This window comes from Cajanus cajan, chromosome 1, assembly GCF_000230855.2.
Source record: "Cajanus cajan strain Asha chromosome 1, NIPB_CcT2T_4, whole genome shotgun sequence".
NCBI lineage: Eukaryota > Viridiplantae > Streptophyta > Magnoliopsida > Fabales > Fabaceae > Cajanus > Cajanus cajan.
The window spans coordinates 4,419,768-4,491,856 of NC_138517.1; the positions used below are offsets into that span (position 1 = coordinate 4,419,768).

The 72,089-nt window shown below is 30.5% G+C and overlaps 3 protein-coding genes, 1 non-coding gene and 1 pseudogene across 5 annotated transcripts; 3 read left to right on the forward strand and 2 right to left on the reverse strand.

Annotated features, from left to right (window-relative positions):
* The first annotated feature begins 4,908 nt into the window (after positions 1 to 4,908).
* On the forward strand, positions 4,909 to 8,611 carry LOC109799192 (uncharacterized). The gene is made up of 6 exons (XM_083073242.1): positions 4,909 to 6,235; positions 6,564 to 6,650; positions 6,805 to 6,861; positions 7,821 to 7,939; positions 8,201 to 8,287; positions 8,367 to 8,611. Exons 1-6 carry the CDS (start codon positions 6,228 to 6,230, stop codon positions 8,372 to 8,374), a joined length of 366 nt encoding a protein of 121 aa, XP_082929368.1. The 5' UTR covers positions 4,909 to 6,227; the 3' UTR covers positions 8,375 to 8,611.
* Positions 8,612 to 13,447: 4,836 nt separating this feature from the next.
* Positions 13,448 to 18,490, reverse strand: LOC109801343 (cyclin-dependent kinase D-3). Its single transcript, XM_020362392.3, has 8 exons — positions 18,332 to 18,490; positions 18,053 to 18,205; positions 17,236 to 17,534; positions 17,043 to 17,151; positions 16,159 to 16,284; positions 15,003 to 15,238; positions 14,606 to 14,917; positions 13,448 to 14,036 (listed from the first exon to the last, which is right to left on the reverse strand). The coding sequence occupies exons 2-8, from the start codon at positions 18,155 to 18,157 to the stop codon at positions 13,991 to 13,993; spliced, it is 1,233 nt and encodes a 410-aa protein (XP_020217981.1). The 5' UTR covers positions 18,158 to 18,205; positions 18,332 to 18,490; the 3' UTR covers positions 13,448 to 13,990.
* A 15,881-nt stretch (positions 18,491 to 34,371) lies between these two features.
* LOC145957024 (uncharacterized) lies at positions 34,372 to 47,969 on the forward strand (annotated as a pseudogene). The gene is made up of 2 exons (XR_014433462.1): positions 34,372 to 39,469; positions 45,964 to 47,969. The product of XR_014433462.1 is annotated as an uncharacterized LOC145957024 (transcript).
* A 3,300-nt stretch (positions 47,970 to 51,269) lies between these two features.
* LOC109799993 (GPI-anchored protein) lies at positions 51,270 to 53,888 on the forward strand. The gene is made up of 2 exons (XM_020360668.3): positions 51,270 to 52,091; positions 53,320 to 53,888. The coding sequence occupies exons 1-2, from the start codon at positions 51,429 to 51,431 to the stop codon at positions 53,656 to 53,658; spliced, it is 1,002 nt and encodes a 333-aa protein (XP_020216257.1). The 5' UTR covers positions 51,270 to 51,428; the 3' UTR covers positions 53,659 to 53,888.
* A 3,005-nt stretch (positions 53,889 to 56,893) lies between these two features.
* Positions 56,894 to 56,966, reverse strand: TRNAK-CUU (transfer RNA lysine (anticodon CUU)). Its single transcript has one exon. It is a non-coding gene; the product is annotated as a tRNA-Lys (tRNA).
* Positions 56,967 to 72,089: the final 15,123 nt, after the last annotated feature.

Genomic DNA, 72,089 nt, shown 5'->3' on the forward strand with positions numbered 1-72,089 from the left:
CTAACAAAATTTTCTCTATACCATAAATATAAAATCTGTTTAGATACGAATTTAAAAAGATTTTTCAAAGTTTCTTTTCCAAAAGTTAAAAAAAAATTGGAAGAAATGTTCTTAAAAACACTTCTAACTTATATTTAAAGATACTCATATACTCTTATTAAAGTTGTGGCACTTTAACATGTATGATTACTTTTCTGAATTTAAACTATTTTATAAGTATCTATCTATTTATAATATAAAAGCTAAATTATTTTGTATTACGTTGACAAGTTATATAGTTTAAAATATCTCTAAAATATTGTATGTCAATAAAATTGTTTATGTATCATTATGAATTACCTCTCTTATTTTGATGATATAACTATATAATAACTACAAATCCTAATGTCTCCCTTCAATGAGCTCTGTTTTCAAACACAAGTCAGCCCTAACCTCGATCCAACCAAGCATATTACTTTCTTTACTTTCTTAGAAAAAGAATCTAACTTAGAAGGATGTGCTAGAACTTCTCTCTATTTATTTATAATATAAAATTCAAGCTACTTTGTATTACATTAACATGTCAGCTTAAAATATTTCTAAAATGTTATGCCAAAAAAATTGTTTACGTGTCATTCTGAATTACCCTTCTTATTTTGATGATATAATTATATAATAACTACAAATCCTAATTTATAATATAAAAGTCATAATAACTACAAATCTTAATGTCTCCATTCAATGAGCTCTGTTTTTAGACACAAGTCAATCCCAACCTCAATACAACTAGGCACATTGCTTTCTTTACTTTCTCAAAAAAAAAGAATCTAACTTAGAAGGATGTGCCAAAACTTCTTTGTATGTAATATAATTATAAAAATATTGTCATTCTTCATTTTTTGCCTTATCTGAAAGGTCTGCTAAGCATACATATCTAAATTAATTTTTCTATGAAATTATGAAATAATGTTAGTAAGGTTTAATAAATAAATATACTCACACGTTAATAAAGACAGACATATATCATTGGTATTCTCACCTACTATGTTATTAATTTTAGTAAATAATAATTGAATATTATTTATTATTTTTTATAATTGATATTTTAATCAAATTATGTCTCTTAATTATGATTATATGCAATTATACTAGCCCAAAAAAGGAAACCTAACGACTTAAAATGGTTAGTCCACAACAATCAATATTCCATTTTGGTGAGGGCTTTGCAATATTTGATTGATTACAATTCTGTATATTCCATTTACTATAAAAGTTTCCAGAGAATTAATTAGAGGAATGTTTCCAACAAAAATAGTTTATTAATTCTTATATGTCCCTACTACTTTTCCAAATTAATCCCGCGAATATATATAATTTAGTTGAATATGTAGATAATTCATATACAATATTTTTTTATTTATTGTGGGTTTTAATAATTGATATTTTTTTACAAATAATTGAAATTCAATTTTTTTATCTATATCCTCAATTTTTAGAAACTTTAAAAGCCTTGATCAATGAACCTATAAAACTCTTCAAATAGTATCTAATTCAATCTAAATATTGTAGACATTCCTTCATTTCCATCTCCAAACATTTTCAATTTCCCTCTGAATTTTATAAAAAAGAATATTCTACAATTTGTTGTCATTTTTTATTAAATCACATGAATCTATTTAATATAATCAATAAAAAATAATATATAATAATTGTCATATATTTATTTTATATCTTAATATTCCAAAATAATAATTATTATATTACAAAATTTTAATTTACATATATTAAAATATTATATAAAAAAAATATGAAGTTTCAATAAATCGCATAACGCGAGTACATGTCTAGTTAACTATCAAAGGAGTAAATATTACATGATCCTTGATCTAGAGAGACCTTTTGTTTATTATATACTATATGAACTTAACCTATGCTAATACTTTTGAGTGTGAAAAAAGGTATTGTAAGAGGATGTGGTTGGCAGAAGCTTAATTGGTGCATTTATGAATCTTGGATCTTTTATCTTGTGGGTCTTCCTTTTACTTATTTTGCATTATCTTCATACTGCAATAGAGTCCAGGGCAAGGCTGATGCAAATGCACTGCCAAGTCACCAAATTATTGGAATTTAACTCAGCACATGGATCTTTTAAAACCGTAAAAGATCTACATCATTGAGGTGTTTTTTTTTTTAATTTTATTCGGTCAATCCATATAAAATTTTGATGGCACAATTTTTAAGAGTATTATTGTAATAAATGGATATTTTGATTTATTAAAGAGTTTTATAAAATATTTTAGAAGTTTTTAATAATTATGAGTATTTTAATTAAATAATAAATATTTATAAAAATTATTTTGGATAATATTTATTAGAGAAATATGTATTTTTTAATGATATTTTTTATAGAAAATATGTTTTAATTAATTATGTAATTAAATGTGTTTTTGAAAAATATGTATTTTATGATATTTTAATATATATATATATATTATTAATTATTAATTATTATATTTTGTTATGATTAATTGAGATGGTTTTAATAATTGTTTTGATTATTTTATATGTATATGAATATACATCATAAAGACTTATAATTAAATGATGTATTTATTTTATTAAGTGATAGAAGGGTTTTGTAACAGTAGTTAAATAAGTTTTAACTTGGGGTTAAAGGAAGAGAGGTTAATGTTTTAAGTGGATAGCTTCCTGATCAGTTTTACATTTCTTTTTATTTTTTTTTATGCATTTTCTCTTTTCATGTATGTATGTGTCCTATGTTCAAAGCTTGAAAAATAGAAATAAGAAGGAAACTACCTTGAAATTGTGCATTTGTCTTCTTTTGCTTACCAAGATAAAAGGAAAGTTGTATGTTGAAGAAATATATTAGTCTACAAGATCAGCTTGAAATTTGGTCGCCTTTGCAAGCTTGTGAACTACCAAATTTGCTTGTCTACCAACAAAATTAACCTAATGGTGCGTTTAGATAAGGAATTTTTCAAATTCAAGAAATGCTAAATTCTTTGTATTTGAATTAATTTGATTTCAATTTTTATCATTCTTAAAATATTTTGTTTGGATAACTCAATTCAAATTTCTCAAATTTTAAATTGTTAGGTGGGATATGATAATTTGATTCCACCATGATAAAATTGATTTTAAAAATATATTTATATGTTGAAAATTTTAAATTAAATTTTATAAAAATAAGTATTAGCTAATTTTTAAATATTTAATAATTTTAAAAATTAATATTAGATAATATTTAATAATTTTAAATATATTTTTGAATATTCAATAATTAAAAACATGAAGAGATAAGAGATAAGATAAAATATATAAGTAAAATAAGAAGAAAAAAAATGAGGAATTTCAAATTCTTACTCTTTTGGGAGAATTTAAAATTCTACTATTTCAAGGAATTTCACAAATACTTAAATTTTAAATATCTCATAAATTATTCATCCAAACAAAGTACTTTACTTCAAAGAATTTGAAATTCTTGAAATAAATAAATTACTCCATTTAAATTCTTCATCCAAACATACTATTAGATTTTCGTAATATCGTTAAAAAGGTTTTATAGTTATTGATAATAGAACCAAACTCAGATAAGTCATAATGGTGACTAGTTATATTATGAAAAACACAATAATTTATGAAGTTAAAAATTATAATGATGAATTAACATCGTATAAAATAATTCAATATTATATTATATCAAAATCAAATAAAATAAGTTTATTTATTCATTTGAAATTTCTATAAAGTAAAAACAATGTTGTAAATAACATAACAATTTTATTTATAGACTTTGTACAGTCGAAATCCTTCTTTTTCTCCCAAGAGAGATTATTTTTGCAAGTACTTATAGATATAAATATTTTTACTGATAGGTTTTTTTTTTATAATTTGTTTGAGCTATATATTTTTATATTAAAGTACTTTTTAATTTTTATACTTTTACTTACTTTATCTTTTAATTTTTATAATTTAAGATAAATATTTTTAGTTGCTATACTTATTATTTTTAATCTTTTTTAGTTTCTAGAGTTTAAGATAAATATTTTTAGTTTTTATACCTTCATTTTTTTTTAGTTTCTATTATTAATTTCTTTTAAAATGTTATTTGTTTTGGTGATAAAAGTCTTCAATTTTGTAAAAGTAAAAAAAAAAACGTCTCAACAATAGATATGGTCGATGAAAATATAAAAATAAAAATATTAAGTATTCAAAGACCTAATTTAATATAATTTAATAAAATAAACTCGATGTTAGACAACCTTAAAAAAATTAATAATATATATGCAATTTAAATTTATTTCTCATTTTAATGATTCGCCACTTGGTTTGCATCCCAATATTTACCATATAATTTATTTTTTCACTTTTTTTATTTTGTTCAAGAGGCTGGTATAATGAGCTCACAAGGGTCCTCACACACTGATCCTAGCTACAGACCAAGCTTAAGCTATTTGGTTGAGAGCTAATAATAAGTGAATGGCTCCAGAGAATGAGCGCTATAGCTATGAATATGGCACTGCAGCGATGGGATTGTATGGAATTCCAGAGTGTTGGCTCCTTGGCGCTGGAACTGGCGCTTGAGCGCTAAGAATATAAAGCTTCAAGGGGCTTTGGCAGCAAGATAGCGCTATAGCTGCAAGAGCTGGCGCTGAAGCGGTGGAGATTTGGCAGCTATATACTACCAGGGCAGAGATACACGTGCCAAGAAAAAAAAGTTTCTTGCAAATTGCATGTTATAACTGTCCTGTTTTCTTCTCAATAATTTGTTTGCCCCTGTATGTGATTGTGACTCGACCTATATATATCTCAATAATTTGTTTGCCTCCTGTATGTGATTGTGACTCTTGCCCAATTGTACGTCTTCCAAGTGTTCTATGTTGGACAAATTACGGCACCAATTTCCAATTAAACTCAAACTCCAACTTACTTGGACTAATTTATTGGGTCCATTTCTGTATTGGTAATTAGGCAACACTTGAAAACAGCAAGGAAAAAGTGCCGAGGTCCCAAAAGTTAAAAAACAAGAAACTGAGAGAGCAAGGCAACACTCAATCATCACTCACTCTTCACTCACCTCCACTCACTCATCACTCACTCTTCACTCACGCTCCACTCACTCTCCACTCATTCTCTTCACTCGCGCGCGGAGGGGTTGCGGAGGCTGAGGGGTCGCCGGCGGACGGGGTTCGCGGGCGGAGGGGTTGCGAGCGGAGGGGTTTCGCGGCCGGAGGGGTTCGCGCGCGGGCGGAGGGGGTTCGCGGGCGGAGGGCTTTGCGCGCGCGGGGCGGAGGGGTTCGCTCGCCGGCCGGCGGGTCTGGTTGAAAGGAGCCGCGCGCACGGGACGGAGTGGTCTGGTCGCGCGCGGAGGGGTCGGCCGTGAGGAGGGGTCGCGTGCGGAGGGGACAGGCGCCGGCGTCAACAACCCTCCCTCCACAGAGAAACTGTGGGATGTTATGCTGTGACTCCATAGAGAAACCGGTCCATGTTCTTTTGCATGAAGGTGATAGCCAAATATAAAGTGCAAGTATTATAGTATTAAACTAGTTTGAAATGCAAATTGCAATGACAGCGCCTTTGAGACCAAGACCAAGTTTCATATCAAAAGCCCAACAGAGAAGGATGTGTAGTAAGCTAGTGAGTCTAGTTGCTACCACCATAGGAAAGACTATGTTTTGGGTTTGTAGGAACTTGGTGATGTAGCGAAGAAGCCCATAGGCTGAAAGGCTTGGAATCATGTATCTTGCATAAAGTTGGGCTTGAGCTGCAATTGTTTTGTCTTGGTGAAAAACTAAAATGGCTCCTACCCATCTCCGTTATTTGGGTCTTTTTAGGACCCATTCTAGTTGTTCTTCACCGAGACAAAACAATTGCAGCTCAAGCCCAACTTTATGCAAGATACTTGATCCCAAGCTCCTTTCAGCCTATGGGCTTCTTCGCTGCATCACCAAGTTCCTACAAACCCAAAACATAGTCTTTCCTATGGTGGTAGCCTCTGGACTCACTACCTTACTACACATCCTTTTCTGTTGGGCTTTTAATCTGAAACTTGGCTTGGTTTGAAAGGCGCTGCCATTGCAATTTGCATTTTAAACTGGTTTAATACTATAATACTTGCACTTTATATTTGGCTCTCTCCTTCATGCAAAAACACTTGGACCGGTTTCTCTACGGAGTCACTGCATAACATCCCACAATTTCTTAGACTTGCTTTTCCTTCAACACTCATGGTGTGGTATGATATTCATTTCTAAACCAAATTTCACTTCCATAGTATATAACAACTTGCATTTTTAGAATCAACATATAGTCCTTTAATCCCATGTTTTTGTCATCAATTTGGTTATTGAAGCATAAAAACCAATGAATTCAATTATCTTGAGATCAATTTGATGAGACTGATAAATAAAGGACTAATGTAATGTAGGACATATTTTTGGAAGTTAAAATGCACTATTAGAGATTACTTGCAAAAATTTATCTCTTTTCCTTGTGACTGGTAATGTGAATGAGTGATGCTGAGAAGTTCTAATTGCTGCTCCTATTATATCACTATGTTGCAGCTTAGAATCATGGACGTTTGAAATAATGGTTCTTCTGTCTGGTGCTTTTCCTAATGCAAAATTGGAAACTTCAGTTCTTTCTATATGGTTAGTTTTTCAGTTAATATCTTAGGGGCTATGCTACTATATGTTATGGATATTACATATATGCTATTATATTTATCTTTCTCGTTTGAAAACCCCATTTTCTTCCCTTGTCGTTGTTAATGACCAATTGTAATTTTTTCCTCTTTCATCCCAGCCTCAACACATCTGGTATACTTTGGATGGTACCATTTGGAGTTAGTGATGCTGGAAGGTTAGTCTTTCATGCTGAACATACTAAAATAAAAATGTGCATGCTATTACCATATGTAATGTTGCAGTGACATGTCTTTTTATGTTTATCATTGTCCATATATAACAAGTTTCATTGCATGTTTCTAATTAAACAGTACAAGAATCTCAAATGAATTAGGGGCTGGTAAACCAAAAACTGCATATTTAGCAGTTAAAGTCAGCATGTTCTTGGCCTTCACAGTGGGGATTTTAGAATTTGCAGTCCTTATGTCAGCATGGTAAGTTTGGGGGCATGCTTTTACCAATGTACATGAAGTGGTCCTATATGTGACTTCCATGGTGCCAATTCTTGCAAGCTTTGCCTTCATAGATTCAATTCAAACAGCATTTCAAGGTATTGAAAAAAATTATTCAATGAGGTCCATAATTATCCATTTTTTCCCCTTTCCCTGTTGATTGAGTATTCAGGAATTGGATTAAATGGATTTGAAGGAAAACATAGTATTCTCATCCAATTCCATCATTTTCTTGTTTTACTATCATTTTGCTAATTCAATCCGATCTAGAGAAATTTTGATAAGATTTTTTCTGATATTTATTTTTATTCATATTTTTTATTTGATTTTTATGGTTTACATCGAATTGAAACGTAATATAAAGAATTTATTTGTTGAACTAAACACTATAAAATAATGGGTTTGCATAGTAATTAAACATTATACACTGTTATGTGAATGATTTATTTAATAAAAAAATTCCATATTCAAACCCCAACATATACGAAAACTTTTCACATCAACCAGTCAAGTACCACTAGTTGAAGTAGTCTCTAACTTTATTATACCAGTGATACCTTGTCACAACCAAAATAAAACACCATAGAATGCATATGGAATGTAATGCCTTCAATTCATTTTTTGAGGAACCTAATTGTTTATCTGTTTATATGAACTTTGCTAATTCCTTGATTGTGAACAGGTATTGCCAGAGGATGCGGTTGGCAGAAACTTGGTGCAATTGTCAATCTAGGATCTTTTTATTTTATAGGCGCTCCTTTTTCTGTTGTGACAGCTTTTGTCCTCCATATGAAAGGACGGGTAATATAACCATTTTATCATTCAGAAAACATCTTAGGGTGAATATTAACGAGACTTCTCCTATCAGGATTAGAGTTTTTCATTGCTAATTATTCAGTTTATGCAACATAGTAAACAACACTTAAAATACCTGTCTAAGTGTTGTTCACATTAAAATCCTTCAGAGTTTGATTTTTAGCCAAGAATAATAACATCCTGCATCATAGATAACATGCATGTTCAACTGAAGTTGGTGATTATCTTGATTCTTCATAATTTCAGGGGCTATTTTTAGGGATAGTACTGGCAATTATCATTCAAATGTTGTGTTTTCTTGTGATCACCCTACGTGCCAATTGGGAGGAAGAAGTAAATTGTTCAATCTTGAACTCAGTTTTGTTATCATTTATCAGGTATGGATATTAACAGAAGTGTGTTCATTGTTCAGGCAAATAAGGCAACAAAAAGGGTAGGAGGCAGTGGAGTCCAACTTCAAGAACTTTCGGTTGACCAAAATGTTAATTCTGCTCGATAGATAGTTGAAGAACCATTTCTAGATTTGTGTAGAACTAGAGTGACTTACCTTGAAATAAATGCATACCAATGTACTTATAGCACATCCATGAGTAATTATTCCTTAGCGTACACTCCTTTAGTTACTTTTTAAATTTAAATGTCTGTTTTTTAGTAAAATTATTTATTTATTTATTATTTACAAAACTCATGACAATATTAATTAGAATAAAGTATAAGTACAACAAAAATTGTAATTTGTACAACATCATTTTTATGTTTTTCTTTTATCATTTTATTTATTATGAAGAGAGATATTATTAATGATAGAAAGAGATAAGAACAAAATTAATGTTATATAAGTTGTTGTGTATTTTTTGTTTTATATATAAGACTTAATTGCTTAATTCACTAAAATAACAAAAAATTGTTAATTTAGTTGATAATAATAAGTTTATCTTTTATATATATATATATATATATATATATATATATTTAACCAATTAAATTGTTGTCTTATATGATTTTTCAGTTAATTACCAATTAGAATGTATAATTTTTTAAGATCACATAAAACAATAATAAGAGGCGTAATTTATTTGATTAGATATATTACATTTTAATGATTTTAACATATATATTTAACTTTTCATATGTATGATGATGATAATTATTATTTTTTTTTAAATTGTTCCCACTCACTCACATCTGGATTCACCATTGTTTACGGTATTAGCACAACCAAAATCATCCATTAACTTCCACAACAAAATAGTCACTCGGGATAGAACTCAAATATCTGATAACTTGATATTTGATTTTTTTTTTAAGTGACGGATACACTTCATTCATCTATAACAACATGTAGCTTTTATAGAAAATAGTTCTATTTCAGTCAAGAGCATAAGAGAGATACATCTTATTAATGAAAAAAAAAAAGTAAGTTCATAATTATTGTATGAAAATCAATAGATTTGCTTTACCCAAAATGGGAATGTGCTATGATTAGGAACTCATAATCTAAAATTCAATAATCCAATTGATTCAATCATATAAGTTTATTTCATTTCAAATCCAACCAAAATTTTGTTATATATATTCTCTCATTACTGTATATATGGGATCATTCTAGCCTATCTAAATAAATACGATATTTACATATTAAAATTTTTACGTCGTTCCATTCAATATAAAATTTAAGAGTAGGCGTATTCAGACTTATTTTAAAATTTTGTTGACTTTTAAATTATCTATTATCGCTCATTATTTTTTCTCTAAAATATATTCTTCATTTAGTTACCGATCGTTATTTCTTACATAAGTTGTCCCAATAGTAAGGTACAATCAATAATTTGTTTAGAAATAAAAATCTCATCTTTTCAAGAAAGTTAAAACCAATGTTATAAAATTCCTAAGATATATTAGTCGAATCCATAAATCCCTGTCAGTCGTATAAAACAATATATATATATATATATATATATATATATATATATATATATATATATATATATATATATATATATATATATATATATTCCATTTATTTCAGGAATAAATTACCTATATTGACTCCTTTTAATAATTTATTTTCTATATTAAATTTTAATTATCTAATTATTGAATTTAAAGTTCTTAATATATAAATTAAATTTATAAACTTTAAAAAAATAAAAATTATTTAATATTTTATTTCATTAATTCAAATTAATGTATAAAACAATTTATGATCATCAATCAATTTGAATTAATAAAACAAAGTATTAAATAATTTTTAAATTTTTAAAAAATTTGCATACTTAATTTATGTATTAAGAATTTTAAATTCAACAGTTAAATTGTTAAAATTTAATATAAAATATAAATTATTGAACGGAGTAAGTCTAGATAAATTATTGATATAAAATCCTCTTTTATATAATATGATATTCTTGGTGCTTATATACTAAAAGATTACTATGGTGTAGTAGTGAAACTTCATCATGAATGTTAGAAGGGTCTTGTGTTTGATAACGACGATTAAAACTGTTGTTTTTACTATGGCCTTTTCTAAGAACTTAAAAAAAATGGAAATTCTCTGCTGAATTTTCTTTCACTTTCTTTTTCTTTTTCAAAAAATAAATGTATTAGCATTGTTTTCTCTAAACACCCATTACTAATTGTGTAACACCCCAGTTTTCAAAAAGGTTATTATTATTATTATTATTATTATTATATGGTATTTGGTCATAATTATTTTAATAATTATAGAGGAATATTATTTTGTACGTTTAAATAATTATTGTTTTGGACAATTATTTTGTACGTATTAAATAATTATTTTGTTTAGTATTTTTAAATAAATATTTATATGTTTTAAGAGAAAGTTAATTTTATATGATATTTTTTTATCGAAATTTATTATTATATTTTAGGTCAGAAATATATTATTATTATAGAGAAAAAATATTGTATAATATACATGTATTTATTTTATTTAATTATTTTGAGAAAAAAGAGAAGTGGGTTAGAAGAGAAGGAAAATGGGTTGGGTTGACCCAGCCCAATGGATTAATTTTAAGAAAGGAGTCAGGTAGCGTTAACCCTATCTGCCTCATTTGCGTTCTGGAAGGTTAGAGAAAAAAAGAAGAGAAACAAAGAGCTCTAGGAAGAGTACTCAAGAACAACCTTAGATACACCAAGACCATTCATCTTCTGCTCATCCAGGTAAGGGGGGACTGAGAAACCTTACTCTGGGTGTGGGAATGTATGTTGGGTAGTGGGATTGGCCCTCAATCCCCTGTTTGTTATTGTTGTTATATGCTCACGTATGGGGGATTTTTCTTAATTATATATGTTTATTATATTATTTTTCCTATATTTAAATATAAATTTGTAATTTGAGATCTCTGTGGGTTCCTGTGAGAAACCCTTAGGGAATGCATTGGTAATTGTAAGAGACAATTTTAAATGTTTTCTGTTTTATCTTCTGAGTTTTCTATTATGTTTCTTGATATTTGCTGAGTGTAAATATGTGTCTAATTTTGAAAATAAACAAGTTTTGATATGAATTAGAGTGCTCTGTGAGTTCCTGTGGGAACCTTACGAGAAACAGACATATTTCTAATATTTTCTGTTTTACCTTCTGATTGTTCTGTTGTATTCCTTGCTAAATGTAATGTGTAAATATGTGATTAATTTTGAGAATAAACATGTTTTGATATGATTTAAAGTGCTCTATGGGTTCCTGCGGGAGAAATAAGCAAAATATGAATATTTTCTGTTTTGATTTCTGATTGTTCTGTTATATTTCTTGTTTGATGAGATGTAAAAATATGTATTTAATTTTATAAATAAACGAGTTTTGATATAAATTAAAGTGCTCTGTGGAGGCTTTGTGAATATGATTGAGACATGAGATATGAAATGTGATAATGAAATATGATGATGAAATGTGATGACGAAATGTGATGATGTGAAATAACCATGGGAAATGATAATGTGATATGAGAATGCATAGTCTTAATTGACATGCATCATTTGCATAAGTATTTTAAGGGTACGATATGAAATACACCGCCAGAGAAGGCCCCCTAGTGTAAAAGCTTTGGGGATTAGTCCTTGGGAATAGCTCGGTTTGGAAGTCCCAGTCTCGCCCATTGTGTGCATGGGATGTATCTTGCGCGGCTTAGCTATCCCGACGAGACTCTGGTAGTATATCCTTCTAGTGAGAGTGCGCAGAGGGTGTGACCCGGCATGTACTCCTAGACTACTCTTCGTGTATTGCTAGCGGCAATATGCCATGTGATGTTTTACTGGCGCCACATGCATGATAATATGTAGTCCGTGTCCATACTTATGCATTTTTAATGTTATACGATAAAGTGATGGTTTATGTCTTGGATGAATGTGATGTTATTATTAATTTATTTATGTTATACTTGTTTTGTTTGTGTTTGGCTATCCTGCATATATTTCTACACTGTGAGCCAGAGTGAGATGTTTCTCACTCCCTTTTCTCGTGTAGTATGAGGCTGAGGATGTTGATGATGAAGCTTAGGCTTCTATGTTGAGTTTTGCTCTGATAGGACATGTGACATCGGGGCATAGATAGGATTAGTTTAAGATGTTCTTATTAAATTATTTTGAAAAATTTAGTTTTATTTCTTTGTAATTTTACCGGCATGTTATTTGGATTAAGTTTATGAATGTGAACTCTTTATCCTTACGTGGTTGGAAAATTGATTTTTATTGATGTAAAATGATATATATTTATTTATAATTACTATATATGTATGTTGGGGTAGAGGGTGTCACAAATTGAACAAAATGTAAGTGGCATTAAATAAAAGAATAAAACATGTTACAAAATTTTCTAAATTTCACCAAATATACTAGTATAGTACTTAATATACTTAATATAATTCCTTTTTCCCTCTCCACTACTAATGCCAAATTGGCTTAATTTTATAGTTTCTCTTCGATATAACCACCAATATTTTAGATTCTATTCATTACAGAATTGAATTTATTTTTAATAATTTTTTGTAATTATGTTTGACCCAAGTTTTCCTTTTAAAGATGAAAAAGACACTTTAAAAATTATATTAAACACACTACCCAAGAAATTTGATGTTTTTTTTTTCCATATAAAAGAATGTCAATTAAACATGTATCATCTTACAGCTTCCAAGGTTGTGTTGCTGAGTTTAATGTCAAAGCACAAGTTAAATGACATTCTTGTTACTTCTGCCTAAAACTATTATTTTTTAAAATTAATTTGCACACAAACATGCATGGCAGCATCTCCATCTAAAACTACCATATCATTTACCCGAACAGAAACATAAGCAATGTTTTAGAACGAGAACTATAAAGGTTAACTCGACTCAATCAAATGATGTAAGCAGCTATAACAGGCAACAATTAGCAAACACTGAAATGAATGTCAAAATCACTAGCTTGTTAAACAAAATTAAAACAAGATTCTGCACAAAAAAAAAAGAAGAAAAAAAAAGAGATGAAACAAACAAGGCGTGCCAGAAAACACATAAATCAGCCAAAAATCAAACATGTCTACAAAAATAATTTTTCTCAGTACATAACCTATTTGAAATCCCCATGAAAAATACATATTATACACTTAAAGTGTAAACAATAATTTCTCTTTATGTTCAATAACAAATCAGTGTTAAAATCCAGTTTTCTCCCCAATCATAACTTTTTCAAGCCTCAGATATACAGTGAGAACTAAAGAAAATGCCCTCACTCATCGTGGACAGATACAAGTTTTCTTGAATGTGAAGAACGAAAATTGAAAACAAAGGGATCTGGAGAATATGGTTACTTATTTTTTAATCTATGATAGTTACTTTTGGCTCTCTGATCTACTATTCAAGTGAGATGCTAATCTTCTGTCACTGCTACTTCTTCCTTTAAACATCTACATAATCATAGTAGCTTCATGCAGAGAGTCAGAGATAAGGAATGACATACAAGCGAAGCTGATTTGCAGCGTTTTCTCAAATGCTTCAGACCCCTTGTACTGACGCAACCATCACAGAATATTCATTCTGCCTGCTAGAATTCTAGATCTAATTTTCTTTTTAAATGTGATCTGTCAGCACTGCAGAACAAAGAGAACGACTTGTTAAATAACATTTTCAAGTAGCAATTAAAAAACAAAAATTTGGCACACTCTTGCATAAGGCTTCTCATGAGACTCTTGATTAATTCCATATAAAGTAAGCATATTAAACACCTTACACATGCTGAAGGTTGTGAATCAACCTGGTTTCAAAAGTTTGGTGTAAATTGCCTCATAAGCAGTATAGCACAGCACTACAGTACACTATATAGCATTGCTGCTTTCACATAGCTCCAACATTTAAATTTAGCGCAATTATATACTCAGCCTTTAGATTCAATTTTATACACAGTATTGCCTTCACAAAATTAGTTGGAAATTTAATACATACAAAACCACACAACATTGTTTGACAGTTGAAAGGTTAAACATTAGTAGGAAATTTAATACATACAAAACCACATAACATTCTTTGACTCTCATTAACATTATTCAAAGGTTAATGGTTCAATATGCAAGCCAAAGTATAATGCTACCTACTTTATGTTTGACAGTCAAAATTACAATCGATTACGCCACTTTGAATAGAAGAATCAACATTGTTTTACCTCGTAATTGTAGGTCTATTTGGAGGTTTTAATCCAAAAAGAGAAAAATCTAGTGACATTGGAGCCGGCTCATTCTTTCCTGTATTATCACCGACTGCCTGTCTGACACTAACACTGTCATCTAACTTATCTCCTTGCAAAGAATTGCCTTCAGACACATCACGCCCTGGCATTACTCTCCTAGACTTTCTTGGAGGGGATAAGACGATAGGACCTTCATTTGAAATCATATCTGAAGCCTTAGATTCTTTCTTAGGGGCAGGTCTTGGAAGTCTATCAGGATCTGTGGGCAGAGGTGCAGAAGTGAAGTACCTAAAAAGTGGAAAAAGAGAGATTAAAATAAGGGAAAAGAAAGGAAAGAAACTGTTTTTCTCATGAGAATGATTAAGGCACATACCTGTGCTCTAATGCCTGCTGAATTGAAATTCTAACTTTTGGGTCATAAGTAAACATCTTTGACAACAAATCTAAAGCATCATCACTTGCCATCGGAAATAAAGAGCGCAAAGATGGGGAAGGAACATATTGGTATTCCACATAATCAGGAAGGTATATCATATCAGGCCACTGAGAAGGAGATGGAGTCCCAAATGCTGAGAAAATCTTTCCTAATTGATCAATATCACTTGAACCCTATCAAATGATAAAAAATAAAAATAAAATAAAATAAAATAACTCATGAAATTACCATAAGGAAAACACCAAAGTACACAGAAATAAATGAATAAAATCAAATAAATCTATAGAAAACACACTGAAATATTATAAGAAAAACAGCTACATAAAAAATATTAGAACAGGAAAACATGGAAGCCAAAACTGGTGATCTATAATGTCTATAAACACCACAGTCAACAGCTTCTGAAGTAATCCCAGTTCAGTAACGCAGTTTTGAAGGGTTTACTCAGAGTATAATTTGAAATAAAAGATAAAGTCAAATGGTTAATCTCATCCAAAAAAAAGTTAATACTTAAGATGTGCAATAAATGGTCTAATGTTAAGAAAAAACTCCATCTACTCCAGAACACCAACCTTTTATCATTTACCATAAAAATAATTTACTCCTATATTATAAATGAGAATACACAACTTAGAGAGCGAGGCTTTCAGTCTTCCTACTCTCACAATTAGACATTCTCAATATTTTCTCTCTTCTCTCCTTTGGATGCGCATCACACTCTACTTTTGCAATTAGCCAAAAAAATTCTCTTTCAACCATCTCAAACTTCCCTTTTCTTTTTATTATTTGTATCTATATACTAGATTTTCTTAACCACCTATCCATTTCTTTCTTTTTTTTTTAGGTGAATCTTCCTATCCTTTTCAATCTACACTCTTCTATCTCCATCTCTAATAGTTAAAAATAACTTTATATGTAAATCCAAAATATAATTCATATGTTCAAAGATATTTATTTATTATGAATTTTAATTATAATATAATTCATATATTGAAAATATTCATTTATTATAAATTTTAATTATATAAAAATGAACATTGAGTAAGGCTAAAGTACAAGTTCATATATAATCACCATGAGAATATTGGTTTACCTGCAAGAAGGGTCGACGAAGAAGAAGTTCAGCAAATATACAAGCTGCAGCCCAAACATCTACTCCTGGACCATACTGCTTGGTACCAAATAATAGCTCAGGTGCTCTATACCACCGGGCAAACACCTATTATGTGTATTAAGTGTCAACTGTGCATATCAATTAACAGAAAGTGCAAGGCACATACATATAAGGATGAAACATGTTATGTTCAGCAGCACACAAGCCGACATCTAGAGGACAAAATTATACTGAAAGGAAGGTAGACATGGGATTCAAAAGAAACACTTGTTACATAGAAGTTGGTGAGCATGAGTAAGCTGGCTATGGATTCAACAAATTGCACTCCACTGTTCAATAAGCCAAATACATGATTATCCTAGAGAATCACAATCCTATAACATATTCACTAAAATATAGAATACTTCTACTTCTAATTTCATATGTCCATGCATTTTTTCCCAGAATTTTTTTACCTTCCTTGGTTTTCTTCAAGTTTTGGGATAAAACCAGGCAATAATAATAGAGATTTAATGGTAAGCTCCACTGAGGCAGAGTTACACCCTATGTTTCTGTATTTAATTCAAACTAAAGCATCATATAAAACCAAACCTGATTATAAAAAATGTAGGGCACATCCCTTTCTGTCTTGCAAATTCTTCTAACCATCCAAATTTTAGAAAAAAAAGTGCTAGTTTTATTACAAAAAGAATCTGAAGAAAGTAGAATAGTTAGCAGATGATTTGAGTTTTATTTAAATTCAAAGATTAATCAATGCTGAGATTTGTCGAAAAAAACCAGTTCATTCTAAAGTCCTTGAATCATAAGGGCTAACTCATGCATACTGAAAAGATTCACTAGCTATTATGCATAAAGAAGCAAACCTGATGAGTGAACCTGCGATCTGGGCTTCCAAATACCCGTGCTAAACCAAAATCTGCAAGTTTCAGCTGTCCGTTAGATCCTATCAACAAGTTGTTTGGCTTCATATCCCTGTAAATACATAACAAAACATTTGAGCTCAGAACTAAAAGCAAGTAATAACTTTGTAATGATCAAATAAGCAACATAATCTACCTATGCAACACCCATTTCTTATGGCAAACAGCAAGGCCTTTTAGCGTCATCTGAAGGTAAGATTTTATATCACCGGGTGAAAGAACAATGTTCCGATCTCGTATAACAGCTTCGAGGTCTGTCTCCATGAATTCAAACACAAGATGCAAATTTCCTTTATGCGGAAAGGCATCGATCAACTCTATAATGTTTGGATCTTTGAGCTCTTTAAGAAGTTTAATTTCTCTGAGAGCAGTAAAATTGACCCCTTCTTTCTGCTTGCCAAGCCGGATTTTCTTAATTGCAACCGTCTGCCCTGTCTGTCCATGCAATGAATACATCTTTATAAGGACCACAAGATGATAATAATAACAATAGTACTATTGTACTATCTATATTAAAAAAGGCCAGTTCATGAAGACGTGTGCAACCATATCTCCATATTACAATCAAATAGTAAGCACGCACCACCACCTCCAAAAGGAAAAAGAAAATAAAAATAACAACAATGCATAGTTTTATCAAACCCTTGTTAAAACAACTTAAAATTCATATAGAATGAGCATTCTCTTTCCACATTACTGCAAAGCTCTATATGAAGACTTATGTGCCTCGTATTCACAGATTTTCTTAACTCCATCTTCACTATAAGAGATTAAAAATTCTCTTCCAAGCTCCAATCTTTGTGCAGACCGGTTCTCACACTCCAAAAAAATATATACATATATTAACAACAAAAATAACTTTTTTTCCACCAAAAAATCTACATAATTCTTTTCATAACTTTTTTTTTCTTGTAAAATAGAACAAAGTTAACAGAAGAGGTAATAAAAGTTACCTGGGTATCAATGGCTTTGTAAACGACACCGTATGTACCTTCACCAAGGATCTCACGCTTGAGATACCTATCAGCTACTTTCTTGGATAGATCAAGTTCTGCCATTTTCTCCCCAAAATTGGCCGCGAAGATGCAATAAACTATCAATCAAAGCTGAAATTCAGCAACAAAATTACAAATTTACATGAGAGTCATCTAGAACTGGCTAGGGTTTCAGGTGGGGGTAATCTTAATCTAGCAATTGCAGTTGAAATTCAACTTAAAAGATTGAAAATTTACAAGTGGGTTGTTCTCTAAAAGCCCATTGGAAGTGAGGGTTGTTTTTCTCACTGAGGGGTGTGAGGGTGAAGAAACAAAGAAAGGGTGAGGAAGTGAGACAGTGAGAGAGATAGAGAGAGAGGGAGGGAGCGTTTTAGAGAGAGGTGCAACGGCTACAACTTTTTGTTGTTGGATATTTTAGTGAATAAATAATAAAATAAACGTGCTTAGAAGATTTTTCTTTTGGTACATGAAGAATTAACAACAATAAAGTACTTATAGTGTGTTTGGATGAGGAATTTTATAAATTCAAGGAATTTTAAATTCTTGGTATTTGAATTACTTTGATTTCAATTTCTATCATTCTTAAAATATTTTGTTTGGATGAGTCAATTCAAATTTTTTAAATTTTAAATTGTTAGGTTAAATATGATAATTTGATTCCATCATAGTAAAATTGATTTTAAAAATATATTTATATGTTGAGATTTTTAAATTAAACTTTATAAAAATAAATATTAATCCATTTTTAAATATTTAATAATTTAAAAAATTAATATTAGATAATATTTAATAATTTTAAAAATTAATATAAGATAATATTTAATAATTCTAAAAATATTTTTGAATATCTAATAATTAAAAGAATGAAGAGATAAGATAAAATATATAGGTGAAATAAGAAAAACAAATATGAGGAATTTCAAATTCTCCCATTTTTGGGAGAATTTGAAATTTTACTATTTTAAGGAATTTCACAAATGTTTGGATTTCAAATTCTTTGTAAATTCCTCATCCAAACAAAGCATTTCACCTCAAGGAATTTGAAATTCTTCAAATAAATGAATTACTCTATGTAAATTCCTCATCCAAACACACCATTAATGTATTTACTTATTGGGAAAAGAACTTATGGTCTTTATAGAGGAATGCGTGTTAAAAAAAATTAAATTGGTTAGGTTTGTGGTTTTTTTTATTTTAATTTTCAAATAAATTAATTAAGGGGAATGCTAATATATTTTTACCTATTTTTTAGTGGGAGTATGTTAGCAACTTACACTAAGGGGGGTGTATTGGTTTAGGATTTCGTAGGATTTTAAAAGACTTTTTTTGAGTAAAAAAGTCCATTGGTATTCAATCAGGATTTTATGTCACTTAAAAACAATCCAGTGGTATTCAATCTGGATTTTCAGGATTTTTTAAAGAGTCCATTAAAATCCACTGGTATTCATTTGAGATTTTTTACAACTTAAAAACAATCCATTGGTATTCAAAAATTTAAGGATTTTAAAGGATTGTTGTGTGAGAGGGATTTTGAAAGACTTTCTAGTGTTATCTATAAATACCAGATTCATAAAACAATCCCATCCAAACCCATCGGATTTTGAAGGATTGTTTGAAATGATTTTTCAAGTGTTTTAAGAATTTTCAAGTGAGTTTTTCATCTTTTTTTTCTATGCTCCTGTCTTCTCCATTTTTTTCTCTACTAATAATACTACACTATTGTGAAACTCTAATATGTAAATGATAGTGTCATTGACTTGTTTTATTTTTCTGTTCGTTCTCTTTAATTGACTTACTTTATTTTATTCTATGTAGTTGAATTTGTTCCTTTATATAACACAAAAAAATACTTGAAATTTTAACTTTTAAGTGGTAATTTTTTTTATGACACACGTTAAGAAAAGAAAAAGGTGAAAGATGAAATTGATATCATAATCTCAACAATATATATATATATATAAAAGATGAATTTGTTAGGGTTTTTGTGAGTAGAATGAGATAAAAATGGATCTTAGTAGGGGGAAGAACCCTCTTAGCATAAAAATTGCGAATTCTCTCTTTCCCTTGAATTTGTTATTCTTATCCCTCCTCCTTTTATGACTCAACAATTATTTTATTTTTTTTACTATGAATTTTTCTTTTTTATTTTTATATTATGAAATTAAGATTTTTTATATTTTAAAAAAAGAAAATTAACATAAAACATTGCAATATCTAATTTTTTAGGGTTTAGGATTTATGCCTTCATTAACTTATTTTTTTAAAAAGAAAATATTGTTAAAATATTTGTTAGAATAATTTATATTTATAAATATCGTTAAAAATTATCATATATATATATATATATATATATTCTCTATATCTAAATACTTCTGTTTATATAAAAAAAATTATATATCTAAATATTTTTTCAGTATCGAATATACTAATTTTTTTTATATAAAAAATTATCTTATGTTTCTATATTTTCGTTTTTACATTTTTTTTATAATAACTGAGGTATTTGATCCATTTGGATAGCAAAAATATATTCGATCTTGTATGATGGTGTGCTTCTAAAAATAATAATATAATTTTATTGATTTTATCTATTATCCGTAATTATTTATATAACTATTTTTTAACATATATTGTTTTAGTAATTCAAATGGGAGATTCACAAGGAAATAATAAAGAAAAATGAAAAGAGAAAGAAAACTATGAAGCTTGGATTAAGGATGATTCCGATGAATTGTTACAATTGATAGTGGATGCTATAAAAAGAGGATAGAATATTATAGAGAATTATTATTATTATTTATCTAGACATTAATTTTTTTATTTATTATTTTTATCTTTGACTCTTTTTAAATTTGAATGTATAATTTTTTTTAAATCTTATCAAATGTCAAAACTCCACAAAATCCCACAGAATCCATTAAAATCATAATTTAAAAGTCTTGCAGAATCCATTAAAATCCTGATTTTAAGTCTTGTAGAATCTTGTAAAATCTTAAAAGTCATGAAAATCCTGCAAAGTCTTTTAAAATCCGCAGGATTTTTTTTAACTAAAAAAGTCCTTTAAAATCCTAATCCAATACACCCCCCTAAAATTTTAGGACAAAAAAATTACTCATTTCTTTTGATTTGGTTAATTGGTACAAAAGATATTATAGTAATTTAATTTAATTTTAAATGAAAATAAAATATTTTCTCTCTCTTATTAATTTCATTCTCCAATTCATTTATGTTTTCTATTAATTAATTTTTATTTGTTCGGAGAGAGGGGGAGACATCATGAGAGATGAAAGAGAAATGAGTTAAAGAAGAAATTTAATAGGAAAGAGATACTCCCTCCATTTTTTTCATTGTCATTTAAGGTTATGCACAAGAATTAAGACAATTATTGATATTTTAATTTTTCAAAATATTTATTACATATTTTCCTGTTATATCCTTTAGGTTATTGGAGAAAAAATAAGTACATTAGAAAATGAATAGACATATTGGTTAGTAAACATGCATTAATTATCAAGGGTAAAAATGAAAAATAAAATTAATAAGTCATTGGTTTTAGAAAAGTGATGTACCGGAGGGATCCTATCGGTCATGTGGACCAACACATGTCGTTTCGTCAGACACCCACGCGAACTGAACCACCACGCCCACACGAACCTCGACGTTAACATCGGCTCGGCATACAGCCGAAAGCTGAGAAGAGTCCGCTAGCAACCTCGGCTCGACTAAGGACCGGTAAGAGGAGCGCCACGATGCATCTCCATATGCTATGTATCAGCTCGGCCGAACGCTGACCAAGTAGGATAACTAAGCAAAAGCCTGTCGGCTCGGCCAATGGCCGAAGATATCCAACACCCCGAGACTTTACCTGTCGGCTCGGCAATGAGCCGAGGGATAAAGCAAGGATTACGGCAATGATCACGATTAACAAGGACAAGCGCATGATTAAGACATAATCAGTCGATTAGCGTCGTATTACCTAATTTGGTAAGCTTCAGAAGAGGCCCATCAAAGGTAGTATAAATAGGTCACTTATATCGAGGTACGTCACTGTTCATTAATTACCCTAGAAAATCGTCTTTGTCCTGACTTGAGCGTCGGAGTGCCTTTTGCAGGTACCTCCCCCCTCCGAAGTATCTACCTGAAGCTGTCGTTCGGCCCTTCACTTCCCAGAAGATTACGAGTGTACCCTTAGACAGGTACAAGTGACAATGAAAAAAAAATAACAAAATCTGACAAAACGACTATGAAAAAAAAATGGAGGGAGTAAATAAGTTAGAGAAAGAATTTAATAGGAAAGAGAAATGATTTGGAGAAAGAATTTAATAGGAGAGAGAAATGACTTAGAGAATGAAGTTAATAAGAGAGAGAAAATATTTTATTTTCATTTAAAATTAAATTAAATTACTATAATATCCTTTATACAAATTAACCAAATCAAAAGAAATTAGTAATTTTTTTGTCCTAAAATTTTGGTGTAGGTTGCTAACATACTCCCACTAAAAAATAGGTGGGAGTATATTAGCATTCCCCATTAATTAAAGGCAAAAATTTATTTTTGTCTCTACAATTTCACGAATGTACGATTTTATACTTCTAAATTTTTTATTGCAAATTCTGTAACAGCCTGATTTTCACAGATTGTACGAAGGTTCAAAGTCCAATAAGGGTGATTTAGTAGCCTAGAACAGGCCCGTTCCAAAACTGGAACAGGTCGTTCAAAACTACTAAAATTGCCTACAAATCTTAGTTAGGAACGAGGCGTTCCCAAATTGGAACGGTGTGTTCCAATTTACCAAAATGACATATAATCCTAGTTGGGAACGTGTCGTTCCAAAGATGAGAACGGGTCGTTCCAGAAATGGCCGTTGTGGGTTAAATTGCAACCCCTGAATGGGTCGTTCTGGATGTGAAATTTTACACATGACGAAGAGTCCAGAACGTGTCGTTCTAGATTTGAAACGGGTCGTTCCGGCGACGCTTGATGCCTATAAATAGAGTGCTCTAGCACTCCCAAAATGACACTTTTCAGTTCTGATTTCTTTCAGTTCTGACTTCTCTCTTCTACATTCTCTTTTTTTCCTTCTACACTCTTTAAAGATCGAGGGGCACTTAGAGGAGGAGACCAAGGAGATCTTTGTTTTAATTTCAGCTATTACTTATCGAGGTACGGGGGAAAAAGGGATTATTTGTATGCAAAGTTACATGAGAGAATTGGATAGAAGAGGAAGCTCGTAGGATTATGAGTAATTTTATAATTATTTCTTTTTGGAGAATTATTGGTATTATGAGATTCTGTATGTGTTTAGGATTATGGATATATGATTAATTTGTAAAAATGATGCTCTAGAAGAGAGAACGAAATCGTAGAAAAGTGTCTGTGAATTAGGTTTTGGGAAAAATTGGGGAGTGCCTGTGAGTTAGGTTTTGGGAAAAATTGGGGGTTTTACTATTTGAGTTAATATTCGATTAAATTAGTGATTCAATTGAGTGTTATATTAATTTATAAATGTTATTGTTATATTATATGGTAAAATTGATAATCTAGATGAGAATTCATGGTGAATTGCTTGAGGAGTACGTGAATCACTATTTTGTACGGATTTTGTGTATGTGTTGTGGAATTGAGTTATGAAATGTGAATGTGAATGTGAATGTGAATGTGATTGTGATTGTGATTGTGATTGTGATTGTGGTTCCTCACACTATGACCAGGGGTGGCACGACCTTGGGCAAGAGATGCTACAAGCGTGACCTTGGCATAGTATGGGATGGGTGATTCCTCATGCTTATGTCGGGGGTGGCATGACCTTGGGCAAGAGATGCTACAGGCGTGACCTTGGCATAGTGTAGGATGTGTGATTTCTCATGCTTATGTCGGGGGTGGCATGACCTTGGGCAAGAGATGCTACAAGCGTGACCTTGGCATAGGGTGAGATGTGTGAGGCAATTAATACTTATGTCGGGGGTGGCACGACCTTGGGCAAGAGATGCTACAGGCGTGACATTGGCATAGTATGAGATGGGTGATTCCTCATGCTTATGTCGAGGGTGGCACGACCTTGGGCAAGAGATACTACAAGCGTGACCTCGGCATAGGGTTAATAACAAGATTTGTGATGGATTGGTATGATTGTGAATTGTGATGTGAATATGAGGCATGATTGATAGAATTAGAAATGGTTGTGAATATTTCATTAAGTAATGAGTTATGATGAGATTATGTTGTGGTTTTTCCTTGTGTGCTTTACATATAGATGTTTTCTTTTCTCACCGTACAATTTGTGGATGTTTTAGGTGAGGAAGATCCGGCTATGAGTGGCATCTAGAATGCCAACAATTAAATTATGGGTATGCTCTAATATTGTGACATCGGGGCAAAGGATTTCTAGGACATGGATTTTTATATAGATTTGGAGTTGTATTTATTATTTTGAAAACAATTTTGTAAACTCTTATGTTTTATTTTCTAATTTTTATTTTCAATTATTTTGGATATTGAAGAACATTTGTGAAGGTTTTTATGTGAACCTTTTTACCAACCTTGAGAAATTTATTCGTTAGTTTTATTATTACAATATATGTGTTGGGGTAGTAAAGGTGTCACAAATTCAATTTCTATAATTTTTAAAATTAAATAATGTTGGTTCACTTATTAAGAGAGAAGTGTTTAATTTCCTAAAAATATTAGATTGAAAATATTGATTTCTCATGTTTAATATTAATTTATAAAATAATTCTCAAGAAATATTGTTTCTAAAGAATCATTTTTATTTTACTTTTCAGGAAAAATATTTGTGAGAAGGTTAGGAATACAACTTCTGCAACTTAAAGGAAAAGTTTTAATATAAAAGACAATAATATCTTTTTTTTTTATAATATAAAGTATATAATTGAGTTTCATCTTTCTAAAGTATTTTTTTTGACGTCCTTTATTCTGTGTGTATAATTAAATAAACGTAATTATTATTAAAAGGAAATATTGTACTTGAATACTTTCAAATAAGGTAAAGAGTATTACATTCAAAATTCAAAAACTAAACACTTAACTATTACAAATTTAAAGAGATTACGTTTAAATAAAATGAGCTATAATTCCTAAAACATATAACATAAAACATATTCCAAAAATTTTGGTATTACAAGTATCAAAGTTATCCATTCAATCAACTAGACCCCTCCAAAAAGGAATTCTCCTGCAAACACATATGCAACAACCACAAAAAGAAAATAGGTGAGTAAGAACATATCTCACTTTGACTACGAGTGTAGAATAAGGCCAAGTAGTCACACATAAATAATATATATATAACAAATAATCATATCTCTTTTCAACCTATATATAGATAATAGGACAGTAATTTAAACCACACAACTCATTTTACATTTCATCCCATCATAATATAAAATCAAATACAATTTAAACACAAATAATATGTTATGATCATACAAAGGCTAGAATCTCCTAAATTATGTGGCACCACTAAAAACATGTTTCCTTATCTAAAAGTTGAGTAGTCTAGGAATACATGTTAAGTGAAACCATCACAACACTTTCACTAGATCGATATACAACTAGGGTCTCATTAGGATAGTTGAGTTGCGTAAGATATGCCTCATGTACACAATGGGAGAGACTGAGCTTCTCAAACCAAACTATCCCAAACGACTATTCCCCAAGCTTTTATGCAAGGAGATCTTCCCTAGAGATGTATTTTGCATTGTACTCAACACAAAACACTATGTACATGATGCATGACATTCAAGACTCAATGCATTCACAACAAGAAATCATTTGTCGCTTATAAATCCTAACACATCATGCCTTGTCACTTATCACTTTATCATTTCACAATTCATCACTTATCACTTTCACTTATTACAATCACTTATGTACACAAATCACTTGCACATACACACAGATAAGGAGTAAGTCTAGACACAAGGTCATGGTTAGTGAGGCACACCTTGTTTCCAGCAACTGCAAGGTCGCGAGCCTATGAAAGGAATCACGCTTAGCCTCCCTACACTTGGTGAGATACATTCAGAGGACCTATAAAGCTCTCACACCCAGCATGACCATATTCTCGCCTGACGTCAATTAATGTTGTAAGTATTTTGGGCTTCTATGCTTGAAGAAACCAAGCCTTCGCTCGATGTGATCGAGGCCGCAAGCATTTTGTGTTTCCCATGTTCTACGAGCCCAAGTTATTGCCTAGCGTGGTATCAAACATGATTTGTGTAATTCGCGATTTTACAAAAATGTGATTTCTATGGTTTCTATGATTTTAATTCATTCAAAGGATATATAAGGCCTAATTAATCCACATTTTTATTCATACAATTACCAATATTTTGAATTCACTCCTACTCAAGGGTTTAGACACATCTTTAGGGCTCCCTCAGAAACCCATAGATTCATAATTACATTATTATCACAATATATACAAATGTCGCATACACATATATTTCAAATTACTAGATTCATACAAGTGATATTCATATAAGGATCGGATTTAATCCCCCTCCAATAGACATACGCACAACCTAAGGATTGGGGGTTGATCACACTATCCAACGTTTATCCTATATCCTAAAGCGAAGTTTTCACTCCCCACTTACCTTGATCAATGCTAGCTTCAATATTCTAATCTTCGAGCTCCTCTCTAGTTGCCCCCTAATTCGTTCCCTCTTTGGATCACAGTTGTATAGTCAAATTACAAGTGAGACAACCCTTAAGCAACTAACCTATTTAAAAGAAACATTATCCATCTCCCTTTCCCGTACACATAGCTCACTGATGAAAGTCCAACTAATTCACTGCACATTTTTTAATTTAAAAAGATAAATACTACTAATATCTTATCTTTATTCTTTCAAAATATATTATCCCTACTTAATTAATTAGAAAATCTTTTAAAAGATAAATATAAAAAAAATTAAATTAAGGATATATCTTTCAAAAATAACAAATAAATAACTAGTTATTTTAAAGTATCTCTCAACATATATCATTACCCCCAATTAATTAATAAATTTTTTTATTAATTTATTTCAAAAAAATGGGATGTTACAATTTTTTTTCCTCTCTTTCTTTCTCCTTCTATTTATCTCTCAACCTCTCTTTCTCGCTCCCCCCCCCCCCCTTCCCAACTCTCCCTCTCCTTCTTTTTCCCTCTCTCTCTTGTGTCTCTCCTTCTCCCTCCCCCTCTCTTTCTCTTTCCCTTTCCTTTTTCCTTCCTTCTCTCTCCATCCATTTTCTATCTCTATTTTTCTTTCTTGTTTGACCTTGTCAATTTTAATAATATTATTTAAGTCTATTTTGTTTCTATATTTTAATGGTATTTGATAATTTTTTTTAAATAAAATAATATAATTTTATCCTTCTTAATTATATGGTAGTATTTTTTTTGTTAATTTTTTTTGTTGAATTCTATGTTTAAATAATTTTAACTATAAGGTATCAACTTTTTTTTTAAATAGTTCAAGTTTTATCACATCCAAATATTATTATTATATATATAATTTTTTTATATATGTAATTAATTTTTTATTTTCTTCAAAAAGTAATTAGATCATAAAAAAGTTGAATTTCATATTTGTAATAAAATTTGAGTAAAGAAATATATTTAATGAAATTATTTTAATAAAAAAATATTTTATAAAAAATATTTATTTATCTAAGAATATACTATTGTAACTAAATATACTATTGTAACTAATCGTGAAAAACTTTAATTCTCAAAAAAATGTATAAATATTCCCATGAACTTGAATAATCAAACTCATTTTAGTTATTTATAGAATTATGGTTTTCAAAATTTGTAATTTCCATGAACCATGATTCCCAAATATGAAAAAACTCATCTCCTATCAAATGTTTCCTTACTGTCTTTGAAGAAGAATACGTGTTAAAAATAATAATTAAATTGGTTAGGATTTTGGTTCTTTTCATTTTAATTTCTAAACAAATTAGTTCTAGGCTTAAACTCCTTTTTGGTGTCTATAGTTTCACGAATGTCTAATTATGATCTTCTAAATTTTTTATTGCAAATTTAGTTTTCATAATTTTTAAAACTAAGTAATGTTGGTTCACCCATTAACATGTCCTCTAAAATTAAACTAAAATAATGATATGTATGGAATGATATTTTTTTGTAACGAAAAGTTTAGATTAGAGCAAGGCACAACCACATGCAAGACCAAAGTCAACCATTAACCTTTTCAAGTCAGTTGAGACATGTGGCGCTTAGGTTACTACATTTATGTAGAAAGAGTTGCGTCTTAACTATCAACTATAGCTTTTGGTCTAATGGTAAGCGTTTGATCTAACAATTAGTATCAAAGCTAAGGTTGTGTGTTTAATTTCCAATGGGAGTAATTCCTGAGGGGGAGATTGCTTGCTAGGTGGTATCAATTGTCCTGTGACGAAGGCGTAGGTGGGTTGAGTCACAATTGAGATATATGACACTTGGACTACTACTTAAGTAGAAAGAATTATGTCCTAACTATCAGTTATAGCTTTTGACCTAATGATAAGCATTCAATCCAACAAATGGAGTTACGGATTGCCTGCCTCATCCCCAACGTAAAGCCACATGAAAATATATAAAACACGAGAGAAGTCAAATTCGATCTCACGTTTTAGCTAGTAGGAGCAAAGGGAGGTCTTAACTAATAGGAATAAAGAGACTTAACATGTTTGTGAATGATATATCAAATAGTTAGTTAGGTACGTAGGAGAATAATAGTGATAAAAAAAATTCTAAAAAATATTTTAATAAATTATATATCTTAATTAAAATAAAAAAAATGTAACGTATATATAATATAAAAAAAACAATGTTGTTTTTATACATAAATGCAAATATGACTAAGTAACTACTAGGCAACTTTACTTAACACGTTATATTTTTTGTTTAATTTTGAATAACATGTTAAAAAGTGGATCAACATTGTTAAGTTTTAAAAATTAGAATGACCAAATTTACAATAAAAAGCTTTTGGATATCAAAATTGTGCAATCATGAAACTATAAGTGACAAAAGTGAATATAAGTCTTAATCAATCTCTATATATAAAATACAAACGACTATCTTGCGCAAGAGCATTTTTAGGATTTTTCTTAGACGAGATGAATTTTAAGGATTCTTTTAATTTTATATCTAATTCATTTTTTAAAAAATTTTATTATTTTTAAATAACCTCTATATATTAAACATGAACTACCATCTTGTGATAACGCTTTGAAGAGCTTTTCTTCAACGAGAAAGTTTTTGGAATTTTTTTAACTTCATATATACCTAATTTAATTTTTATTTATCATAATTATTTATAAATTAAATTTTATTATTTTTAAAATAAATATCAATAAATAATAACCTTATTTAAGCTTATAATTTGTATATTCAAATATAATATTTATTTATATACATAGTGTATTTTAAATTTTAATTATATATAATAAACATTTAACTTGTGCATTGTACAAGAAGAATACTAATTATAATTTAAGTCTTAATTATCAAATTTATCTTTTTTTAAGTTTCTTGTATGAGTAGGAATTACAAAAGACAAGCAAGAAACAAAAATTATGGTCTCAAGTGTAACATCCCAATAGCATCAAAGTTAGTTAAGGTAGATAATGGTTCCAATAGAAACATCATATTGACACATTCTGTAAGTCAATTAACACATAAATTCTTCACGAAATATGTGCAACAAGTGACTCTAAGATAATCGTGACAATTTCATAATCACAATGATCAGGGAAAAGTAAGAATGAAAGTTCCCTACTATTATGAACTAACTCATTATGAACTAACTCCAAGACCACGGTATAATTAATCCAATATCATACAAATCGATCCCATATATAAAATACAAAACATTATCTTGTCAGAGTTTTTAGATATTCCTTTGACTTTATATCTAATTGATTTTTATTTATCATACTTATTTATGAATTATATTTTATTATTTTAAAATAAATAATCAATAAATAATAGTTTTGTATTACAATATAAATTATTATCATAAATCCAAAATACAATTTGTGTATTTAAAAATATCTATTTATTCAAATTTTATATATAATTTAGGCTTAAATATGTTTTTAATTCTTGTAAAATGAACAAACTTTTTATTTTGATTCCTATAAAAAAAAAACTTTATTTGTTTTGCATCCTTTTAAAATTTAGAACTATTTTTTTAATGTCTATTATTATATAATTACTTTTAGCTACTTTTTTATACATTGAAAGGTTAAGTGACCTTCTTAGGTGTTACTCACGTACAATAGTTAGTGATACAAAGGTAGCATACGACACCTCCAAAAGAAAATTTAAGTATTTAAAAAATGTTATTTATATACCTTAAAATTATAGTTAAAGATAAAAAAAAATAGTGATTTTAAATTTTAAAGGAATGAAAATGAAAGAAAAATATTTTATAGGGATCAAAAATAAAATTTACTCATTTTACAATGGCATAAAATATTTTACAAGAACTAAAAATAATCTTTATAATTTTTTAAGGATGAAAAAAAAACAATTTTTTAACAAGGATCAAATCAAAACTAAGTTATTTTATGGGGATTAAAAATATATTTAAGTTTATAATTTATATATTCAAACAAAATATTTATTTATATGCATAATTTATTTTAAATTTTAGTTATACAAACATTTAGTCTATACATTGCATAAATTAAAATACTAGTTATAATTTTTTTGGTAAAGATAGGAAAGATTACAAAGATGGTCACAATGAGGATTGAACATAAGTCTTCATGCTTCTAACTACCCAACCCCTCCCCACCCAACCACTAGGCTAAAATACTAGTTATAATTTAAGTCTTAATTACTGAATTTATCTTTTTAAGGCTTTTTTTTATGAGTGGGAATTCAAAAAGCAAGCCAGAAACAAAAATTACATTCTCAAGTGTAACATATCCCTATAGTATCAAATAACAATAAAAAAAGTTAGTTGAGGTGGACAATGGTTATAATGTAAGATAGAAACATTATGACTAGCACCATATTTTGCAAGCCAAATGACGCATGAATTAGCTTCACGAAGTGTGTACTTATAAGGTGATGCTCCAAGGTAATTGCAACAATTACCTAATTGTAATAACTAGGGGAAAGTAAGGATGAAAGTCATTCCTACTATTATGAACTAACTTCAAGGCCATGACAGGATCTATATCACACAAAATAGCATGATAACCTGATGGAGAAAACTAGGAGAAGTGAAGTAAGGCCTCCTCCTTGAATCCGCCAATGCTAGGATCTTCTTCAAAGAAGATTAGAAACCGTGATGAAGAACTCTTGAAGACAATAGAAACTCGGATCTAGGTTTCCTAAGCTATGGAGGGAAGTATCCAAGCTCAAGAAGCAATGGATTACTCACTTCAAAGAGGAGGAAGAAGGTGATTTTCCTAAGGTTTTGAGGTGAGTAATCTTGGTGGCTTTGAAAGGGAGAAACTCGGCCAAAGGCTCTCAAATTTCTATTCAATATTCAAAGTGAGTACAAAAGATGAGAGGAGGGAAACATATAGCATCCGAATTTGAGGAGAACACTTGGCGCCACATGATTGGTCACATGTTGGCGCCAAGATTTGAATTCAAATTCAAATTTGAATTCAAACCTTGTGTCACATGCTCATGACCGGTCATGTAGAGCTAAATGATAGATTAGGTTGAATTTAGAGTGAATTTAGGGTTGCATTTCGGTGTCACACTTGTGCAACAAAGGTGGTGCCAAAAGTGTGACCTAAATGCAACTTAAATTCATCCTAAATTTGACCTAATTTGTCCTAATTCAAATGAACTATTAAACCTCCTTAAACCCTAAACTAATGACCAAAATACAATGGTCTAATGAATACAATCAATAGGAAATATTACAAGGAAAATAATGAGCCCAATATTGGGTACCAAAAGCCCAAAGGCCCATGAAACCCAAAACTAGGCCCAACTAGCCTAAACCCTAATCTATGGTCAAAATACAAGACCAACATGAAAATAGATTCCTAAACTAAGAAAGTACAATTAAACATGGTGTATAATCAATTAAGCCCAAGTAAGAAGCACCCTAGGCCCACCAAGCCCATTGGGCCCACTAAGCTCTGAAGCAGTCAAATCTTCAAGTAACCTCCTGGCCATAGCTCTAGTGGTTGGGCCTTTAGCCCATGCTCTTCCATCATAACCTTCATTGCAAGCTTTGTCAAGAGTGAAGTGAGTGTTAGCATACAAGAAGGGGGTTGAATTATTATGCTATGTAAAAATTAGTTCTTTTAAGAATCTATTGCTCAAAATTTGTTGCTTTTAAGTTCTAGTGTTGGTTATATCTTTTGAAGACGGCTTTAGAAGCAAATGTTTCTGAGTGCTAGAGTTTAAAGTATTTTTCTAAAAATGTTTTTCAAGCATAGTTATTTGAAAAACTGATTATGCAGTAGCATGATAGTGAATATAGTAGCATTAAATAAACATGTTCCCTTGGAAAATACTTGTTCTTTATAAAAACTCTTGCTTAGAAGTTGTTGCTTCTAAGTGTTCAAAAGCTTAGTTTTCTCATGAATCTTTCTTTTGAGCAATTTAAAGGAACAACAAATTATGTTGTAAATATATATAAAGCATTAAAGTAATTGTAGCAAGTAGAGAGATAAAGCTAGAGAGAATGGAGTTTTTATACTAGTTCATCCTAAACTAGGCTACATCCAGTTCTCACACACAAAGATTTTTCACTAAATTAGCAACAAATATTCTGATTACATCACTGAATACCTGCTGGATTTACCCTATACAAACCAGCCACCTGTTGTTTGTATAGAACCCTTAGTCATCTACTAAGTTACTCCCTCAACACTTGTTAAGATTACACCACCAGCCACTTGCTGGATTTCCTTCCTACAATACAACCATCTATTGTTTGTGTTCTAGACTTAGTCACCTACTAAGTTTCTTGCTCAACACCTATTGAGATTTCAATCCTCACAATCACTTGCTATGAGCTCACTCAACCAACTAGTTGACATCTTTTATCTCTTTTCTACACCTTTACATCAGATCTAGGTAGGGAAGGATTTTTTTATTATTTTTTTTACAACTTTGATTGTTGGTTTTTCTTTTTAGTTTTGCTCACTTGAAAATGGACACAATGTCTTCCTTTTATAACCTCTTAAAATATATTTGTTGGAGATAGCTTAAATTTTAGGCAATGTTAAAATCAACTTGTACTTTTGCTTTAGTGCTATCAGCATATCTTTCAGAAGCAATCTACTTTTATAGCTTCCTTTTGAGCTTCCTTTTGAGCATTCTTCTGAGCAACCTTCTGAACAAGGTCTTTAATTAGTGTTAGGCTTTTGAGAAACTAAGCTTGAATTGAAGCTTTCTAGTGTTTCTTTTGAGCTTGCTTTTGTGCTTTCTTTTGAGTATGCTTCTTTGCAACATTTTGGGCAAGGTCTTCAATACTAGTCTTCTGAGAAGCTAAGTCTGAACTGAAGCTTTTTGATGTAAAGTTTCCAATAGAGAGACTTTTGTACAAGATCTTCAAGGCATATTCCTTGAAAGAAGATGCCCAACTTGAACTCCCTTGAATCATCAACATAGGGTGCTCATCTTCTAACTTAGGATAAAATTGTATCTTAGGCTAATCCTCGATTGAATTGAATCTTCTTTTAAGTTGTCATAAGGATGTCTTCATGAAACTTGTAGATAAATATATCATTGATCATTAGGTATTGATTTCATGTTGTTTGGACCTCTACAACACAAGTCATTCCTAAAACATTACAGCAACATCATGTTGTTATAAACAAATCATCGTTTCCATCTTGCACAGATAATTTGTCCATGATAGAGGTCTTATTTGCCCATGATTTCTCATCAAAGTTGTAGACAATTCTTCTATCTTTCCATAGCTACCAAGTTTGGCTAAAATACATGTCTAGAACTTTAAATATGTTCAATATATTGCACTGTGTTAGTAGATGGTCATCCTTGATGAGTGGGTTTGCGGCAAGTACGTCGTTGCCAGAGTGGAAGACAAGTGGTAGCCGTTGTATTAAGTCCAAATTGTAACAGCCCAATTTTCACTGGGCAAAGAGCCCAATTAAGGTGGTTTAGTAGCTCAGAACGGGTCGTTCCAAATTACTAAATAAACCTACATTTGGTAGCCCGGAATGGGCTATTCTGAAATTGGAACGGGTTGTTCCAAACTATTTAATTTGGCTATGATTCTTAGTTGGGAACGGGCCATTCCCAACTGGAACGGGCCGTTCTGGTTTCAGAACGGGTCGTTCTGGATGTGATTTTTACTCGTCTTTTAAGGGTCCAGAACGGGCCGTTCTGGATTTGGAATAGGCCATTCCGGAAACATATGATCCTATAAATAGAGCACTCTAGCACTCCCAAAAGCACACTTTTCACTTCTCTCTTCTTTTTTTCTTTGTTCTCTTCTTTCCTTCTACACTCTCTGAAGACCGAGAGACACTCAGAGGAGGAGACCAAGGAGATCTATGTTTTAGTTTTAGCTACTGTTTATCCAGGTACGGGAGAAAAGGGAATTATTTGTATGTAGAGTTACATGAGGGAATTGGGTAAAGGAAGAGTCCCTTAGGATTATGAGAAATTTTATAATTATTTCTGTTTAGAGAATTATTGGTTTTATGTGATTCTGTATATATTTAGGACTACGAATATATGATTTATTTGTAAAAATGATGCTCTGGGAGAGAGAACGAAATTATAGAAAAGTGTCTGTAAGTTAGGTTTTGGAAAAATTAGATTATTTCTGTTTGAGGAATTAATGATACCATTAGATTCTGTATTTGTTGAGGATTAGAAATACATATTTAATTTGTAAGAATGATGATTTGGGAGAGAGAACGAAACTGTAGAAAAGTGTCTGTGAGTTAGGTTTTGGAATAATTGGGAGTTTTACTATTTATGTTAAAATTATATTAAATTAATAATTCAATTGATTATTTTATTAATTTATGAATGTTATTGTTATGTTAATTGATAAGAATTGATGATCTAGATGTGAATTGCTTGAGGGGTGTGTAAACCCTTATTTTGTTGGACTTATTTGTTGTGTATGTGATATGGAATTGTGTATGTAATATGGAATTGAGATATGAGATGAGATGTTGTGTGGATATGATTATGATTGTGATTGTGGTTCCTCACACAAATGACCAAGGATGAGACGAACCTTGAGTAGTGATGCTTCAAGGACGAGCGTGTCCCTGCAATAGTGTGGGATGTGTGAGACAATTAACACGCATCACTTATGTCAAATATGGCAGCCCTGACATAGGGTTAATTACAAGACTTGTGTGGATTGTAATGTGACTATGGTTCCTCACACTAATGACCAGGGATGAGACGAACATTGGGTAAGTGATGCTACAAGGACGAGCATGCCCCTGGCATGGTGTGGGATGAGTGAGGCAATTAACCCGTATCACTTGTGTCAGATGTGGCGTGGCCTTGACATAGTGTTAATTGTAAGATTTGTGTGGATTGTGATGGATTGGTGTAATTGTGAATAGAGATGTGAAGATGAATGATTGATAGAATGATGATATATTTATAGAAATGCTTGTAAATAACATTCCAAGTTATGATGAAATGATGTTGTGGATTTCCTTGTGTGCTTTATATATAAATGTTTTCTTTTCTCACCGTATAATTTGTGGATATTTTAGGTGAGGAAGATCCAGCTTTGAGTGACATCTAGAATGTCAACCGTTGAGTTGTGGGTGTGCTCTGATATTGTGACATCGGGGCAAAGAATTCTAGGATAAATTTTTATATGTATTTAGAGTTATAACTTCTCTTTTGAAAACAATTTGTAAATTCTCAAGTTTTCTAAATTTCATTTTTAATTATTTTGGTTATTTATGAAGGTTTTATGTGAACCCTTTTACGAACGTTGAATATTTTATTCTTTAATTTATTTACAAGATTTATTTATATATGTGTTAGGAGTAATAAGGGTGTCACACAAATAACTTCTTTAAAAAGGTCTTTTTAGTAATTTTAAATAATTTAAATAAAATAAACATCAAAGCAAATCAATTAAACACGAAAAACAAAAACACATCCACACATTCAATTGAGCATGAATACAACAATGTCTTTCTCAATAAGATTAAGGTTTTTTGTCTCTCTTTCAATTTCATTCCCAACTTTCCTCCTTTTCTTTCCTCTACACTCCACTCCCACTCTCAACCCCATTACCATTAGTTGAGAATGTTGGCGATGTTGTTTTCCAATTCAATCGCATGCTCCGAATGCGTCACACCCCACCCATCATCCAATTCCACAAGATCTTAGGATCCTTTGCCAAGATGAAACACTACCCAACTGCTATTTCTTATTGGGAAAATTCCAAATCTCATATTGATAAAAGATAAGTTAATTAAAGAGTATATAAATGAGGGATAATTTTCACTTTACAAGCTGATTTAATAGGAATAAGTTAGGCTCATAAACCACATTTTAAGATGATATCAAAGCTATATAAATCAACTCTTAAAAAGGGTTGCCCAACATTTATTCACATAGCCGAGCCTTAAAGAGTATATAGGTGGAGACAATCTTCACCTAGTCAGTTTTGTAAGGTTAAGTTAAATCTATAACTCACAACATACCAAGCCTTAAAGAATATATAAATGGGGGACAATGATCACCTAACCGATTTTATAAGATTGAATTAAATCCATAACTCACATTCTAAGATTTCCCTTTTCACTTTCAACATCCTCATTCACTGTTTCTGCCACTTGGGTCACATGAATTTCGCTTTTTCTGTATTGGCCAAGATTCTCAAATTCGGTTATGAGCCAAATACCATAACCTTGAATACACTCATCAAAGGTTGGGGTCTTAAAGGGGAGGTCAGGAAAGCATTTCATCTGGACCAAGTTAGTTATGGGACTTTGATCAATGATCAATGGGGTATGCAAAATAGGAGAAACAAGAGCAAGCATCTAGTTAGTAGGTTCCCAGAAAGATTGAAGGGCGACTGATTCAGCCTGATGTGGTAACGTACAGCACAATCATTGACGGTCTCTGTAACGATAAACTTGTGAGGCTTACTATTTATATACTGTGAAATGGTTATAAAGGGAATTTTTCCTGACATTGTTACTTATAAATTTATAATACTCTGATTTGTGGTTTTTGCATGTGGGTCAATTGAACAAAGCAATTGATTTTTTAAATGAAATTGTATTGAAAAATATCTAACCAAATATTTGTACCTATAATATGTTGGTTGATGCATTATGTAAAGAAGGAAAGGTGAAAAAAGCCAAGAATGTATTAGCTGTGATGATGAAAACATGTTGGAAACCTGATGTGGTTACTTATAATACTTTAATGGATGGGTATTTTTTGGTTAAAGAACGCAAGACATGTATTGCGCTATGGCCCAAATGGGAGTAACTCCTAATGTTTGCAGCTATAATATCATGATTAATAAATTTTGTAAGAGTAAAATGATGGATGAGGCCACAAATCTCTTTAAGGAAATGTATCAGAAAAATATAGTTCCTGATATAGTGACTTACAATTCTCTTGTTGATGGTTTGTGCAAATTTGGAAGAATCTCCTTTGTTTTGGATCTCATTGATGAGATGCACGATAGAGGTCAACGAGCAAATGTAATCACCTACACTTGCTTATTAGACGCTTTATGCAAAATCAAACATCTTGACAATTGCATTGTTCAACAAAATAAGAGAACAAAGAATTAAGCCAGATCTGTAAACATATACGGTACTTATTGATGAAATGTATAAAGGGGGAAGACTCTAGAATGCACGAGAGATTTTTCAAGATCTTCTGGTTAAAGGCTATCGTCTAAATGTCTGCACATACAATGTTATGATCCATGGACTATGTAAAGATGGCTTGCTTGATGAAGCATTGACATCGCAGTCAATAATGGAGGACAATGGTTGCATCCCAGATGCTATAACTTTTGAAATAATGGTTTGTGCTTGCTTTGAAGTAGATGAGAATGATAAAGCAGAGAAACTTCTTTATAAAATGATTGCTAGAGGCCTATTGTAAGTACTAGTATCACATTAAGTTATTTTGAATTTTGATGAGGACAAGCCAATATTTTTTCCTTTTAATAATTGAATATATATATATATATTATAAAAAAAAAAGATGGACTATGTTAAGGGATCACTACCACTTTCATTTTTATTATATTCTTATATTGTTAGTTTCATCTTGACATTGTGAAGATAATAATGGTGTATTATTTTCTGATTTGACACAACTACGAAGTATTCTCTTTTTATTCCGAATGTACTGTTGATCTGCTTCATCTATATCTTAAAATTTTTAATTCTCTGCTCATTGTTTGTGTTTCAGATCACAGACCATGCTGAAACTGACATAATTATTTGGAACTCTTTATCTCTTATAGAGTTATAGTTTATTCCATTTACCTTAAGGTAATGAGTGTAGAACTGTTTTATTTTCACCCTGCATACTTCTTGGCCTTTACAGGAATCAACAAGTTGAAATCAGCATTTTTTGTTTCCAAAACCCGAGTTGTCTTAGGCTTAATTAAGGTCTTTCAAAGACTAATAGACTATGGCTATTTTCGGTGGTAATTGTTGGGATTATTTTATGATATTTGTCTGCTTTGGACCTAAGCTCTCACGGTTTTGCTCTTGGTCATCACCCAAAAGGTCTCTCTGTCATTGAAGTATGTTTTGTATTATATAAGTTATTATTTATTGTCTTATTTTATCGATGTAGGACTTGTTTGTATCCCAACAGTAATGTTTAAGGAATGTGTTATATTGAAGAAAAGTGATACAAGGAATGAGATTCTTTAGAAGGCTCACACAAGTCACATTATATTTTATAGTTTAATTATAGGTGATAGTAGTTAGCTTTCTATAGTTGAAGGGCTTATCTGTTTTGTATATCAAGCTGTCCTTATTTTGGACAGAAGCAGATGAAGGTTCTTATATTGTCTTAGAATCTTAGATTGACATGACAAATTGCTTTAGCATTATTCTGAAATTATAAAGAACCAATTTACCCTCCTATTGATGGTATCATCTTTTCCACTAACCTCTATGCTAAAGCATTCTCAAATCTGTTTTGGACTCACTCGGGCTCACAATTTTTGAGTCTTGAAATCATGCATGCGTAGAGTTGGTGGAGAATGTTGTTGTCTCTATGAAGCTTTGCTCATCATCTGCTTCAGGCCATTCTCCTTTTAACTTGCTGAAACTTTGAGAGGTTTACGTCATTGAGGCTGAAGTAGTTGATGATCTTTGACCACAGACCACCAGAGAGAATGAGCTAATATCTCATCCATGACCTTATTAGAGTATGAATCAGATTTGAACATTACTGTTTTTTTCTCTTTTAGTCTGCTTGGCCTTTCATCAGTTTCATGCTTTAATTTGACCCTATGTTTTCTGATTTAGATACTGATATTCTTTCCATACAGTTTGGATACTTCATTTCTTTCCATATCATCATTTACTGTTGTGTCATATGCTCTTATCCTTTCACTTCAACATCCTTCTATGGAAGTTATTCTGATAACTTCCCTTTGTCTTTAGGTTTATAATTTTTTTAAATTGGTTCAACAACTTGTGCTTGTAATTTTTTCACTTTTATATACGGGCAATACACTTACACATGCTTAAGGATGAGATTTAAGAATGACATTTAAGTATCAACATGATCCCGTCTCTTGATTATAAAAGAAGATTCCAACTGATATGGTTGTCTTTATGATCATATTACAAAGGAGATGAATTAGTTTAACCTGACTTGATGTCAAAAAATCCCTGTGACCAAGTGTTGATTGGCACACCAATTTTTTTTGGTTCATTGATTTGTAAAAACTTGTCACAACGTTATATTCATCCTAAGTGAGCTTCAATGTCATCATAAATGGGAAATTCTATTTCGAAATATCATGGAACCATGGTCTCCCAAACTGTGATTTGTTTATATTTTTTGAACCTATGCTATGTCCCCAATTACCGCTGTTTGTTTCTATCGAGTTTTCTCCTACTAATCCTTTAGTCATCCCTCAAACCAGCAAGGAAAGATATCAGCCATTTGTTCTTCAAGTTTTGCTGCTAAATTTTCCATGTCACTCGTGCTAACTTCTGATGCCAAGTTATGATTTTCATGCTAAGAAAGATATCATTTTTAGTATAGTTATAGATATAATATTACTATAAATAAATATAAAAATATTTCAATATAAATTCATTTGAATTTTTTTATTAGTTTTGTACATTAAATTGAAAAAACAAATATTTATAAGAGCTGTCATCCAATTGTTGAAAAAGATTGAAGGGCGATTGGCCAAACTTCTTGTCATGTACACCTATACTATATTGGTTGATGCATTATATAAAGAAGGAGAGGCGAAAGAAGCCAAAAAAATGTTAGTCGTGATGATGCTATAATACATAATACATTAATGGATGACTATTGCTTAGTTAAGGAAGTGAAGAATGCAAAACATGATTCCGATGCTATGTCCCCAAGAATGCCAAGACCTCTATTTGCGTGTCCAAGTGAAGGCAGTTAGTTAATTTGGCAACTTTAATTTCTCCTGGATTATCTGCATTAGGTAACCAAAACAACTCCAGAAAAGAAGGCTAATCATTTCAAAATCATATATTATTGGAAACCATCCAATTTTAATGGACTCTGGGCATAAGCCAACTTTGCCAAAGTCTGAAAATTTTGTTCCTTTTCATTTGTGTGCTTATAATTTCATAATATATATATATATATATATAAGATTGTTTGTGTCAGTTTTATTCCCGACTATCAACATCTTCATATGTGAGTACTATTTTATACTGCTGCAAAAGCTTTTAAATTCCGTTCTCTATCTCTTGGGTTTATTTCTATCTACATTGTCGAGAGTGGTAGGACATCTTTTCTTGGAATCATCAATGCAACTCTCTCTGATGAACTCTAATTTGCTGTTGTTAATCAACCTTGCTTGATATTCAGGTTGACTCACTTTGTACAATTCCTTCCAACCAAATTGATATCAGTGGGACATAATTTTTATCAAATACACTCATATACACACAGTAGAAACAAGAGAAATGGAAGAGGAAATTTTTCACTCAACTTACATACACTAACAACGTACAACATATGGCCTTTTATAGGCAAATGTTACAACACACAAAATAATAAAATATTATATTTAAGAAACTTAACGTATGCAAATTTGAGATGATGCAGCCTTCGTGGAATTCAATTTGAACCATGCAGCAATTATAGAATTCCAAATTTCACTTTGAAACGGTGCAGCCAATTTTGACTTTCAAGTAACGTACTATTCATCAATTTAAGAGATTGTCGGTAGCCTACAATTTTGAATTCCAAGTTACTGTAGCTTACTGTAGCTTGATTTAGTTTTCTGACATTGCCTCCCTTAAATCAAGCTTGTATCATTCCAAGCATTCTTTTTAACTTGCAGAATAACTCAACTTTTAACGGCTTCGTGAAAATATCTGCAACTTGTTCTTCAGTTGAACAATATTCAATTGTTACTTCTTTCTCAGCTACCAGTTCTCGGATTTTATGAAACCGAATATCTATGTGCTTGGATCTTCCATGAAATACTGGATTTTTGCATAATGCAATTGCTGACTTGTTATCACAAAATATCATTGTGGGAGTATTTTGCTTTTGATACATTACTTCAAGCATTCTTCTCAGCCACACAGCTTGGGTTGCACAACTTGCTGCTGCTATATATTCTGCTTCGGCAGTTGAGAGTGCCACCACTTGTTGCTTCTTTGATGACCATGATATTGTACCACTTCCAAGATTGAATGCATATCCTGACGTGCTCTTTCTTGTCTCTATATCTCCTGCCCAATCACTATCCGTATATCCAACAAGATTCACATCAATGTTTTTATCATAGAAAATTCCTTCTGTCAGAGTACCTTTGATGTATCTGAGAATTCTTTTAGCTGCCTGCCAATGAGAATCTCGAGGCTTTTCCATGAATCTACTGAGTAGTCCAACTCCATAGACAATATCTGGCTTGGTTGCAGTTAAATATCTAAGGCTTCCAATCAAACTTTTATAGAGAGTTGGATTGACTTTCTTGCCTCCAATGTCACTGGTCAGCTTCAACTTTTCTTCAACAGGTGTTGAGATTGGCTTTGAATTCTCCATCTTGAACTTCTTTAAAATATCACCTGCGAATTTCTTTTGAGAAATGAAAATTCCATCATCTCGCTGATCAACCTCGATGCCTAAAAAATAGGACATTAGGCCCAAATCCGTCATTTCAAAACATTTAGCCATAGCCTCCCTGAATTTTGCAAACATCTTTGGATTATTTCCAGTAAAAATTAGATCATCAACATAGAGGCACACAATAAGGATATTGTCAAGATCAACAGATTTGATATACAAAGTGTGTTCAAACGGGCATTTCTGAAAACCATTATTCACAAAGTAAGAATCAATCTTCTTATACCACGCCCTGGGTGCCTGTTTCAGACCATACAATGCCTTCTTCAATCTATAGACTTTATCATCTTTTCCTTTAACTTCATATCCTGCAGGCTGCTCAACATATACTTCTTCTTCCAAAGTGCCATTCAGAAAAGCAGATTTAACATCCATTTGATGAATTTTCCAATTATTTTGAGCTGATAGAGAGATAAGCATACGAATTGTATCTAATCTCGCTACAGGAGCAAATACCTCAAAATAATCAATACCTGGCTTTTGTTTGTACCCTTTTACTACCAACCTTGCTTTAAGGCGATCAATTTCTCCACTGGACTTGTACTTAGTTTTGTACACCCACTTTACTCCAATTGGCTTTTTGTCTGCTGGTAAGTCTGTCAGCTCCCATGTTTGATTCTTCTCAATGGCATGAATTTCTTCATCCATTGCTTTTCTCCAATATTGATTATTTGAAGCTTCTTCAAAAGTTACAGGCTCACAATCTGCAAATAAGGCAAAATTGATAATTTCTTCATCAGATGGGTCATTATCATTACCCACAACATAATCCTCCAATCTGGCTGGTAATCTCCTTTGCCTTTGTGGTCTGCTTGATGTTTCTGGTTCATCAGGTGTTGGATTTACATGTCCATTCTCCTCTTCATAGTTTTCTGGATTTATTACAGGCTCCTTTTGTGCTTTGAAAGACCAATCCCACATTCCTTCTTCATCAAAGGTCACATCTCTGCTGATGATAACCTTCTTTGTCACTGGATTGTAAAGCTTATATGCCTTTGAGTTGGTGCTGTAACCAATAAAGATGCACTTCTCTCCTTTGTCATCTAGCTTCTTTCTGAGTTGATCTGGTACATGAGCATATGCTATACACCCAAAAATTTTGAGATGCCGGATTGAGGGCTTCCTTCCACTCCAAGCTTCTTCTGGTGTTTTATCACAAACACTCTTTGTTGGACACCTGTTCAAAATATACACAGCAGTAGAAACTGCTTCTGCCCAGAATTCTCTAGGCATTTGTTTTGCCTTTAGCATGCATCTCACCATATCCATGATTGTTCTGTTCTTCCTTTCTTCTACTCCATTTTGTTGAGGAGTGTATCTAGTTGTCATTTGATGCTGAATTCCATGGTGGTCAAAGAAATTTGCACAGGCAAGATATTCTTGGCCTCTATCTGTCCTTAATGCTTTAATCTTACAGCCACTTTGTTTCTCCACAAATGCCTTAAATGACTTAAAGGCATCACAAGCTTCTGATTTCTGTTTCAAAAAATACACCCAAGCTTTTCTACTAAAGTCATCAATAAAAGTAATGAAATACCTGCTACCGCCATGTGTTGGTATTTCAACCATGCATAAATCTGAATGAACTATCTCTAATAGCTTCTTTGCCCTCCAAGATACTCCGGTTGGGAATGATTCTCTATGCTTCTTTCCAATCTCACACGTCTCACAAACTCCATTAGGAATATTCACAATAGGCAAGCCAGAAACATATTCTTTTCTTGACAAATAATTTAATCCAGAGAAGTGAAAGTGTCCAAAGCGCATATGCCACAACCAATCATCATTGGGAATAATAGAACTCAAACAAGAAAACTTTTCATGACAAATCTTCAAAGGAAATAAGCGATTCGGGGTCATTTTTACCTTAGCTATAAATCTTCCACTTTTGTCTATCAACGTGCAGTATCCATGATGAATCTGCATGTTGTAACCTTTCTCTGATAGTTGTCCCATACTCAACAGGTTATGATGAAGACCAGGAGCATAGAAAACATCAGAGATGAAATTTTGAGAACCATCCTTCAATTTAATTGCAACTCGACCTTTTCCCAAAATCGGAATGTTAGAATTATTTCCGAATTTCACAGTAGATTTTACCGTTTCATCTAGTGAGAAAAATAACTCCTTTTTCCCACACATGTGGTTGCTGCAGCCAGTATCTAGGTACCAAATATCTCCATCGCCTGAAAAATTATTTGCTACTAGAAGTAAGGTTTGTGGACTATCAGAACTCTCACCAGTATGCTTATATTGATTTTCTGCTATATTTGCTTGTTATTTGAATCTACAATCTGCAGCTCTGTGCCCGAATTTTCCACAGTGGTAGCAATTGAAATTTGTCCTCTCCTGGTTAGTGAAGCTGCCTCTTCCTCTTCCACGGTTGGAAGATCTGAAATTGTGTCCACCTCTTCCTTGATTAAGTGGCCTGAAATTGTTGTCTCTCCATTGTTGATTAAAATTACAACGACCTCTTCCTCTGAAACTACCACGACCTCTTCCTTTGAAATTTATATTTCCTCCTTCACGACCTCTACTGTCTTCACTTCGGCTGGGTTCTGCTATGTTGGTAAAATTCACCTGGCTTTTCAATGCTTCTTCATTTATTTTCTCAATTTTCTCCAAGATTCTGCTCACATGGCTTTCAATGCTACCTTGCAATTCTGCAACTGTCATGATTTCTATGTCGTGGGACTCAATTATTGTAGTCACCACATGATCAAACTTCATCGGCATGGTGCGTAGAATTTTCTCCACCACCTTGCTTTCAGGAATATCTTCTCCATATACTCTCATTTTGTTGACGAGATCTGTAACTCGTGAAAAATATTGTTCCACGGATTCAGAATTCGACATTTCATATTTTTCATATTCCCGTCGCAAAGATTGCAACTTGGATTTTTGAGCTTTCTCTACTCCTTTGTATGATAGCTTCAAAATATCCCACGCTTCTTTGGCTGTTTTGGCATTTGCTATTTTGCCAAAAATTGAATAATCTACACCTTGGTGAATTTGTGATAGCGCCAACTGGTCCTTCCTTTTAGTTGCATCATCTGCTCCTTGTTGTAAGCCTGGTTCAATAAAGCTCCAAATATTATGAGCTTTCAAATGGGTGGACATCAATAATGCCCAATAATTGTAATCCAGTTTTCCATCTAATTTGGGACCGGACCAAACAATATTGTAGTTGGTGGCCATATCTCTTTCTCAAATAGACTCTGAAAATTTTGATAAAGTGAGAACTCTCTTGTTCCTCACACAAATATTTTTTTTTTTTCTCACACTATCACCGGACTCTCTGGCTCTGAAGGCTGCATCATCTCAAATTTGCATACGTTAAGTTTCTTAAATATAATATTTTATTATTTTGTGTGTTGTAACATTTGCCTATAAAAGGCCATATGTTGTACGTTGTTAGTGTATGTAAGTTGAGTGAAAAATTTCCTCTTCCATTTCTCTTGTTTCTGCTGTGTGTATATGAGTGTATTTGATAAAAATTATGTCCCACTGATATCAATAATGACCCATCTGATGAAGAAATTATCAATTTTGCCTTATTTGCAGATTGTGAGCCTGTAACTTTTGAAGAAGCTTCAAATAATCAATATTGGAGAAAAGCAATGGATGAAGAAATTCATGCCATTGAGAAGAATCAAACATGGGAGCTGACAGACTTACCAGCAGACAAAAAGCCAATTGGAGTAAAGTGGGTGTACAAAACTAAGTACAAGTCCAGTGGAGAAATTGATCGCCTTAAAGCAAGGTTGGTAGTAAAAGGGTACAAACAAAAGATTAAAAAGATTGTGCCAGGAGGAATAATAGCAAGCACAAGGGAATATAACTTTGGTTGGTTTCTGTATGCTCGCACTAGAGTCAGTTGAAGTTGTTAACAGGTGTATTAACAGTTATTTAGTGATCCTTACAGAATTAGAAGAGAGGGAGAAGTCAGAGGGTATAAATAGGAGGGAAAATAATGATTTAGATTGAATTTGGAGTGTAGGTCAGAAAGGAGAGCTAGGACTCCTGGAATTGTCAGTTATTTTTTTCCATCTTCCCTCTCAATTCTGAAATCAAGCAATTACGGTTGCTTCCATCCTCTAAATATTGGAATTTTTATGTAAAAATACACAAGGACTAAGAAATATTTCTTCTAATCTTGATATTCTAAACCTTCCTAAAACTGGAGATATAACCATGTAACACTTTGCTTCTTGTGATTCTCATGTCAAACTTACTAGAACATATGAAAAGTTGTGAGATTTTTTTTTGCCTCTAAGCTAGCTGTGTCCATCATGGCATATTCATGATTTATCTTTTTCATCACAGAGTTTGATATCCTGATATCTTGAGCTCACAGTAGTATTGTTCACAGGTTCTTGAATCTAGTCCTTACTAAATGCATGCAAGGCTCCATCTCTAGATGTTATATCAAAAGAATTAAGTATCCAAACTGTATGAAAAGAATATCTATCGGTAGCAATTTATGAAAACAGAAGACCAATTTCAGCATGTCTCGCTTAATTTTCTGCTCAATTTTAAATTTACACATTTTATTATTTAACTTTCAAAATTTTGCACATTTTATCATCTAATTAATTAATTGTCTAACACGATTTGTTAACATGATGATTACTGACATGAATTAATGTGATATAGAAATATTATGACATAATATAATATATTACCTCATGAGTTAATGTGTTACATCAATGTTCCTGCGTAGGAACACTCCTCTTGTCATTCCTTCTTAACAGTCTTCTAAGTCTTCTGTGCCGACCGAATACTGCTCCCAAGAGGTGGGAGGGTACTTGCAAAGGCACTCCGACGATCAAGTAATTGTTCGGTATAGAGCAATAAATACTTTTATACCGGATAAAGCGTACCTCATTTATGTCTCATCACCTGCGTATTTATAGTGACGTGTTTGGGCCTGGTGGGCCTTCTGTCTTGGGAGATGGGTAATACCTCGGTTAACCTTGATCTCTCTTAATTAGCTGCGATGATTATTGTATAATGGATACCTTAATCTTGTCATGTGTTTCCCATCAGTTGACTTCTAAGTCTTCGGTCAAGCTGTAAGCCAAAAAGGTATTCGGTCGTGCTCATGACCGAGGGGGTGTTCGGCCAAATGTAAAGCCGAGGGGGTCCAACTAAGCTTGAGGTCAAATGAGTTCCAATCGGAGGGTTTGGCCAAGCTTACAGCCGAAGGGGGGTTCGGCCAAGCTTAAGGCTGAATGGGTGGTTCGACCAAGCTTAAGGTCGAATGGGTATTCGGTCATGGTGTAAGCCGAGGGGGTGGTTTGAGCCTTTCCTCTTGATACTCTTTTGCCGTTTTGGGATGCTTGTTCCCCTTTTCTGTCAAGAAAGGTATTCGGCTATCTTTAAGGTCGAAAGGGTATTCGGTCAAGGTCACAGCCGAAGAGGTGATTTAAGTGGAGATTTCGTCGATTTAGGTGCTTTCCTCGGCCTAGGATCCGACCAAAAGGGTGTTTACTAGTACAATCAATAATTAAAATGTTGCATTAACGGTTAACTAATAGCAATACACAAATAATTAAAGATGTGACAATGTGAAAGAAAAAAAATATTGGAAAGTCGTGCCAAAATTCATAAATTGTGAAACATAGGTAACAAAAAGTGTAATTAAGCAATTTTTGTTATAATAGGTGCAGTTTTCAATGGTGTGTGATTATCGAGTTTAGCCCCAAAATTATGATCGACATATTACTCTTCATACGAATCAGATTCGGTTAAGAACTCTAGATTAATGCTGTTATGGTTTGTGTTACTTACCAACTCAATGCGCGTCTGCATTCACGTAACCCATCTATGTTTTAAAAGATTTGGTTTGTGTTACTTACCAACTCAGTGCGCGTCTGCATTCACGTAACTGATTTACGGTTTAAAAGATTTGACGCAGAAGTAAAAAACTATTACTTCTTATTTTTGCGTTTTCTTATGCGAATTAAGTACGGTGAAACCAAACTCACAATCAGAGTCATGTTGGGATGCAAGTAAAGTCTCACATTGTTCAAATAAGAAGATGAACATGAATTTATATACACATAATTGTCTCTAGTAACAGAGAAACTTTTTAGGTGATATCCAAAAATAAAACTGTGAAGACTTGAACCTAAAACTGAGAATATCTCACTCATGTAAAGACATATGTGCTTACGTGTTAAGCCCCAATCCGCAACAAGAAGTCATTCAGTGAATTAAAAAGCAATAACCTTGAACCTCAACCTATTGAATACCCTTAAAAAAGAAACGGTAAGTAACGGAGGAAAAAAGTGTATTATTTACTGTTAAAATTGACACCTTGATCCAATATGCAATAAAGGTGTCCCCCTTTGTTTTTATTGAATATGCAGTAAAGGGTTTCACATGACATAACCACTAGCTCTGGTTGATGAAAGAAAAGTTTCATTACGAGAAAGAGAATGAAGTCTTTTGCTTTGCTAATGTTTTCCTTAGCAGCTTTAGACTGCAAAGCGTGCTAGTCTTCCAACGGCTCGGAGCTCAAAGCCTCCTAAAAGAACTAGTTGTGACAAAGAGAGAGAGAGAGAAAAGAGAACTAGAAAATCAAAAGTGTTGGGGGATTTTTCAGAGAGATAATTCTTAGAATATAGTAAGATTTTACACTTCAATTCTCATACCATTAATGTACACTACAGAGCATAGCCTGCATTCTTACGTACTTCGGAAGTAGAAAAACTGAAAATTCACGGATAACATTCAGAAGGGTCAAAACACTTGCAGGCTTTGAGTTTTGACACAGTTGTATTTTACAGCTTGTGGGGACTCTAGACACATTTATGCATAAAAAAACCCGACCAAGCATAAGATATTTAGAATTAGGACAGGTTGAATATTGTATAGTATACAAAGCCATAATCGAGTAATTCTAGACCTTGCACTGTCATTGACATTTGGAAATTCTCAAATTTTCTCCTTCAAAAGTAAAACGACATGAAACTAAGAAACAAGATAATCTCCAAAAGAAAAGAAAAATAATAATACAAGTTTAAATATGATAATATAACATTAACAGGATTATAGATTTTTTTATGGTAGGTTATATTAAGAGGGGTTATTAAAAGCAAATAATTAGTGAAAAGTTACAGCAAGACAACTTTGATCGACGGAGTCACTAATGATGGTGGGCAAACAGGAAATACCCTTTGGCAAGGTATAATAAGATGTTTCAAATAATGTCCCTAAAGACAAATAAAAACAATATAATAAGAGATTGATCCTATAAAGTTCAGAAAGAATATATGGAAATTCACTACTAGAATCTAATTGTTGTATTTTCGATAAATATGATTAGATTTAGAGGTGTCCCATTATCTATCTGGTGAGACTGAAAAAGTTCGAAGAAAAGTGAAAGAGGAAACAGCCACAACCTTGACTATTTAAACATAGAAAATTGCTAGTCTTGTAAAAAGCATAACAAAGATATAAAAGCATAAACAATGTTAAAATAATGTGTATTCAAACAAAGAAAATACTTGTATGATTTCTAAAAGCATAAATTTTTCATGTTAAAAATGAGAGATAATCTATGTATAGGTAATATAAAGTAATTTACTAATTTTTTATTATCATTCAATCATAAATTGTTATGGAAAATATATCACATTATTCACTTATAAAAGAAAATACATTTGCCTCCTATACACCCCACAAGAAAAAGCGTAAATAGCACATAATTCATTTCCATGATTAGGATTTAGGAGCAACAAGTAAAGTTTGCAACAACTGCTGGTGGAAACAATTAAGATATATGGGCACTTCAGCATTACTCATTGAATAAGAACCCTCCCAATCATGTGAAAACTCTCACCATCCCTCTGCACTCACAATGCCATGTATTTAATACATTTTACCTACTGATCTTCATACACGCTGATCCAAACATCCCACAACAACAAAATACTAATAATTATGAAGAAAAACAAATCAAAATTTAACAAGATTCTTTTATCGAGTCAGGTGTCCTTCGACTAGAAGTTAATGATTAAACTTCATACATACTTGAATTATTTAAAGAACTAACTTCTTCCAACATATATTTTTCATATAAGAAGAGTACCGGTAATACATTCTCTAACACGCTTTTGTGACACATACTTTTATTAGTTAAAATTATTGAAAATCATAAAATCAAGAGAGAATAATTAAATAAAATGTGAAACTTACCAAATTTTATATTTTATAATAAAATTTAACCAATAAAAAAATGTGTTTGAAAGTGTGTTAGTAACATTTATGTTTCATACACGCAAATTTAAAGATCAAACTTAGTGTGTTTATAATCAAAATAACAATGCAAATTATTAAGCTCTCCATATTTAAAAAAAGTAATAAGAAATAACTTTTACATCAATTAAGTGCATATTTGAGAACACATCCTAAAAATATAAAGTCATGTCACTAGCAAAATTACAATATATAACTCCAACGTCTTTTATATATCTAATGTGGTAATTATCACATATGTAACGTGTATGCAAATATGTTTTAAATCTACTAGTAAAAATTTTTTTATCACAATTTTTTTTTATCGTTGATGTGATTTTATGACATTGTTCCAAACAAATTGATAAAATCACATATAGAAAATATGAGGTTATTTATCAATCATACTATAGTCTTAAATTTAACAAGCTTAAGTCCACACAAAGCCAAACCCTAAATCAAATGTAGTTCTTCCATGAATGATTTGGTCATGATACTATACTACATGCTAATCCCTGAGTTAACTTTAGTGAGGGTGAGTACTTTAAACCTAAATGAGGTAGCATACTGCCAAACTTTACATAACCCCACCTTTTCTTTTATCTTTATATATATTACACTACATATGAACCCCACTAGCTTTTACCCTTTATTTTTCTTTGCCTTTCCCTTTGGTTCCAAACACTAACATCACAAATCCTCTTCTTTTTGGTTATAGAAACAAGACACCTTTCTGCCATTCCCCTCAGCCAAGGCTTATTCTCTTTGAATCTCAAATTAACACCATGTCATTGCAATTGCCATTGACCCTTTTCTTCTTCTTGTGCATCCTCTTCTTCCCTTGCTACCTGTGCCACAACCCTGACTCAGACAGAACAATCACCCTTAAGCCTATTTTGCTAACCCCATCCAAGCCTACGACAACAATCCCTGCATTCCCTGAACAATCTGATGTTGCAGGGTGCCCTCTTACCCTCTCAGATGAATTCTTTGATGGGATCAAAAGTGCATGTGGTGGCACCAAAAGTGGTGGTGGTGATAACATGGAGCTCCACCACAGCAGGTGCTGCCCTGTGCTTGCAGCATGGTTGTATTCAGCATATTCTGCCACTGCACTAGGCCATGGGCATGCCACAGCAGCATATGACATGATGCCCTTGCTGCCAGATGACTCAGAAACCTGTGTGAATGAGCTGGGAAAAGCCTTGGAAGTGAGGGGAATTGAGCTGGCCAAGCCTAATGAGACTTGTGATGTGGTGTACTGCTTCTGTGGCATTAGGCTGCACCACTTGACATGCCCTGATGCATTTTCTGTTGGCCAAAGTGGGGAGCTTGTGGGGGATGCAAGTGTGAGAAGGTTGGAGAAGAGTTGCTTGAGTAGCACCACAAATGTCAATGGCTTACCAGGTCTTGGAGGCTGCTCTAAGTGCTTGAATAGCCTCTATTTGGTGAGTTTTCCTTAAAAAAATAATTAAAAAAAATCTCTTTTTTTCTCTAAGGTATGTTTTCAACTTTTCATGTTTTGGTGTTCTATTTGGTGACATATTTTGCTTAGTTCATTGTGAAATGGAATTTTGATGGATCTTGTTGAGATTTGAAGAAGATCAAGATGGCTTGTTTAGGTTTCATCTTCTTCACTCATGCTTAGTACTTAGTAAAGTTGTGTCTTGCTTGCTTTTGTTTACTAGTTGTCATGTTGGTTGCTTTCTAAGCTTTTTGCACATTGCCTCACGCGCCTTTGTAGCTTGTGTGGTTCACGAACGTGGGCAGAACCAGTGGTGGAATTGTTGTACACTTTGTAGGGAAGCAACTATTTTTTTTTGTCACGTGAGAGAATTTAGGGAGAAAAACAGTATTAACTCTAATGTGTATTAAAATCAAGTTCTTCACTAAACCTTGATATAGCTGTGATAAGCAAGTGCAATGTCTCTATCTTGGTACTTCAAATTAAGTTGTAGTCTTGGATTCTTGGAATTAAGAGGACAGTTTATCTAGCAGCAGTCCTTTTTGCTAATTATCTTTTGATTAAGTGGGAAAACGACTCATTTTATTATGACAAATAGTGTCATTTGTTAAATGTTAGGACCCCACTCAATTTGTCAATTTGACTGTTCTAGTCATAAATGATGGTTTCTTGATATAGAATTTTAATTTTATTATTTTCTTTCTCTCATCTCATATGTGTTGATGTAACATACAGTTTTTTACTTAGCACCGTACAGTTTTGAGGATTAGATGACAACATCATTTGTGGCTTGTTTTTATTTGTCGTTCATGTTCTGATTTATTGTAAGCAGCTTGCAGAAATGCTGTCCCTTGTTGCTAAAATCCTTGCAATTGAATCTTAAATTATCATCTAATGTTTCATGCTAGATGTCACAAATGTTTTTGTTGTATTTGAAAACATGATTCACGGTAATTGCATATTGCCACATTAGAAATAACATAGTAATTGCATATTGCCACATTTTATTAAAAACTTTGATTAGGTAGTGTATTAGCCTTTATGTTCATCTCAGACCATTTTTAAGAGTGGATGTTACACCAACCAAGATGCTATTTAAGAAGCTTTGATGCACCAAACCAAACCCCTTTTGTGTAATCACTCATATGATATCATATCATATCATATGCAACCTCTTTTGATATTCTCATTGAAATATTACTTCTAAGCAGCTTAACAAGAAGACTTCAAATTCAAGCAAAGCAGAAGACAGGACCACCAAGATCCACAACAAAGCTTGTGAGATCATGGGCCTGACATGGCTTCTGGCTAAGAACAGAACAGCTTATATGCACACGGTTTCGGCAGTTCTTCGTGCATTGATGCTGAACACTGATGGCTCCTACCCTCAATCCTGCTCTCTAAACAGTGATGGAATGCCTTTAGCTGTGGATTCATCTGAAATCTCTGATCACTCTTCATCAACCGCCCTCCAACCACCCTCCTATGTTTCTTTGTGGTTACTTTGTTTGCTACTACTAAATGTGCATTTTGCAATGTTATCCTCTTAGCTCCAATATGATGAACCAAAAGAGGATCTCAAGCATGACATTTTGTAGATTTGAATCTGTGATGTTGTTGCATAGGAATGTAGTTTTTTTTCTGAGTTATTGAATGCAATAGGGTGAGTGAGGTGTGATATTTGTCACGGTTTTGTTTTAGTGGACCACCATAATAGGGTGGCATTTTTCATACTTATGTGCTTGACGGGCAATTTATGCATTATGGAACATTAACTTCATCACCAGAAGTAGAACATAGTTAATGTGGAATCATTCCAAGGACATTAAGGACAATGACTTGTCACAAGTTCAGCATGAAGAAATTATAACTCGGCAAACGGGAAAATTTTGATAACGAAAAAGAAAAAGAACTGAAAAAATAAAATAAAATAAAAACAGTTACTTAACGGCAACATGTCAATACTTTAACCTATTGAAGGTAAAACTAATGATGTCCTTATAATGTCATAATATTTTTGCATCTACTCTTGTTGTTGGGATACAAATAAGTCTCATATTGAAAAAATAAGACAAGAAATAACAACTTATATAACACAAAAATACTTCAATGATAGTCTTTTGGGTGATGATCAAAAGTAAAATTGTGAGGGCTTAGACCCAAAGCGGTCATCATTGTGAAGTATGCGTGTGCAATAATCTTATAAAAAATAAAACTAATAAAATATTCTCTCAAATAAATACCATAAAATAACCATAATAGTGGTATCAGGACCCAAAACGGATAATATCTCATTATTGTGGAGTATGTTTGTCCAATAACCTTATAAAAAATAACATTAATAAAATATCTCCTCAAACAAATACCATAAAATAACTCTAATAGTGGTATTAGAGTCGCCTAGTTGGATGCGATAACAAGTCCCTTGTTTGAGGGGAAGATTGTTGAGAATCAAAAGCAAAATCGTGAGGGCTTAAATGCAAAGTGGACAATATTTCATCATTATGGAGTATGCTTGTGGAATAACTTTATAAAAAATAACACTAATAAAATATATCCTCAAACAAATACTATAAAATAACCCTAATAGTGATATCAGAGTCGCCTGGTTGGATGCGATAATAAGTCTGTTGTTTGAGGGGAGGATTGAGGATTGTTGAGATACAAATCTCATCATTATGGAGTATGAGTCTGTTGTTTGAGGGGAGGATTGAGGATTGTTGAGATACAAATCTCATCATTATGGAGTATGCTTGTGCAATAACCTTATAAAAAATAACCCTAATAAAATATCTTCTCAAACAAATACTATAAAATAACCCCAATAGTGATATCAGAGTCGCCGGGTTGGATGCGGTAATAAGTCCCTTGTTTGAGGGGAGGATTGTTGAGATACAAACAAGTCTCACATTGTTGGGTGATGACCAAAAGCAAAATCGTGAGGATTAAGGCCCAAAGCGGACAATATCTCATCATTGTGAAGTATACTTGTGTAATAACCTTATAAAAATAACTCCATAAAATATTTCTTCCGGCAAGTGTACGAGTTATAAAAGAGATGTATATAAAAATTAAGTTTTAAATTTATTTTTTTTCGGATGCTTGTATGGCTTATTTTTCACGCTTTTTTCATTATTTTGAAGATCCTTTTTGTTTTAACATTTGTTAGTTTTTATCTTAATAAGTTTAGTGGGGCAAATTTCAAATTTTGAATACATCAAAAAAAAATATTTAAATTTGTGTCCCAAAGTAAAAAATAATTAGTCTTTCAAAATGACAACATTAACTAAAATTAAAATTTGAATTACCAAAATGAATATTTTCAATGATAAAGGATAAAAATATATGTTAATAAGATAAATGATTAAAAATATATTTTAACTTCAAAAATTTAAGATATAAATATCGTTATTGAAGGTCATATCTTGTTGAAGGTCTGGTATAGGTCCATAAATAAGGTTTTTTTTACTATTTATTGATAATTATGATATTAATGCAAACTATTCACCAAATTTTCTAACAAAAAATGATAATAACACAAAAACCGGTTTGAGTTTAATGACTTGAATTGATAGTATATTTTTTTTTAATTTAATAAGAAGGTATTATTCCTTCGGCCACCACATGCCTAAGTCGAGTACCTTGAATTTGATTTTGTTGAATGTTAACTTCTTCCGTAAAAATTGTATGAATGAGAATTAAACTTTGAGAGTTTGTAATTATTTTAAAGAAAAAGTAAACAAGTTATATATTGGTTTCAATACCCAGTATCTCGATCAAGTTGAAGTTTAGGCCTAGTTAATAACATTGATTAAAATTCAAGAGTACGAACTGTGTAAAATAATGGGGAAATAGTGCAACAAAACGGGTCACTAGGCTCGTGCTTTTACCCTCTTTTATTTATTTGCACTCGCATTTCAAAAAAAGAAAATGGAAACTACCCTCAGTTACTTGTATAACGTGAGTTTCTGAAAGTATAAATATGTAATTCAAAAACTTATTTCCAGAATTTGAAGGCAAAAAAAAATCATTCAAGTGTGCATGAGTGCATGAGAAAAGAGATCATCACCTTTCTCTTGTAATCTTATTGGCTCCTATGATGTTAGATCCTGAACTCAAACAGTATTGTATATTGTGAAAAATAAATAAATACATCAAAATTTAGTTTTGAATTCATGGTTGGAGTTTTTTATATATAAAAAGAATAGCATAATCCTTCTTAACCCTTTTTTTCTGGGTTGAACACCAGTTTCCCTTTCAATTATTATCCTCAAGGAAGAAAATAACCGATTAACATAAGAATAAAAATAGGCCCTTTAAAGTTTTTTTTTATTCATTAAGGGTTTAATAGGCCCTTTAAAATAAAATAAAAAAAAAATTAATACCTTTTGTTTTAAAACAATTCCTCTTTTTTTATAAGTAGTTTTTTTATTTTTTTTTAAATCTTAAAATATCCTTAATTTTTTAATTTTACATTTCAAATGTTCAATTTAACATTTTCTCCTTCTTTTTCACACATTCCCTTTTCTCTTGTTTTCAATTTTCATTTCAAAAAAATTGAAAACAAAAAAAATTTAAACATCTCAATAAAAATTTTCAAAAAAAAATTTAAACATTCAATTTTTTAATTTCATTTCAAAAGTATTTGGGCCTTTCGGCCGTTTGAAGTTCTGAACCCACAACATTTGAACCAAAAAAAAAAGAATTGGGCTTTTGGCATTGCCATTTGAAGTTCTGAACCCACAAAGCATATCAATAAAAGTGTAAGAAAAAAAGCAAAAAATTCGCCCACCGTGGGGCTCGAACCCACGACCACAAGGTTAAGAGCCTTGCGCTCTACCGACTGAGCTAGACGGGCTTTTGTTTAATACCTAAAACAAAACATATTTATAGGAATACTTACTTCATAATTTCTTGCCACCCCTATTAATGGTCATTGGAATAATTATTAGTACATTTAAAAATTCACTTAATAATAAAAAAAATAAATTTATACTGATAAATTGATTTACTATAATCATTATTTTTTTCCGCTCATTCAATGTCTGTTATCTTGATTTATCAAAAAAATTTATTTGCAACTATTTTCTTCAACAAAATTTATTATCAACCAACTTTTTATTATTATAAATTTGTTTATTTTCTCTTGACATGTAAACTTCAGGCATGACCTATATAACTGAAAATTCTTGTTTTTATTCAATAATATTGCTTAAATAATCTAATAATATTGAAATTACAAAAAAGAATTTACAGTACACAGATAGTAACATAATGAATAAGGTTAGCAGGTTTTTTTTTATTTATGTATATATAGTAAATATTTTTTACACTATTATTAATTCATAAACCATCTTATATGATAAGTTTCTCGAGTTTAAAAAATTATGTTAAAAGTAATATTAAAGATAGTTTTTTCATTAATTAACGGTTAAAAAAAATTATAGTCAAAATGTTTATTAAACTCTTCAAGTCATCTATTTATGGTAACCCTTTTAACATTTTGTAGTAATGAAATACTTATCTTTTCTCAAGATTTAATATGAAACATCTATTCCAAAAAAATACAATATTTATATTTATTATTATTTTTCACTCGAAACTACTTCTCTTATGAACAAAGCTTAGCTATGAATAAACATAGTTTAACTATGAATAAACATTTTTATTAGTATTCTTCAATCATTTCTTACATCTAAATATATAAATTTGATTCATGTATCCCTCTCTTTGTTTATGAACTGCTTGGATGCATGTGATATGCACCAATCAAAGATTGTACTCTTGACTACATTTTTAAGGAACAGAGTTATCTATTAATTATGTTACACATTATTACTATTTATCTATTTTTATAAGACTCTTTTCAAATTTTCTTTTGTATTAATTTTTTTTAATCATTTTCTTACTTTTTTATATGTTAATTATGATAACTATTTTAAAAAAGAGTGTTGTTAGAAATAACACTTCAACAAGTATAAAAATACTTTGTATTCAATTTTTTATCTCTTCATTTACACTTCTTCAACAAGTTGTAGCTCATTATTTTTAAAAAGTGTGAGTTTTTGAATAACATTGTTTAACCTGTCTTCTAGTATTTTTTTTTTCTCCACACATCAGAACTAAAGTTTGATGAATCCAGACAACACACAACTCATACAATACAATAAGAAACAAATCTATAAGTTTTCCTTATCTCAGATCTTTCAATGAAGAAGAAAATGAAGGATCCATGGAGAAAACAAACCATCGACTTTTGTCGTACAACACTCCAATTTATGATTCTTAGCTTTGAGGCTTTAAATCTTAACTGAACTCCAACTAATGGTACTTTAGGGAAGACACGGAGCTAATCTGCAAAGTCAAAAGGGATAAAGGTTTTCTTTAGCTCCAAAGCTCCTTTCTCTAACATCTTTCTAAGTTTCTTAAGAAAATAAACTTATAAAATTTAATTCTTAAGAAAATCTTATATATCTTTCATAAACTTGGTCAACTTGACCTCCACTCAAAATAACTAAACTCATAAAAAAAATGTCTTAATCTTTAGAGTTTTTTAAAGCATTAAAAAACAACAAATCACTTAATCATTTAGTTAATAGAAATAATTAAACAATCATAAAACTCATAGTGTTATAAGAGATGTGTCAAATATGGAAGGTGTAATATTCATTTTTTTAAAGGGGGTATTTTTGTAAATTCTATTAATGGCATTTTCTCAATTTTATTAAAGTTTGAGGGGTAAATGGGTAACTTGGAACGGGCCATTCCAAGCAATAAAAAGACACTAAATTTTAAGTTGGAAACGGGTCCAGAATGGGCCGTTCCAACTGGGAGAACGGGTCATTCTGATTTTGGAACGAGCTATTCTGGAGGGAGAACGGGCCGTTCCGGAATGAGAACGGGCCGTTCTGGATGAGTCCCGGAACGGGCCGTTCTGGTTTCGGAACAGGCCTTTCCAGTTCAAAAATTTGCGTAGATTTGAAGGGCCCAGAACGGGCGTTCCACTTTTGGAACGGGCCGTTCCGGGTTAGGCAGGCAGAATTCTATAAATAGGGGGTTGGGGGTGTTGGAAAAGCATGATTGAGAGAGATGGTCCTAGAGAGAGAAAGAGGAGAGAGAGAGAGAAAAAGGGAGAGGAGGGGAAAGAAAAGAGGAAAGAAAGGAAGAGGAATCCAGTAGAGGAGGTTCTATCAGGGGAGAGAAAATAGGAGGGAGAGGAGGAGATTCTGCCCGAGTTTCGGTTCTTGTTTAAGGAAGAGAGAGGAGGAGGTTCTGCCCGAGTTTCAGTTCAGGTTTATCCAAGTAAGGGTAGTACTTATAAGACTTAATCTAGTATGTATGAGCATGATAAGGGTAGTATAACTTTTAATATGCTATTTTGTTTATATGAAGATTATCATTTGTTTAAGTTGATGGTTGTTTTAAGTGTTTAGTTATTTATGTTATTATATTGAATAATTTGGCATGGTTATGGAAATTTTTGGTATGTAATTATGGAATATGCTATATGTGTATGGTTTGGAAAGCTAATAGAACTTAGAGGAGTAAGGTTATGGTATGGATTAGATCTCTTGGTGAGATCAGGATATATTCTTTAGAAAAATATGGAATTAGGAGTCCCATGGTGAGGATTCCAATATGGAACTTTTCCAAAGGTTATATGATAAACCACTTCATATGTTAGGTGGATTCTAAAGTACTCCTCTAAGTATTCTATTTGCTACCGGTATGGGTCTAGGCCGAGTCATACCGATGGATGAGGTGGCCCCACCAGGGTTACGTGACGACGTAATCCAACTGTATATTTTCCGTGAGAGGTTAGGCATGAGACATGGGTTGCTGACATGTTTCACCGTATCAACACTTGGTTTGGATGGTATTGAGGCCAACATTTGGTTTGGATGTGTTGGTTACATCATGGATTATACAGTGGTGTGACTTTGTTATGGATGTGGAATATGTATACATATGGTATGGATTGTATACATTGGTTATGGATTCTTTATTATCATGAAATATGTATGCATTGGCATGGATGTGTATACATTATATTTTGGATTGATTTATATTTAGCTTAGAAATGACTTGTTGGTCTGGATAAATATTGTGGATAAATATCTGTTTAATGATATTTTATTATGATGTACTATGATTGGTTTTATATGTGCTAACCCTTATATTTCTATGATGTGGACTGTGATGATCTCACTATGTGGGGGAGCAGATCAGGTGTGAGGTCTTGGGATAGCAAGAAGTCTTTTGGATAGCTGCTTTGAGAAGTGGCTAAGTTTAGAGCTTGACCAGCACCTAGGGTGTCTTGTTTTGATGTCTTCATGACGTTGTAATTATATTAACTTTTTGGATTACTGTATAACCTTACTGAGGATGACTCTACTATAAAATTATGTTATACATATTTTAGAAACAATTTTATATGTTATTGTATGTTTATACTCTAGCGTAGCTGGCTCTTGTTCTATTTTCTTTAATACATATTATTTATCTTTGGTTGGTTCTGGATGTGACAGCCTAGGGTGGGTCGTTACAGAATGATTTTTTTTCTTTACTAAAACATCATATCTCCTATCATGTGAGTTAATTTGGTAAAACTATTAATGAATAAGAGAAAATTTGTTTTTATTATAAATTTTAATATTTTTGTGTAATTAAGAAAGGAATTAAAAGTATAAAATATAAGAAAAAAGTGAATATTAAAAGGGTTTAATGGTGATACACTAAAAATATAAAATAATTTTACACTATCAACTAATTAGATATCACTATTGATATAATTTTGTTCTTATTCATAAGAAATAAAAGTCAATCACTTATTATAAATAATAATTTATGATTAGATCACAAAGTAAAATTATTTTATATTTTTAGTGCATCATCTATTTTATCATACTAAAGTATATATGGATAAAAAAATTATAAAATATTAAATAAATAATATAACTCTTACTAAAATGTCTTAAAAGTAAAATTTTTGATTTTATCAAGCTCAACACTTATACACATAAATTAATACAAATGTATCTTTAATCAAACGTATTTACTAATTTTTCTTATGATTAATCTTTGTTAAAAAAATATTATTAATTATTTTTTATTAGGTTATTCTCTTACACCATTTTTTGTCATTTATAAAGATTTAAATTAAGACTGTATTTAAGGAGTTTAACTAAGTTTCACTTTGATCACCAACTTGTTGATAATATTAGATTTTTTTTGGTGATTTGAAAGGAAAATAAAGAATTAAAAAATGTAATATTGAAAACAAAGTTAAAACAAGAAAGAAAAAGTGAATTTTGCTTTATAAATCAATTTTTCTTTTTTCTTTTTTTACTTTCCCGAACTAAATTAAAGACTATACATGTTTTTTCTATCTATATTTTTTTCTCACTCGTGAGAGTAATTTTCATACACATTATGGGATATTGGAGTATTGTTGGTACCCTAATAAGTTCAGTTTTTGAAAAGGAAGGCAATTGTTGTTTTGTATCTTCAACATTCACTAAAAATTAAACATGACTAAAATAAAGAAATAATGGAATTGTGAAAGAGTGAGAAAATGGGTTAGAGTAACCATATGGACTCAAACTTGTTTGATGAAGTGTATTATTTAAGTAAGTATTAAGAATAAATTAAAATGGAATTAATTCTTCCTACCTTATTAATATTTTCTTACTTGACTTGACTTTGTAGATGCAGAAAGTATTAAGAATAATTTAAAGTTTAATTTCTGAAACTACTTTTTCTTAAGTATATTAAAAAAAATTCTTAAAGTAAAAGTTAGTTAAAGAATATAATTTGTATCGTCTAAAAACACAATGATTGACTAAAAAAGAAGTGAAAAATACAATCATTATTTTAATAGCCTTTATTGACTCGAGAAAATAAATTTGAGCATTTTATTGTGTGCATCGCATATTTTGGACAATTGAATATTACCATAGCAAAAGTGCATTTAACATCAATGTGTGTGCTTTGGGAGGAATCCAATAAGGCTAATGAATGAATTAAATAACATACACAATCATTAACATATTTTCTCTTAACACGTTAAAATTTATTAAGGGTTAAAGTATTTTCTAATTATTTTCTATAATTTTAGTTACTTAATATTTTAGTTTTTATAATTTGGTATAGGTTTTTTAGTCTTTATTTTTAATCTTTTTAGTTTAAGTTAGATATTTTTAGTCATATTATTAATTTTTTGCAGCATTATATATTTTATGTTATCGTAATAGAAGAATTTAATTTTGTAAAAGTAAAAAAATAGTGTTTCAATAATAAATATCATATGTGAAATTTAATAAAAAAAACAAAATTTTAAGAAATTTAATTTAGATTAATTCTAATAAAATAAATTAAACATTAAATATATAAAATTAAATTAATATTTTTGACACGTCAATATAAAAAAAATTATAATGACTACAACATTACAAAAAATTTATGATAGACAAAAAAATTAACAAAATTGTAAATATAATAACTAAAAAGATATATCTTAAATTATAAAGACAAAATAATTAAAAAAAAATAAACATAAAGATTATAAAAGTCTATTTTAAACTATACAAACTAAAAGATAAAGTAAATGAATTATAAAAACTTAAAAAAAGGTATTTTGACCTTTATTAAAACCCACAAAATCAGAAAAGAAATAGAGATAGTCATTAGCGTAAAATCCACCAAATTTTATGTTTTAGAACAAATTTTAACCAATAATTTTTTTTAAAACAAGTGTTATAAAAAATGTATTACTAATATTTCTCTTTAATCATAGTATATTTGTAGTGTAAAGAAAGAGAAATGTTGATATAAGCGAACTATAAAACAATTTTAAAGCTTGAATTGTAAATTTTATACCATTATCTAATCACAAACTATTATTTATATTAAATTATTATCTTTTATAATAAATAAAAGATAAAAATAATATTTAATTAATTATAAAATTATTTTATACCTTTAGTATATAACCACTGAATACATTTTAAAGTCACATTCGAGCTAATTTTTATAATTTGATGTTGTTAAAGCTTTTATATATTTATCGCATAAAAACAATTTATTTAATAATTAAGGAAAACTTTGTTAATAGCGTGAGTAGAGATTTAAAATTTTACGATTAATATTTTGTGCCATTGTATCTTTAAGTTAAAAAAATTTGTGATATTATTTTTTATATTGATTTTTAGTTAATGGAATACTGGAAATTTTATTAATTACCCATTATCTCAATAATTCAAGGGATATTGAATTTGAGAAATATTTTATTTTTTAATTATAAAATATCACCTTATTACTACTATTATTTTTTTTATTTTGTATAAGACATAGTGAAAACGTATATTATCATTTTTTTTTTGTTTCATTATTTCCTACATAAAATTATAAAAATTAACTTATACAAATATTTTTATAATTAAAAAAAATATAAAGCATTTTTCCAAACATACAAAATCCTATTTTTTTCCGTAAATAAGCTAACAGCTGTCGCCACTTCAAATCAAATCAAATCAATTATACATTCTAAAACAATTATTTATATCATTGCTAATAATCTCATGCGTAGATTTCTATACAATCCAAATAAAATTGAATGTCATTATTATATTATCAATACGAAACATTACAATAACAAGAACAAACGTAAGATTTTTATATATTACCTTAACTTTTTATCACTAAATAGCCTTAATTATTCAATTAATTGTTATGCATACTAATACGTTAAATTAATTTAAAAAATAAATAAAATAAATAAAAAAAGAAGCTAATCATATATAGCTAGGAAATTCTTTAAACAATAAACTCAAACATCTAGTAAATGGACTTAGACATGGTATCATGAATTCAATTCAGAAGAGACTTTGTTTGCAGAGAAATTAGTCTCTATTTTATTAGCAGAAGGATAATTGGTGAACAAGTAAAAAAGAATGAGCCAGAAGTTCATATGGAAGCCATTAGGCATGTTGAACTAGGGCTGTTTCATGACGATAACAAAGATAAAAGATGGGATTTTAAGGGCATATAATATAATTGAGGATGCCAAGTTTGATTATGAGAGTGAGAGGAGTGGATTTTATAGAAGTTGTTGACTATAGTAGGTGAGTTGTGTTGAAACTTGAAAATGATGTGCATCCAATTCAAACAAAGAGACATTGAGGTTGAGGAATGGGGATGTGGGTCACCATCTACAAGATCAAGTGGCAACTTTCATAGTGAACACATAAATGCATTAATCTAGTATTTCTCTTCTTCTTCTTTTTTTATCACTATGAGTATGTTCGAGAGAACTAAAATACATTTATTTTGAAAATAAAAATGAAATAAAAAAAATAATCCTTTTCTTACAACAAGAATCAAATTAAGTCCAATTTAAATAATTTTTCATAAATACTTATAAGAAAAGAAAAAATAAGAAATAAAACAAATTGAATATTTTTCAAAAGTTAAAAATGACTTTACAGTTTAGTTTTTTTTTTTTATTACAAAAATTCAATCTAACTTTTTTTTTTTTTAAAAGAAGATGGGATAATAGTTTAATTCTATTGGTTGATATAGTAGTTAGACAATATCTATTGATTCTATTCATGTATTGTAGGGAAGATTTATGAGACACAAAATTTGTGTTTGGTCCTCATTGTGTACAAAGAAACTCATCAAATTAACAACACACAGTACTATAAAACAAGATTAGTCATTATCATGGTGAATTGGAAGAAATTTGTTAAAGGATAGAAAATACTGAGATAGGAAGTTGATTTTAATTTGTGAGAAATTTCATTTTTTTTTATTTTTTTGAAATATTTATAATAAAAAATTAGTCAAATACAATTTTTTTATAACTACCATAGTTAAGGATTTTAACTTCTTTGTAGAATTTAAAATATATTTTCACAAATTTTAGTTCATAGAGTTAGTTACTTAAACTTACTCGATTCTTCTAAAAAAATGTAATTTGTGATAATAAGCTCAATTTTTTTTTTTCACAAATTGACAATTGAGCTACACATGGAATTAAGTAAAAAATAAATAAATATACTTTTAGCCTATAAATTTTTTTTGTCAATTTTTATATTTATTCTCTAATTATTTTTTATTAATTAAGTTCTTTAATATTTTTTTTGCTGATTTTTCATATTTAGTGATTGAATTTTTTTCTCCTCTTAATATTTTAGTCTTTGACCTCAAAACTTTTTATTTATAAAAATTTAGAAATTAAAACTAAATAAATTTTATCTCAAGAGTAAAAATAATAATTAATAAAAAAAATTTAAAAAAAAACATGTGTTAATCCTATATAAAACTTACCCTATGCAATTGAGAAATTGCATGACAGAGAAGGATGGCGTCACCGACATGCAACGGCAAGGTGGAGCATAGGTAGCACTGCTACATGACGATTTTACCCTCCAATTATTAGAAAATGACAAACTTCGTGACTTGTTTTTTGCCCCCAAAAACTGGTCCATTTGTACGAATTAACTCGATGCTGCCAACCATACTCATCTACTTGTAAATTCTAGGGATAAGATCAAACGGTCTTCTATATAACTTTTGAATTCAAAATTATAGTGGTAGCCATAATAAATATAATTATGATAATAAATTAATGAGAATATATAGTAATTTTATTTATAATTTTTTAACTTAAATATTTATTTTAATTTATGAGTTCTCATCTATTATTTTTATATTTTCTTATAAATAAGTTTTAATTTAAGTCATCTTTCATGTATACATATACATGAATTAAGTTACTCTACGAGTATCTTTTAATAAAATATTTTGAGTTTACATTACAAAATATTAAATAATTTTTTAAAAAATTTATAAAAAAAAACTATACATATTTATTTAATATAAATTTTTAATTTAATAATTAGATCATTAAAATTAAATATCAATTATAAATTAGTGAAAATCAAGAATTACTTACTTTAAAAGTTAATCATCTACTTGTGTATCATCATGTCGTTATTGTGAAATATCTATAGAATTTTTATTATAATTTTTAATTCTTTAAATATGATATTTTATTTAAGGAATTTGAATCCAACTTTACTCAAATCAATGACTTATTATAGACTTGCTTGAATAGGTTTTTTCCAAAACTCTTATAAAGAAATGAAATAAGAAAAAAAATAAAAAATATTTTTATAAATTAAATTAGTTTTACATATTAAAAAAACAAATTAACTTATTTATATTAACTAGTTTTACATTTTATCCTTTTATTTTTTTAAAATTTTTTATCAAATTTAAATTTTTAAAATTAATAAATTAATCATAATACTAATTAAATTATTATATTTATTATTTAATTTGTATTTTTTGACACGAATTACTTTGACCCACTAATACATTATAAAAGTGATGCACATGTGGTGGAACTTGGCTAACAATACTATGATCAGAGAGTAACAACAAAATGGTAAAGAGCACAACAAATAAACAGTGACCCAGATAAAAATATACTTTTAGTGCTGATAATAAAAAAGAAGACTATTTATAATAGGTTTGGAATCGACATTAAAAATTAATTTTAACCGAAAAAAATGTGTTATTGAGTGGTGCAAAAGGTCAAAATTTGTGAAGATACTTCATTTTTTTTTTGAATTTATGTATAAAAATCAAACTTCGTACTAAATAATTAACAACACACTCTACGGGACTTAAATGAACTAAACATCGTTGAGAGATACTTCATAGTTACCGAAAATTCAAAAGCTCGATGGTTAAAAATAAAACAAAAATATTTTTAGAAACCAAATAAGATAATAATATCCAAATAATACCTATAAAAAGATCGTTTTATCTTTTCTCCAATGTTTTGTTTGAAAAGGATTGACGGTAAAAAATTAAAAAAATGGAAAATGGAAAATGAAAAATAAGGTGTTGTCAGAGTGTTTTTGTGAAAATTGAGTATTTCAAAAACAAATCCCAAAATAAAATGACCCAATTATACTTATTTTATCAACAATGACAGATATTGACACATTGCTATTTTTATTTTTATTTTCCTTAATGAAACTTACGGTGGAAAGGAATCATTTGCTATTTATGAGTTTAGGGTTTAGAAGCTCTTTTAAGATAGTAAAATACAAATGAAATTAATTTTTTTTTTAGTCAAAATTAGTTTTTTATATAAGCTATTTTTTAAAAGTTTTTTATATTACTTTCTTTAAAATCATATTTTTAATTTATGTATAAGTTAGTTTTAAGTTAAAGAAAAAGTTATTTTAATTTTTCTTTTTTATTTTTACCTTCTAAAATGACTTAATGGAAAATTTGATCCGAACATTCCTTAATTTTTAATAATTTTATTTTCATGTTAAGACCTGGTAGTGTAATACTTTGTTAGGAATCCTTGTTGATGAAAATGTTCTTAGTAATCAAAATACTCAAACCTAACCCATTGTATTCGTATGAGATTGGAAGTTCAAAAGAAAGCCACATCATTCAAATAAAATAAAATAATGAGTGAAAACTATATTAATTTCATATTCAAATTAGAGATACAAAATTTTCAAATGTAAAGAGATTTTTTTTACGTAATTGAGATAAAAATTTAAATTTATAAACAAATTTTTCAAAAAAAAAAGTAAACATTTTTAGAAAACTGGAATTTTAAAGATTATGATTATTTTTCAACTGTTTTTCTTTAAGCTAGATTACTACATGGAAATTTTTTTCGTTATATCCAAATAAAATTATCCATCTTAAAATAATTTTTCAGTAATTTTATTTAAATAAATTTTGTTATAATTTTAATCAATTATTCATTTAATCGAATATTAGTATAATTTAAATTTTACACCTTTCTTAACAAAATTCATTTTATTTCTTGGTTTGATGACGGGAAATAAATAGAGACTGGATTACTGAAATATAATTTTCAAAAGGAATCCACGAACACTTGGATACTAATTAACACAAAATCCGAGAAATAAAATAAAAAATAAAATAGTAATATAATATGATAGAAAATATAATAAATAAATATTAATAAAGTGTATGATACAATATACAACGTTCTTTCATAAAAGCATCTTTAATATGCAATTTCAATCATTGTTTTGGATAAATAATAGACATAATTTTAATTTTTTTATACACCGATGGACAAAAGATATTCTTGTAAATTACAAGAGAACCCCTTTTATCCTTCATGTTTCTACAGAGCATCAATCTTAATGATTGTGTCTTCAGTGAGATAATTCAGGTCCTTTCCAGATTGATTATTTTTTTATTATATGCTTTTATTTCATTTATCGAAAAGCATATAAAAAATTGGTTAAAATTCTTATTTAGTCTTTTATAATATTTTTCTATTTTAATTTAGTTTTATTTTAATTTTTAGTTTTAATTTATTCTTTAATAATTTAAATTATTGTAATTTAGGACTTCCGTCCAAATGATTTAAACGGAGTTAATTGTTGGTCACGTGGATGTCACGTAGATGCCACATAGATGCGTAGGTAGATGCTAAACTTCTTGAATATACCTAGAACCAGAACGGCTCATTCTGGTTGTACTTTTGGTGTGTTAATTTTGTACCTGGAACGGGTTGTTCTAATTTTAGAACGGCCTGTTCTGCTGCACTCATGGTGTATTAAATTTGTATTTGGAACGGCTCGTTCTAGTTGCAAAATTAACACATAACATGTGCAATTAGAACGGGTCATTCTGGTTTCAGAACGGGCCGTTCTGACTCCAAGTGCATTCATGGAATTTGCCATCCACGTATGAATCTACGTGGCATCTACCTAGTATCTACGTGACCAACAGTTAACTCCGTTTAAATCATTTGGACAGAAGTCTCAAATTACAATAATTTAAATTATTAAAAATCAAATTGAAACCAAAAATTAAAAGAATTAAATTAAAACAAAAAATATTATAAGAGATCAAATAAAGGTTTTAACCTAAAAAAATACCTAGGTGATGGAAAGGTGAGTCCTTCTATTATTTAATAGATCACGAAGTATATGATCAATTAGCTTCATATTTCAATTATAAGGTTGGTGACTTGGTGTATTATAATACGATAGCAAAACTCGTGCATGTATTAGTTGACAATTTATTTATATCACATAAAAGCTTAAGGTATTAATACATATCATACTTTATATGCCTTTACAATATATACGAGAGTGACGTTAATTAATTAAATGTCTCATAATATATGTGGTTATTTATGAGATCCTACACGTATAATGCATATATAAATAGAAAGTAAGTATATCATGTTAATCTTTTTTATATAAAAGAGTTAAATTTATATAGTTAAGTTAATGAGACTTATTTAAAACGTATAAAAAATAAAAATGAGAATTGGTGAAGGAATGTTCTAGAACATTTGTGCATACATTTATCATTGTAACTATCTTAGAATAGTGAATTAAGCCTAACTCAACTCTACAAAATTGACTTATAAGGTGAGTGTTGTTTTTCACTTATATACTATTCAATTGTCTAATCTCTAGTCGATGTGAGACTTAGATTTTTTCCAATACACCCCCTCACGTCCAGCACTATTGGGCTTGGTACGTGGATAAGGATTTGCGGGACTTGGATTTTGCCCAATACACCCCATCATGCTTATGGTGCATGCATCAATGGTGGGTGACCTATTTAAAGTGAATCTAAATGGCTCTGATACCATCTTAGAATGGTAAATTTAAGTCTAACTCAACCCTACAAAATCGACTTATAAAGTGATGGTTGTTTTCCACTTATATACTATTCAATTTCCTAATCTCTAATCAATATGAGACTTAAATTTTTTCCAATAAACTATTTTTTAATAAGTAGTCATACTCGAATCCATATCTATTTTGGAAGTAAAATCATCTCTTCAGTATTTTTGCAAATACTTATTATGTTTAAATTCAAATATCTTTCCTATATTCTGATCAACACAAGTTAATAAAGTGACTTGATTTAATTCATATTAAAAATAATAAAATAGCAAGTCTTGTTATTCATTATACAAGTTATAAGTTCATTGTTGAACTTTTAGGAATTATTAGCTTAGTTCTTAAACTTAATAAAAATTATTATTAAGTCTTTTATCTGGTAAAATTTTTGTAATTAGGACCCTAGAATTAATTTATGATAATTTGAAACTGACACAAAATAAAATTTGTAGCAGTTTTACTAATTACAAGACTCTAATTACAAAAATTAGAAAATATTAAGAACTTAATTGCAATTTTATTTTTTAAATTTAAAGATTAAATTAAATTTTTTTAAAAAATTGAAGAACTTATTAATATATTGATCCTATAAGTTAACTAGAATAAATTATTTCCATCGAAGTCATTTGTAGCGTTAAAGCAAAAATTTAATATTTTAACAATATATCTTATTAATCTACATTAGTATGCGTACCCGTTCATCGTACTGGTATTTAATTTAACATATGTTTTATAAAATAATAAATATGGTAAAAAAATTTTATTAATTTTATGTTATAAAACATATTTTATTTATTTATTTGAATTATTGTTATATATTATTTTATAATAATAGAAAAATATTAATATATAACTTTAATAATTAATATAATATATTAATTTATATTATTATTTGAAAATATAATGATTATGTTGGATATTTATAAAATTGTTTTTTTAAAATAAGTGCATCATTTATTTTATATATTATAAATATAATATAAAAAAATAAATATAATTATTTTCATATTTTAAATATGTCTTTCTCTCGTTGCATTGACTCCAACATTAATAAATGTATAATTAAGCTTTTATAATAATATATAGATTTTTTTTTCAAATTTTGTGTGTAACACCATTAATTTTATGCATATTTTATTACTTATAGAAATTCTTGTTGTTTAATTTGTCAAACACTATTGAGAGTTTTTTGGTCAAAGGACCTTTAGAGTAAGTTGATATCTAGATAGTTGAATCAGAGATAAGTGAAGTCAATTTAAAAAAGTATAAAAGATTTTCTTAAGTTTTGAGTCTCATAACTTGAGTTTTAAAGTTTTTAGAGAAATAAACTAGTGAAAAGTTCTTTGAATTGAGCGAACTTTCTCCTTCTCCTCTCTGGCTTAGAAACCTTCTCATTCCTCTCTTGCAGCTAATTGGAGCGCTAAAGTGAAGATTCAGGGCCAATGAAGTTGGGGTTTTTGGTTTCGAGATCGTACGAAGTTATTTTCTTCCTTTTCCTCTCTTGCGGAATTGGCTCAACAAGAGGTGAGGGAAGTTATGGTTCGAATTGGGTTGTGCATTGTGGGGTTTATGTGGATTGCATGTTGGTGATTATTGTTGATTTCCAATTATCAGTTGTGATGATTAAGTAGAAGAAGAAAGTAGGGTAGTGTTGAGGGTTTCTGTTCTTTTTTTTTTATGATTCTTACTTTAATATGTATGCATGTGGTAAATGAAGTTGTTTTCTAGTTCTTTAAGATGTCTAAATGCTATTTTTGTGCAATGCATGTTCAGAGTTATAATTTTCAAGGGAATTAACCCAAAATTGGGATTTGCGTATGCACAGAATTGATGCCACATTGAACATGCCTTTAGTGACACCAAACGCAACTTTAACTAGGGGGTTCTCTTTTCTTCACGTTAGACACGGGATTGGCAACGTCTCTGGTTGGCGTGAGGCCAAAAATAGACTATGGCCACATCGAGCGTGAGGTCCCAGGGGTCTCTACCTAACTCATGTCAAGTGTGGAAGAGACAAGGAGTCCCTTGCCTTAGTGGCAATGGGCAGTCCTTGAGTGGCGTTGAGGACGAGTTGTAAAATGGAAGTTATGATGTTTTGTAGTTAAATGATGATTATTAAGTTATATGTATGTATGTATGTATGTATGTATGTATGTATGATGATGATGATGATGATGATGATATGTGTGTGTATGTGTTGATAAAGTTGTGAAAATTGTAAAGTGTTAAGTTGAATCTTGATGATGTTAATAAAATTTATT

Excerpts from the sequence above, each read along its gene's own strand:
- LOC109801343 (XM_020362392.3), bottom strand. The coding sequence starts at position 18,157 with ATGGCAGAACTTGATCTATCCAAGAAAGTAGCTGATAGGTATCTCAAG. Across the intron at positions 17,152-17,235 it reads AAGAAATGGGTGTTGCATAG|GGATATGAAGCCAAACAACT; the intron begins GTAGATTATGTT and ends ATGTATTTACAG. Across the intron at positions 15,239-16,158 it reads TTCGTCGACCCTTCTTGCAG|GGTTCAAGTGATATTGATCA; the intron begins GTAAACCAATAT and ends ATCATTTGATAG.
- LOC109799993 (XM_020360668.3), top strand. The coding sequence starts at position 51,429 with ATGTCATTGCAATTGCCATTGACCCTTTTCTTCTTCTTGTGCATCCTC. Across the intron at positions 52,092-53,319 it reads GCTTGAATAGCCTCTATTTG|CTTAACAAGAAGACTTCAAA; the intron begins GTGAGTTTTCCT and ends ACTTCTAAGCAG.
- LOC109799192 (XM_083073242.1), top strand. Across the intron at positions 6,651-6,804 it reads ACTTCAGTTCTTTCTATATG|CCTCAACACATCTGGTATAC; the intron begins GTTAGTTTTTCA and ends CTTTCATCCCAG. Across the intron at positions 6,862-7,820 it reads GGAGTTAGTGATGCTGGAAG|GTATTGCCAGAGGATGCGGT; the intron begins GTTAGTCTTTCA and ends GATTGTGAACAG.